Source organism: Salvia splendens, chromosome 5, assembly GCF_004379255.2.
Source record: "Salvia splendens isolate huo1 chromosome 5, SspV2, whole genome shotgun sequence".
Lineage (NCBI taxonomy): Eukaryota > Viridiplantae > Streptophyta > Magnoliopsida > Lamiales > Lamiaceae > Salvia > Salvia splendens.
Window position 1 is genome coordinate 34,692,939 of NC_056036.1, and position 69,865 is coordinate 34,762,803.

General features: G+C 36.9%; 5 protein-coding genes across 8 annotated transcripts in view; all 5 read left to right on the top strand.

The window, feature by feature from the left end:
- Nucleotides 1-1,212, top strand: part of LOC121803080 (RNA polymerase II-associated protein 3-like) — a 5,218-nt gene extending 4,006 nt beyond the window's left edge. For both annotated transcript variants that reach the window (XM_042202788.1, XM_042202789.1), the window contains exons 9-12: nt 1-13; nt 92-186; nt 275-372; nt 818-1,212. The exon at nt 1-13 is cut by the window's left edge and continues 167 nt beyond it. In XM_042202788.1, coding sequence (XP_042058722.1) covers nt 1-13; nt 92-186; nt 275-372; nt 818-915 — 304 coding nt within the window. In that variant the 3' untranslated portion in view covers nt 916-1,212. The remainder of the gene's footprint in view (nt 14-91; nt 187-274; nt 373-817) is intronic.
- A 5,599-nt stretch (nt 1,213-6,811) lies between these two features.
- LOC121805867 (homeobox protein knotted-1-like 1) lies at nt 6,812-9,221 on the top strand. 2 transcript variants are annotated; one of them, XM_042205892.1, is made up of 4 exons: nt 6,812-7,318; nt 7,536-7,680; nt 8,516-8,742; nt 8,863-9,221. In XM_042205892.1, exons 1-4 carry the CDS (start codon nt 7,118-7,120, stop codon nt 9,028-9,030), a joined length of 741 nt encoding a protein of 246 aa, XP_042061826.1. In that variant the 5' UTR covers nt 6,812-7,117; the 3' UTR covers nt 9,031-9,221. The 2 variants fall into 2 exon arrangements, with proteins under 2 accessions (XP_042061826.1, XP_042061824.1); XM_042205890.1 differs by having other exon boundaries at nt 6,815-7,429.
- Nucleotides 9,222-33,514: 24,293 nt separating this feature from the next.
- Nucleotides 33,515-34,550, top strand: LOC121802337 (transcription factor bHLH149-like). The gene is made up of 2 exons (XM_042201985.1): nt 33,515-33,708; nt 33,788-34,550. Exon 2 carries the CDS (start codon nt 33,804-33,806, stop codon nt 34,353-34,355), a length of 552 nt encoding a protein of 183 aa, XP_042057919.1. The 5' UTR covers nt 33,515-33,708; nt 33,788-33,803; the 3' UTR covers nt 34,356-34,550.
- A 9,078-nt stretch (nt 34,551-43,628) lies between these two features.
- On the top strand, nt 43,629-56,115 carry LOC121802510 (intermediate cleaving peptidase 55, mitochondrial-like). 2 transcript variants are annotated; one of them, XR_006050790.1, is made up of 15 exons: nt 43,629-43,774; nt 44,247-44,318; nt 44,410-44,673; nt 45,873-45,965; nt 47,392-47,598; nt 49,450-49,553; nt 49,780-49,846; nt 49,914-50,021; nt 51,331-51,423; nt 53,225-53,315; nt 53,440-53,510; nt 54,491-54,614; nt 54,773-54,828; nt 55,525-55,585; nt 55,770-55,790. XR_006050790.1 is itself a non-coding variant. In XM_042202193.1 (14 exons), exons 1-14 carry the CDS (start codon nt 43,718-43,720, stop codon nt 55,866-55,868), a joined length of 1,443 nt encoding a protein of 480 aa, XP_042058127.1. In that variant the 5' UTR covers nt 43,630-43,717; the 3' UTR covers nt 55,869-56,115. The 2 variants fall into 2 exon arrangements, 1 of the variants encoding a protein (XP_042058127.1); XM_042202193.1 differs by lacking the exon at nt 54,491-54,614 and having other exon boundaries at nt 43,630-43,774; nt 55,770-56,115.
- Nucleotides 56,116-64,340: 8,225 nt separating this feature from the next.
- On the top strand, nt 64,341-65,100 carry LOC121802357. Its single transcript, XM_042202020.1, has one exon. The coding sequence runs from the start codon at nt 64,346-64,348 to the stop codon at nt 64,946-64,948; it is 603 nt and encodes a 200-aa protein (XP_042057954.1). The 5' UTR covers nt 64,341-64,345; the 3' UTR covers nt 64,949-65,100.
- Nucleotides 65,101-69,865: the final 4,765 nt, after the last annotated feature.

Genomic DNA, 69,865 nt, shown 5'->3' on the forward strand with positions numbered 1-69,865 from the left:
TCGCTTATTGAAGGTGTGAAATTTCATTTCATTATTTCCGAAAGCTTTTTTTTAGTCCTGAGCTTAAGCTTGTGACCCCGTTGTTAATCAGGCTACTTCACCAACTGCATTACCTGGGTTGTTTAAGCATGCATTGTCAGCTCCAATACTAATTGATGTCATTAGGTGCATTGCCACCTTTTATATGTAAGATGCTAACCTCTCAGTAATACAAGGTGGAAGCTCTCCTTTTATTCAATGACGACATGGATATTGTTTTACTTTTTGGCTATAGGGAAGAGATGGCATTAGGTATTGAATACTTGCAAAGTTTTTCCAAAGTCCCAAGATTTGATATGATCATCATGTGCCTTTCACCAGCGGATAAGGCTGGTACGTCTTGTCTTTTATCTTCTATGGTATCTCTTACTGTCATTTAAATACAAGATTTGTTTCATCATGATGCTGTATGGAACTAATACATGTGATATCTAGAGTGAAAATTCACTTTTTTTTCTTCTTCTTTTGATTCTATTCATGTAAATGCACTGGTTTCTTTCTGTTGTATGAGTAGTATTTTATGTCCTTCCAGTAAATAAAAGCTTCCAGAGCTTTTCTGTTGTCTGTTTATCCCTGTTACTAGAAGTATCAGCATTTTATTTTAATCTTGCCACATATAATATCCATAACTAGCCGGCGTTTATAGCTAAGATATCAATAAGGCCCTTGATCAGTAAGTTGATTCCACTAGATACAGCTAGCAACGAAAACTAGTAAAGTAGCGCTTGATGCGGTCTTACTACAATACATTTGACAGACATATGTTTATTTGAAACAGATCTTTCTAAGATATGGAAAGAAGTCTTCAGTAAGGGAACTGCAGAATACGTGGAGATCCTCGGTAATTTGCGCCCAAAATATGGCATAAGCCATTGATGAGCATCTGCTTTTTACACCAACTCATGGCTGAACTCCATCCTGTCGTATAGAAGGCTTGGTTCACATTTTGTCGTTGATCGCGTTCGTGTAGAATGACGAATGTGACAGAAGTTGAATGATGTGATCCCAATGCATACAAGCCTGTGTAAACGCATTATATTAAAATTCGAATACACTGATTTGTGTTAGATTTTGTTGATGTGTACAGTCGACTCGGTGATGGGCGCATGGGAGAATGTATTAATCAAATGGTAAACTTCATGGTACAAATATCATGACTCTTCGTTGTTAAAATATTCTCTATCTCAAACACTACGGTGTATGGTGGTGTTCGGTTTCCTAGATAAGATTGTACAAAGTTATAATTTAAAATTGAGTTGTGAGATTATTTTAGTTGGAGGGGGTTAGCTATAATTAGTTATTACTCCTTCCATCCTATAAGAGTGTCTATAATAAGGCAGAACAGCCACGCCATAGGCAAAAAAATCTTGTTCGCCTAGTCAGCACAATTGCAAAAACTTGTCCTGTCACACCACAGTCACAAATCACATTATTTATAGGTTGTATTTATAGAAAAAAATGAATTGGGAATAGGTTGAATTTATAGAAATATATTAAGAAAATAAAATAAAATAAAAGTTGGAAATATGCTGCCGCGGCGGTCTCGCGGCGTACAATAGGGCCGCCGCGTATCCGCCGCTCCACCTTGTCCATCGCCATGTATCCGACAGTTCCTCCACCGCCGCAGCTCTTCCGTGCCCGCCCCCACAGTGGGCACTCTAAGAATATGCACTTTGGGTTGAACACGAGTTTTAATGCACAATTGATGAAGTAAGAGAGAGATAGAAAGAAAAAATAATTAATGTCTTATTAGTGGATAATGGGGTCCATCTCAATAGAGAGAAGAGTTTTCAAAATTGAAAAATGCATATTACTGTGGGACAGACTAAAAAGAAAAAACAAATGTATATATTCTTATGAGAGGGAGGAAATACATGATCATCAATATAGGATTTAGTTATGGGATTCAATTTTATGAATCAAACACACTATATATTTAATCTTAATATATATTCTTACAAATTGCACCCTACTTTGGTTGCGAACATCTATTGTTGTCTTCAAATTTAAAAATTGTGCAATTAACCCCTTCTCTAGGTGGGCATCCACGAACCGACTCTTTGGAATTTTCTTTTAATTTTTGGGTTAGAACAAAAATGTGAGACACGTTTTGTCGTTATCAGCGGGTATAGACACTCTTGTAAGTCACAATCCATGTCATTTTGATGTTACATTAAATTCTATCGACAATGGAGTTGGACAACGAAAAATATGGTTGGACTATTTCCAATTTTCGGGTAAGTACTAACTTTGATCTTTCAACCTTAATCCGACAATTAATCCCTAAATTACTTAGGCCATCCGCAATGGGCGGACGATGGCACGCCCGATGGCGCGCATCGTCCGAGCCATTCATCGTCCGCCCCCACTGTGGGTGTGTGGCATAGGCCGCAGACGATAGGCGCGGCCTATGCTTCGGGCGCGACTTAAACCGCGGACGATGGCCATCGTCCGCGCCATCGTCCGCTCCATTGCGGACGTCGCGGACGATGGCCATCGTCCGCGACATCGTCCGCCCCATTGTGAAGGCCGCGGACGATGGCATGCGGTTTCGTTTTTTTATATAAATCTCGTTTCTCATTCAGTTGTGCATACGAACATATCGACTATCTCTCAACATATTCTCTCTCAACATCTCAACATATCGACTATCTCTCAACATATTCTCTCAACATTCAGTTGCGTTTTTTATTATTTCGCATTGTAATGTATTAATTTTTATTAAATGAATGAAGTTTTTAAAATTCGTATTTTAAATGTATTTTAGTTTTTTTTTTTAATTCGTATGTATTTTGTAAATATTACAAAATTAATGATGTGGCGCGCCATAGGGCGCGCCTTAGGGCGCCCCACTGCAGGTGGAGAAGGAGGAGGATAAAAATGCTGACGTGGCGCGCCTTAGGGCGCCCCACTGCTGATGGTCTTAAGGATTTTTGAAGCAATGAATATATGGGAAAAGGATTATAATAAAAATTGAACCACATTTTATTGTAGAAGGCAGAACTACCATTTGTAGGTAACACAAATGTCTTTTTTTAGTTCATTTTAGAAAATATAAATATCATTTTAGATCGTTTTAATCATCCTTTCTAAAATGACTAAAAATAAATTCCATATTATCTAAAATGATTAGGTGTTTTGCTTATGTAATCTCCATGTTATCCTGCTCAAGGGTCTTTTATTTGCATCCGTATATTTTCAAATAAACTCCTACTATTCTCATGTTTCGTTGGCATCTCAAACCATATACTAATATTTTACCAATACTTTTATTTTAAATTTAACATTTTTGTTAATCTTTAATATTATATACTCACTCCCTTCCACAAAAAATAGTTTTGTTTATCCATTTTCCCTCGTCCACTAAAATTAGTCTCGTACTAAAAATAGAAAACTACTTCCAATTATTACTTACTTTTAAACTTTTTTTTCTTCTACATTATTCACATTTTTCTTTCTCTCTCATACTTTACACACTTTATCTCTTTCTCTTTCATATTTTATAAAGTTTTCATTAAATATGACTATTTTTGGGGCGTTCAACTTGAACTTTCATTTGAAGGAGAGTTTAGGCACACATGTCGCGTCTGATGTTTTGCCTTATGAGCCAGAAAGCCAAGAAGCGTAAGAGTAAGACCACCGCTACACCTTCCCCTTCCCAAAATCAAGCTGAGTTGGACTTGAGCACGAAATTTGTTGGGGAAGCAATGTTGTGGCAGACGCACTAGTTGGCTGTTGCTACGGACACTGCTTATTTGTCCGAGGTTGAGCGCGCTCACCGGAACAAAATGATTGAGGAGCTCTAGAAAAAATGAGACTTTAGTTTTAAAATTATGGACTTTTTAATTTTATCATTGTAGTTTTTAGATTTAATATAATTTTCTATTTTTAAGTAATATTAAACAGTTTATCTTTTTTTAAAAATTATGGTTGTGAAATTGAAACGTGGAACTAGCTATATTGCATATTTTGGGATTGAAATAACAAAAAATTAATATAGCAGTTGAAAAATAGGATAGGATTAAGAGTGCATTGAGAATGCTTTCACAAATAGAATACATCCATTTTTCTCTTCTCATGTCAACATTTTGTCCTATAAATCCATCCACCCCCAATTTTAACGTTAGCACTATTTTTAATCTTTGTGTTATCAAATAAAGTGAAATATCAATCATGCTTGGGCAATAGACTTGGTCGTCATAGTGCGGGTCAATCCCCTTATGTTGACAAAATTGGTAGAAGGCATTTGTGACCCTGGGAGTCATGGGTGTTCCTTTGAAAAACTAGGTGAGAGACAGAAATTAGAGTGAAAAGGGTGAAGATATAGGTAAAAATAAGGTATTTATGAGTGGTGCTAAATGGCCATAATGTGGCTGGCCATAAACTGGTTTATTTATAAAAAAAATCGAACCGATTCAGTATTAATTGTGTCACCTAAAAGTCATCAAATGTTTTGGACGATCACACCCTTTAGTTTTACTGCAATTTTTATTATCTATGAAACACCAATACTTCATTTTTGTATTTTATTGTGCATTTACTTCTAGTGAACGTGTCTTAACAGAAATAATACATCTATGTTCAACCAAGAGTTCCGGTTTGCTTCTCCCGACTTCGCCGGAAAATTGATCAGATCTGGCTCCAACCTCCTCTTCGCTCTCCTCCTTATTTCCGGTGACTCTCAACTCCCATCCCTTTCTCCTAAAAAGCAAAAAGTGGCCAACTTAAAATTGAAGACAAGAAAATAAAAAATCTACTTTCAAGAAAAAAAGAGATTTGATTAATAATGGTGGTGATAGCCGCCAATTAAGAGTAATGGCTGGAGGGATGGAGACGGTAAGTTGCATAGTGGCAGGGAATGAAGTGTCGGGAGGTGGGGATATCAGTAATATATAAATAGTTAATTTTAAGTTATTTTTTTATTTTAAATGTTTGTATGAAAGTATCTAAAATAAATAAATTATGATAAAATTAAAACTTTAATTAAAACTAACTTTATATCTCCATTTTGCAAAACTACATTGAAGAATTCTATTATTGGTAAAGGCTTATTTAGTAAAAGTACATAAACATTAAATATGTTTCTTGCCTATAATGACTATAATGCCCTATTATGGCCAGCCATAATGTGGCCACATAGCTTTTCCATTTATAGAATGTAAAAATGGAACAAAAAAAAAATAAAAAAAATAGACCATCGATTTTTGCAGTGAGATCGGCAATAGCACCGATAGGAAGATTGGTTGGGGCGTGGGAGATATTGAGTTCCGCGTGAGTGGATCAAGCTATATGGAAGATAACTGAATCGGATGGATCAGTTAGCAAATGTCGTTGCCACTTGATAAAGGGCGATCTCGCTCTCGCCAGCCAACCAATGTAATTTATATAACTCCCGATTTGCACTACTTTAACAGTAAAGTGGCAAGTTCGAGGTCGATCCCACAAAGAAGCGAGTGTATCGAGTGTGTGCGTAGTGAATAGGGTTCGGCTGCTGCCACGCTTTAAATTTGGGAGTTTTAACTACTGAGTTTACACTAGGCACAGAGTAAACTATCTACTGGATCAAATCACTGATTACTACTGGATCAAGTAAACGTCAAGCTGAGAATAAGAACTCAACTAACTAAGCAGAAAACATGAAACACATTGCCACTCAACATGATTAAACACTTGGTCAAAGATTAAAAGTTAAAATGAACTTGAAAACAGTAAACACGAGAACGGAAATGAAACAACTCGATTTTATACTAAGAACTCAGAACAGTACAGCGAACATGCGGAATGTAAAAAGATCGAAACTTTAGCTACAATGCGAGATTTAAACTAAGCTAACTCTTCGGAGAATAAAGCAAGTAAAAACCGAGAGGTCCTCGGTGGGAAACTTGAGATAACGCCGACAGATATCGAGAATTCTGTAGCGCTTCATTCGGTCGCCCTTTCTAACTAAACATTCCTCTATCTAAACTATCTCTCGAACTGGAAAACTAAACTAAAACGTAAACTAAACTAAAACGTAAACTAAAATGTTAAGGAGCGATCCCCCTTTATTATGGTGACACATCCTCTATTTATAGACACTTCGCACAATCTCTAGCTGGATAACGATTTTGGCAGAGGATATTCGCTCACGCTGTGAGCGAGCGACTCATCGATTGCTACGTGTCTTCCTTCAAGACGTCGCTTTTCAATAACAGATTCATGACTCAGCTCCGTCCTTATATCTCATGTATCAGCACTTGTCCTCTTCTAGAACGTTGTCCTTGCTAACAGAATGATGCGCATCATCCAGCTTATTAGCCTCACGTGTCATTCTTCTGGAAGCCAGTGGTCCCCTCCTTAACTGCTTGATTACTCCTCTTGATCAACTCCCTGATTTTTGGCCTTTTTTCGCCTCTTGCTTGATCAGTTTGGTCTTGTTGCCTTGGTCAAGCGGCATTTCTGCACAATTAACACTTGATTTTGCGGGATAAACCGATCAAGTGACGTACTTTTTACCCCTAAATCGATTCATGAAATAGGTCTGATTAAAGATCGGCCGAATTGCAAGTGCAACTAGCCACTTTCTTAGTTTTGAATTTTGATTTGGCCAAAAGTAACGTGTAGAGTCAGGAGTGATTGAGTAGGTTTTTTTGTGCATCGGCACCAAAAATGGGTTTATACTTTATAGGTAGGCGTAGATTATGGTATGTGACCAGACAATAGCGAGTAGTACATAGAGGTCATATTTTTGGACCAATCGCGTATCGAAAAGTAGCCTAAAGTCATGTCATCTCTCTCTCTCTCTCTGTCATCACATATCCATGTCTGAACTCTCTGCTCAACAGGTGTTTTTAATCATCTACTCTACCTCTTTGTTTTTGGCACTGAATAAAATAAATACCTCCTTCAATTTCCATTTACATTTCCATTTCCAAAAACCTGCCCTCTCTCTTTCACCTCTTTCCCCAAACCTTTGCCTACTCCCTTTGGTGGTGAACATGGATTACCTAAGAATCACTGTTTGTTCGCCTGACCACATGTGGCTTTAAATTCAACACATACAAGCAGACGCAGCGCAGGCATTGTGTTGTTGATAGGGATGGATGATGAGCAGCAGCAGCAGCAGCAGCAGCTATACACCTCCTTCCATTATTCAACATACCACACCCACAGTGATTTCGATGGAGGAGATGGAATGACGACTCAACATCATCATCAGGAGCAACACCTAATCAAGGCTCGGATTGCTAATCACCCACTGTATCCCACCTTGCTCTCTTCCTACATCGACTGCACCAAGGTAGGTGCATCTCCAGAAACGGCTTCTCTTCTTGACGAAATCCGCAGAGATAGCAATCCCATATTTGTTCCCACTCACTTTGGGACTGACCCTGAACTCGATTCCTTTATGGTAGTAATTAATTAGAAACACCTTTCTTTCTTTCTTTCTTTCTTTCATTAATTTATGCATCTATTTATATTTGTATGTGATGATGCATTGCATGGTGTGAATGAAGAGATCATACTGCGAGTCTCTGCGCAAATATAAGGAGGAGTTATCGAAGCCATTCGATGAGGCGAGGAGTTTCTTAAGCAACATTGGATCTCAGCTCTCTCATCTCTGCAACCAAAACCTACCTTCAACTACTATTCATTCTAATGGTACGTGACGTCTCTCTATCTTTAATCTTCACTTCTACTACATCATTTTAATTTGAAGTACATGTGTGGAATTAATAAACCATTAATTAATGCTTCTACTACAACTTCATTATACTTACAGTACTATTTGACAGTACTCGTGTTAAGTTTGTAAATTTTTGGATATTAATTTGAATAATTAATTCATTCTGAGGATAACTCACCTGCTGCTGTCAGGACTTGTCATGTGTGGTTGTATTTATTGTGTTTATGAAATAATCAAATTTATAACGTACGAGTAGAGAATGAGTGGAGGGGGTTGTGACTTAGATCTTTTGTCTTTTTTCTGAAGAACATTTGGAATTGTGTCTCTGAGCTCTACGTACAGTGTTTTGATATCTCATTAATTTAACGTTTACTCCATAAGAGAACAATTTATTTTTAAAATGCATCTAATTTAGCTTGAAATGGGTGAAAAAAAAAGTTCAAAGTTTCTTTAGCTACTAGTAATAAATATATACTGTAATACTGGATTTTACTAACTAGATGCTAAACTTCTACACTTTAATGTTTAGTTAAGTTACATACGTAGTACATTATTAAAATTTTAAGTTAATTTGCTTAGATTGACTGGATATATTATTGCATAATGTCAATCTTTGATTAATGTGAACTTTGTTTGTGACAACAATCGAAATATAGACCTTTCACACGTTAGCTCAGACGCACTAGTCTTATAATCTATATACAACATTGAATGGTTTGTTTGCTAGTATACCAAAGGGTATATAGCGAATGTTATGTTCAATCCAATTCTAAATATATATATATATGTGTGTGTGTGATGCATGAGCAGATGAGAGGGCGTGTGGATCAGAGGAGGATATAAGCTGCGGAGAAGTATTAGTAGAATGTGGAGGCGATGGGGAGTTGAAAGAGATGCTGATGCGGAAATACAGCGGGTTCGTGAGCAATTTGAGGAAAGAGATGTTGAAGAAACGGAAAAAGGGTAAACTGCCAAAGGATGCTATTTGTGCTTTGTTGGAGTGGTGGAACACACACTATAGGTGGCCTTACCCTACCGTACGTATTCATTATTCATTATCATACTATATATTGAGAGAAGAGAAGGTCTGGTCTGGTCTGGTCTGGTCTGGTCTGGTCTGGTCTTGTCTTGTGACATTGTGTTTTTTTTATAAAAAGGATGAAGAGAAGAAGAGGCTGTCGGAGATGACGGGGCTGGAGCAGAAGCAGATCAACAATTGGTTCATCAACCAGAGGAAGCGCCATTGGCGCCCCTCCCACGACATGAGATCCGCCCTCATGGAAGACGTCGCCGCCACTGATGCTGCCGTCGATCCAACTTTCTAACCCATTCAATTCCTTCTGTTTTTGGTCGAATCATCTCTATCTAAACCTACCTTCTTCACATATTGCCATTATCACTATCTTTTCTTTTTCTTTGTCCAACTGAAACAAGATTTCACACTTTTCGTTACTACTCTTTTGATAATTATGGATAAATTCTAAACTAAATTGGTTCCCATGCATTTGCTCAAAAATACATTTTGGCCCTACAAGTGTAACTTTTACTTCTAAGTAATAAGTTTTGGTCTATATTTAATGGTTTCATCAATAAAATTAATGGTGAACTGCATTTTATACGAGACCAATTTTAAACTTTATTCCAAATTTTAATACCTCATTTTGCAATCCTACTTCATCAAGTCTAATATCAGATGCCAAGGTTTCCAAGCATTCCCTTTCCTTTTTGGGTTATATTTCAAACGTGCAAATAAACCCTTCCGTGGTACGGAGTCAAATTCTAGAAAATGCATTTCTAATCAATAATTCTATTAAGAAGCTCGATACCCTTGTTCCAATTATTCCTCTGATTTCGGAATTGGCTAAAGCGAAATTTTGTAACGTATTTGGGCATCCCATTAGTAAGCCGACTATTAGATAATCGAAAACAGAGGATTTTGAATACTATTCGGAATTCAGAAGAACTGCGTGGGGGAGCCATTGAACAGCTGGAAAAAGCCCGGGCCCGCTTACGGAAAGTAGAAATGGAAGCAGATCAGTTTCGGGTGAATGGATACTTTGAGATAGAACGAGAAAAATTGAATTTAATTAATTCAACTTATAAGTTGATTGGTAATTGAGAAATAGATACAGATAATCACAAATCTAATAAAATGTTTAAATCTGATGCCAAACTAGAGATTTCATTATATAATATTCATGATGTTTTTATAATTAGAGAAAATCTCCATTAAAAATAAAATAGAAAATTCTAATTCTAGACACCAGAAAACATATTTTAAAAAAATATATTATAAGAAATTAAATCAAAGATATAATATTATAAAATAGAATGTAACAAACTCATGAAGATGAGCTTCATGAAGATAGAGGACATGGAGAGGATGAAGAGAATTGATTTTGAGAAAATGATGAAAACTTTATTCAATGCAAAACAAAGAGTACATCACACCTTATATATTCGGTGCATTTAACAAACTTAACTAACTAACTAAACTTCCAGCTGTCACTAACTAACTAACTTCTCTTCATAATGCATAGCCGAGAGCTTGAGTGTAGGTGAGGTGAGGTGCAAGGACGTTTGCATGGAGTTGCAGCTGTAGGATGAAGATGATGTATCATTAATAGAATGAGTTACAAAAAAACCAATAGAGAAAATGGAAATAAAACTAAGGTTGTGAAATGAAGGGCGTCATCCCCAGATCGTTCCGATTCTTGTCTTAAGTGGGCTGGGTTGAATGATGGGCTTTAATTCTTTTTGGGCTACATATTAATTTGCATTGGGCACAGATTTGTTAATTCTAGTGGGCTAGACGGATTTAATAATTGGGGTTGGAATTAAATTGATTGTTGGACTAAAATCCCTTAAATTAATGCAAAAAGTTGGGCTTGAATAAATAAGTCTCTTCATAATAATTAATCTATCAATTAGTTATATTTAATTTAAAATTTGTAAAATTACATTTCTTTGACTTCATTTAAGTAAATTTTCAAATATTTCATGATTAATTAGTCTATTGCTATAAATTTTAATTAATAAAATCTTCCTGTTTAAATAATTTAAAGAAATGAACTTTCTCCATTTAGAGGCTTAAAATAATTTGTTAAATAAAAAACTACTATTAAAATCACAAATTTAGAATATAATTTTGAATTAAAAAAAATATCTTAGAGGTCATGCTCAAAGGCCCACAATGCATACAACTCCCAATGCCGGACCCCTCCGCATCAGAGGCGTATGCAAGTGAGAATAAGGGGTACAACTGTACCCCAAAATTCTTGGTATTAATACCACATTTAGTGAGATTTTATATAAAACCTTGGTGCTCTAGTGGTAAGCTGCTGAAAATGCCTTCTCAACTGCTGGAGCGAACCTTTCAAATTTTATTCTCCTTTTCCTTTTCTTTTTCTTTCTTTTCTCTTTTTCATTACTATGTTTGAATACATTTTTTTTCTATACTCACATTTTCATTTTTGTTATGCATTTTCCTTTTCATTTTTTTAATTATATTTATGTCTGAATGGCTTTTTTTTGAATGGCTTTTTTTATTTCTGTACTTACATTTTCATTTTTATTACAATATGTAGTGATTAGTTTATTTTAGCTAGTTAATTATTTGCACTCCTACTAACATTTTCATTTTTGTAGTGTTGTACTTCAGTAATTAATTTATTTAGTTAGGTCAAAATTTGCACTAATATTTTATTTTATAGACATTAGGATTGTACTTTAATCATTTTGATTTTCCCTATTATGTTTGTTATTTTATTTATTTCAATTGCTTTATTTATACTCTATTTTTTTTTTTCATTTTATTGCTTTAATTTTTTAATATGAAATTCTTATTTTTATCATTTTAGGTATAATCCATCCGTCCAATTTTAGGAGTCTCACTTCAGTTTGATACGCATTTTAAAAAATGTAAAGAAAAATTGATAGAAAAGAATGTGAGTCTCATTCTTATATATTATTAATTTTATAATAAAATGTGAGTGAAATAAGGTTAGTGGAATGTGAGATCTATTATCATTTATGGAATATTCTAATCGGAACCCCTAATGTGGGACGAACTAAAATGGTAAATTGGGACTCCTAAAGTGAGACATAGGAAATATTGTTAGTACAACTCGTACTGCATATAGAAAAGTTCTTACAATTTAAATTATTTTTATAATCAATATTATTTTATTTATATCATAATTATTTGTCTTACAATTCGTACCCGCAAAGCAAAATCTCTGGGTACACCACTGCTCCCCATGCCGTGTGTCACACCTCAGAGACACCAGACCCGACCCCATAACAGGTGTTGCTGCCAACTGCATCCCTCAACACACTAGTTACCAAGATCTATTTATGCTTCTAGCATGTCCAAAAGTAAATTATTGGTTCGCAAATATCTACTATATATATACTACTCCACAAAACATTGTATAAATAGAATCATCCAAAACAATAATAATTTTCCACTAGCTAGTATTGTAATTTGATCTATCAATAATTGTAGAAAACAAACAGAATTTAGTTTACGAAGTATTTTCTTAGTTAAATGAACTAATCGTTATGATGGAGAACATGTTCCAACCATAAAATTCCAAAATATTGGCTACTCCCTCCGTTTCTTCATAGTTGAGGCAAAACTTTTCGGCACGGAGTTTAAGAAAGCGACGTTGAATGTGTTAAATAAATAGATAAAAAAGTAAGAGAGAGAAAAAAGTAGAGAGAGAAAAAAGTAGAGAGAATAAAGTAGAGAGTGAATAAAGTAGAGATAATAAAGTAAGAGAGAGTAAAGTAAGAAAGAGAAAAAAGTTACTAAATAAGGAAATGACTCAACTATGAGGGAACTTTCTAAAATGGAAAAATGACTCAACTATGGAGAAACGGAAGGAGTATATTTGATGATCCAAACTACGAGTATGAGGTCAATGGTTCAACAACTATGAGACGGAGAGAGATGAGACAAACGGACAGTTTGCCTGTCAAATTCCGGCAATTAGGTTTGGAAAAGGAAGTTAGTTTGGATAATTAAGCATGTTCGATTCCAATCAAATTTCTTATTTAACAAATAATTATGTCCTAATCATTTGACGCTTTTCAAAATCTAGATTAATTATACATCTATGGATATAGATTGAAATATTTCTTATGGTTAGAATGTTGAAACCATTTTTAATTATTGGATCACGGTGATCTAAGGTGGAGACATCTCCTTAGTAAGTATGGGTTTGAATCCAAAGGCAGTGAAGTTTTTATAGAACTACTATACATTGAATATAGTTAAATTAAAAGTGTATGAAATAATTTTATATGTTCAATGCAGTAGTATAAAGTATTTTAGTTTAGTCCTGTGTTTTTATTTGATGAACCATTATAACATAATTATTACACACCCAGGGAGGGATGCAGAAACATTTAATCTTTGATAGGGACAAAATTGTGCAGCACCATTAAATTCTTCATTTTCCACGATACATTATTGGTAGCCACATATGACTAATGACTTTGTTTGCAAACAAAAAAAAACAATAAAAAATTAGGTTCTTCAACTTTGGATCAGTCCAATTACATAAAGAATTAATAAACTGTGCTGGTTGAAAGAGCCATGAAAACAACCACATGCTTGGTATTTCTATTTAAGTATTTACACGACTCACTAATCATTGCACTCACTACATAAAGAAATTCCATTGGCCCCACCTAATAACTGAACCACGAAACTACATTACTTTTATTTTTTATTGTTATAAATTTTCTTACATCAATTTATTACAGTACTATTTAGAAATTTCAATAATTATATTACTAGTATTTATTGGGATGTTTGGCGACACGACAAGTTTATTTACATAACGCTGGGTTTCGATTTCCCAATTTTTGTAATGATCAACTGAACATTATTTAAGAAATGCTAATAGTTTAATTACATAAACGACATTAATTTTCGTTTATATAAGTCGGTTAATAATAAAATTTGTAAGTCCCGAATTTATTATCACAAACTTTTATTATTTTCATAATTGCCCAAATTCATCAAGTTGCACAATTCAAAATTGACTTTGACACCGAAATTTTAATAAATGATGTCACTTAAACATTTTATTAACATGTGGAACTCGATAAAATTAAAGGATAGTTTGAACTTTGAAGTTTCATATACGATGATGCTAAAAAATGAGTTGTGGATGCCCAAAAGTCACATAATGATATTCCAAAGTCAGATGTAGATCCATATGGAGTTGAGCATTATGTATTCGACTTCTATACGTACATTTGACTATACATAATTTTAAGTTAGCAACCATATATGTTCAAAGCTACTCCTATTAGATAATAAAAAAAAAGGTCTAGTGTCATATATCCATTTTGAATTCGGTGGAACGTGAATTCAAATTAATTTTAGAAATTTTATGAAAGTTAGTGTATATTTCCAATTATAGTATATGGGGAAAATACATAATTTTCCTTTTGTGTATATTCGGTTTGATAGATAAAATAATACTAAGATACAATATAGGATAAATTGGGATGGACTTTGTATAGGATTAGATTAGTATTGGATTCCATTTTGACGTTTGGTTAGTAAGATTATCTAATATCATCTTAGTAAGATGTTCGGTATGTAAGACTAAAAATAAGATTAATTATATATAAATTTGGTTTAATTCATTTATTTTTTAAATATAAAATTATTAACTAATTAAAAGTTACATAAAATAAAAATAATTTACAATGCAACAAATTTTTTTTTTTTGCTAGTACACTCGATTAAGATACGTGGATTGCATAAAAAATGAGAAGTGCTATATGTGACAGTAGATTTACGAAGTATATATAAATAAATAAATAAATAAATAAATAAATAAATGGGTGTCTTTCTTCTCCAACCCATATCTTCTCTCTCCTTCGAACAAGAGCATTGGTTGAGAGAGAAACAAGAGGCAGATAATTTAGTCGTAGGGGTGGGCTCTGATGGATACTCACGGCATTAGGGAGAAAAGGAGCCCAGATCAATAGTTACAGGCTAAGATTAGGTGGAAAGTGGTAACCGAAAATCAGATTATTGAAGAAGATAGGATTAAATTATGTTCGTCCCTGAAACCGACGAGGCCTTTATGTATGAATTTACAGCATACTCCGTATTATTATTTTATACTCCCTCTAACTTTGATTATGTTTTACTGTTTTCCATTTTAGTCCGTCCTTTATTAATTATTTCACTTCATTTTTACTACTTCTTTCGTCCCATTAAAATAGAGTATTTGAAACAACACGATAATTAATGTATAATTAATAAAGTAAGAGAGATGGAGAGAAGGGTAGTTAAAATAGTATTAGTGGATAATTGAATCACATTATTATTATTAGTATTTAATGGTGGTATAAGTTCTAAATAAATTAATATATATGGATAATGAGTTGGAAAGAACTTTCCATGAATGGAAATAGGCTGTTTTTATGGGACGGATGGAAAAGGAAAGTATTTCGATTTTTGTTCAACGGAGGGAGTTTTTTTATTGTAAATCTTATACTCCCTTCATCCTGCTTTAGCAGTCCCGGTTACTTTTGTGCACTCATTTTATAAAATTGATAATAAATAGTTAAAGTGTAGAAATGGTAAAGTAGTGAGAGTATATGTAGATAAGAGTTTTCTCTACAAGTAAAAATTCCATAGTCTTTCCATACCAAGTTCGACATAGTGAGTTGGTATACTCACCATTAACTCCTAACTCCTTGACAAATGGAAAAAAGCCCACGTGCGACATCAATTAAACACTAATTCAATGAATCTAATGGTACAAAATAGACATGTATTAGTCATGGAAAGTGACATTATATTACTACTATTAAATATGGAAATTGTCCTCACAAGATATTAGAATAGGCGTGCAATATATGTGCATATTGACTTTTTAATGTAATACTTAATAATTTACATATAAAAATTTAATCATACTGTATTACATTACTTTTCATGCTAAGAAAAAAAATTATATTAAAACTCCTTGATAGTACTATTTTGAGATTTTATGAATAAGACCTTCTTTTTTCTTGTTTTGTATTTATATATACAAAAACTTTACACAAATAAAAATTATGACTATAACTTATAATTTGTTAGCATATTAAGTAATCAATTATAATTTTCAATATTTTCTTATTATCATGTAAAAAATTCAAGAAATTTTTAAAATAAGAAAATAAAAAATCAAACTGAAAAATATTACTCCCTCCGTCCCTGAAAATTTGTCCCAATTTACCATTTCGGTCCGTCCATGAAAATTTGTCCCACTTCAAACTTACTCAAAATGGACATATCTATTTACTCCTCCACATTATTGTTATTTGCATTTTGACCCTCTCTCACATACAATCGGGTGATGCATTTTGCATTCCACCCTTTCGCCTCCCTCATTACTCCACCGCCTCCTTCACTCTACACAACCACCCACAGCCTCCTTCATCAATGCACAACCACCCCACTGCCTCCTTGAATGCCATTAAACCACCCCTCCACTCCCCTTCTTCTCCTCCTTCATCGCGTGCTCCACCTCCGCCGCTATCCAGTACGTCTCATTCTCCTATCCCGGCATCACCGTCGCCCTCACCTGCAGCGGATACCTCCTCTCACGCCCCATCTCCGCTACTGAGTGCCCTGCCTCAGATCTCACGCGCACCTCGTCCACCGCCCTCACCGACTGCCTCACCCTCACCTTCCTCCCACCGTGCTTCAGCACTAGCTTGCTCTCGAATTCCACTTTACCGTACACGCGAGTCGTCAGATTTCCGGCGCTGGACTTCACCCACCCTGACGCCTCCCTCTTTGTCTCCCCTTCCACCTTTAATTTTCCGTCCAGATCGTGGAATTTCGACTCGCGTTCTAGCCGGATCCGTGGATCTCTGTACTCGATCGGGCCGGCGGTGACGCTATCTCCGTTGCTGTCGATCCAGAGGTGCAGATTTGCATCGATTAGCCAGTAGGGAAGCGCATCGGCGACTCGAGCCCTAGGGAATGCAGATTGTTCCCCTTTTCGAGCATGATGCCTAATTAATTGTAATCACACAATTAATTAATCACATTAATTATTTAACCAAATTAATTTCGCATTAATCCTTTAATCACATTAATTAGTTAATCACATTAATTATTTAATCACACCTCATTTAAACAACAATAAAAGGAAAGCATCACGTGGGACCCAAACTCCACTACACTCCTTCATTTAATACAAAGTCAAACAACACCTTAAAACCCGTGCCCAGTCAAACTGGGACGAATTTTGGGGGACGGAGGTAGTATTATTTAAAATAGAATAGCTTGATAATCACCTAAAAGTTTAGTTATATCAAAATAGTACTGCTATCAAAGAGTCGTAATATAATTTTTTTTTCTTGGCGTGAAAAGTAATGTAATATGATTACTTTTTATGTGTAAAATATTAAGTATTTATATTAATAGGTCAATATACATATATATTGTAATTATATTGCACGTTTATTCTATGATGATATTTTCCAATTTAATAGTAGTAATATAATGCCACTATCCATGGTTAATATACATGTCTATTTTGTACAATTAGATTTAGTGAATTGATGTTCATTAGAGGTGGCACGTGGGCCCTTTTTATTTTCATTTGTCAAAGAATTATTGGCGAGATACACCAACTCACTATGTCAGCTTCGTATGAATGGACCATGGAATTTTTACTCCTTTTCTACATTATTTTCTTTCTTATTTTACTATTTTACTCCGTCCTAGCCTTAGCGTGACGTTTTATTTTTTGACCTGTTTTGAAAAAATGGTACTCTCTTCGTCCCAGAGAATATATGCACTTTGGGTTCGACATGGATTTTAATACAAAATTGGTATAGTAAGAGAGAGGTAGAGAGAAAAAATAATTAAAGTATTGTTAGTGGTGAATGGGTCCCACCTCATTAGAGAGAAACGAGTTTACAAAATTGGAAAATGCATATTCTTGTGAGAAGTACTAAAAAGGAAAGAGTGCATATTCTTGAGGGATGGAGGGAGTAGTAAATAGGGTTAGAGTGCAGATAAAATTAAGCATAATGTAGAATAGAGTCTGTGTCTCTTACTTAATTTTATCTCCACTTTACCTATTTATAATCATTTTTTAAAAACAGGTGCTAAAAAGAAACATCTTGCTTAGGCTGGGACGAAGGGAGTCACATTTTTATAAAATGAGTGCACAAAAGTAACCGAGACTGCTAAAGCGGGACGGAAGGAGTATTTCATTAACTCATATTACTGACATTTTATTATACTAACTAGTACTCCCTCTGTCCCAACTAAGTTGAGATATACTCTTTTGGCCACGTAGATTAATAAATTGTGTTGAAAAGTAGGAGAGATGAATAAAGCAGGAAATATAGAGATAGAGTAAAGTAAATAGTGGAATAAAATAAGAGTAATTGGATGTTTTTGTTAAAAAAGGAAATGGCTCAACTTAGTTGGGACATCGTAAAGAAGAATACGACTCAATATAGTTGGGACGGATGGAGTATCAATCTCGGACGTTGCATGACCCAATGTAGCTTATAATCAAGACATAACTAGAATTATATACTCCCCCCGTCCCATAAAAATATGGGCAATAGGTATGGCACGAGAATTAAGACAAAATTGGTAAAGTAAGAGCATCCACATCCATGCTCTTGCCAAGAGCACGGATTTGGCCCGAATCCACCTTTATTCATTTTTAATTCTCTGCTCTTCCGCAAGAGCACAACACTCACTTTCATGCTCTTCTGCAAGAGCATGCTCTTACACCATTGAAGGGTCCCACCATTCTGTTATTCAATTTAAATACTTTAATTACTAAAAACATTTCCACATATTAAAATGCATTCAAAATACTCGAAATACTATCACAAATTACTAAAAAATTAAAAATTACATAATTAAAATCCTAAAAATTGAGATTCAGAGAGCTATTTGGTGTAGTGTGATTTTTTGTGTTGAATTGGGGATGGTTATAGATGAAAGTGTGAATTTTGGGATAAAAATAATGAAAAAATAAATTCAAAGTGTGGAACAAACGGATATATTTTATTGGGAAGTGGGAAAATATTTGTTTTATTATTAAATCTGAATTTGATACGATCCCGTATTTTAGGATCTACAAATTATTTAGTTATCTTTTGATTCACCGTATCTTTCCCATATTTGTTTAAATATTTGTTTCTTGTTCAATAATTTAGGGTAGTAGTATTAGAGTATTATAAATAAGAGAGATTGTTATCATTTTAATCAATCAATTTTAGAAATATTTCCCCAAACTTATCTTGTGTTACAAGCTAGTTACAAACTCTAGCCGCCGTTGGAAAACTTCCCACGACTGCTAGAATCTTGCTCACCGCCGAGCCTCAACGGCCACCGGTTCCTTTCAATCTCTATCGGAAGATCGCCCACTGGAGGCTTACGGAGTACGTCCTTAACCACTGGTCCTTTCATCGTGTTCTCAGCCCTCCCGAGTTACCTTCAAGTCCTGTGCACTTACGAAGTTGATCATTCTCAACCTTTTCCACCACTTTGAAGGTTTCCATTTCTTAATCAAAAGGAATTTAATCCCCACCACTTTTATCCCTTCGGCAAAGCCGTCAGAATTTTCACAAACCACGGCTACCACCAACTCTACTTCTCAAACTAAAATCCACAAATATTCAATCCATTCTTCGGCCCTATCACCATAGCCAACCCCCATCATGTCACGCAACTACATCAAAATATGGCGTTATGAACAACTGTTCGATCAATTGGACGCCGCTACCTCAAGGCCCGAATCACGTTAGGAAAAAATCGAACGTGTGTGACAAACTTGCAGGCGTCAAAAGAAACGTATGCACAACAACCCTATGTGTGCTACGATTCACGCGGAGAGATTCGCACTCGTTCGCTGCCAGAGCCACCACCACAGCCGGCTCAAGACCTGCGGTACTATTCGTTGTCTTGCTAGGACCCTCTGGGCCATCGGCAACAGTTCGATCTAGCCGCATATGAGCCGCTACCTGCTCCTCGGACGTCGCACCATCCTGGTAGCCGAAATCCAACGAGATTCTCCCCTATGAATAGTCGGAACCCCTACCGACGACAACACAACACATGTGCGTACAATCAGCCTACCTGTCGGGGGACGCATTGACAACGCACTTTCCATGGGTACTCGGCGTATGAACAGCCGCCGCCTAGTTGCTGGGATCCGCTGGGAAGGTGGCAGCCGCAGTGGGAATCAACCACACCCTACGGGGCGCCGACTTACGGACCCCCTACCTGCTGGGACTATCGCGTGTAGCAAGGATACCAAGCATATGATCAACAACACCCTACATCAGGTCCATTAGAATTGAATGATCTGATTTCTGATTTTGCAACTATTGATGACGGAGAGAGTGATTCCGTATTTTATCCTGATGATTTTTAGGACTCTGATGAATATGAAGGTGAAAACGACCTTGCCATTATAGGAGACATAATAATGAGCGATATGAGAAGTTGTTCGATCTTAATGGGTTATTGAGACAGAAAGATGGTGACTTTGCTCTTGAACATAAGAGAACAGAGCTGCTTACTTTCAACCTAAAGAACAGAGAAGAAGAGATCAACAAAAAATTTTCGGGGCTGCTCGAGAAAGAGGAAAAAGCTGAACCTCACCGATCTAGTTTAGAGGCGAAAGAAAAGGATTGGTGTGTTGACTGTTGGCAAAAGAGAGCATGGAGATTCAGAGCCTTGTTGATGAGCACAAGGTTGGGTTTGAGATAAAACAGCAGGACAATCAAGTAGAAGTGGAAGAGAAACGAAGGTTGTTTGAGGATGAGCTTACATTGAAAACGGAAGAATTGGTTAAGAAAGGAGGGGCACACACAAGTTTGCAAACACTTGCTTGTGTCTATGTGGATCTGAATGTCAGTGATATTATAAGCATGAATCCTTGATTACCATCGCTCGACGCCGATGCCCGCGAAATAACACGCCGTGTTTGAGCATTCATGGATGTGTGGCAGAGCTTTCCATTTTAGCGTTGAATTTGGACGACCACATTAGATATTTGTTTAGATATTTGTTTCTTGTTCAATAAGTTAGGGTAATAGTATTAGAGTATTGTAAATAGGAGAGATTGTTATCATTTTAATCAATCAATGAATGAAATATTTTCCCTCAATTTGACTTGAGCAACAAGTATAATTTTCGTTCCTTATTTGCTGCCCATCAGAGAACGTCTGTGAAACAGCAAATCGTGAACTTTCCTTCGAGCACGTCGATCACAGCAACTTGCGACAAGATTGCAATCCGGTCACGTTACGGAAGACGTCCGTAACAGAATTTTTCAGATTTTTTTGATTTTTTTTTAAAAATGATAAACAACGGCCAACCAGAGCATGCCACGTCGGCTGCTCGTGCTCTTGTCGTCAGCACGACGGTGATCTTCGGTAAGAGCACATTTGTGCTGATGGCAAGAGTGCAGCGGCAAGAGCACCAGTGCGGATGCTCTTAGTAAGAGATATGAGAAGAATGGTATGGTAAAGTAAGAGAGAGGAAGAGAATAGTATATAAAGTAGTGTTAGTGGGCAGTGAGACCTACATTATTAAATTGATACGACTTTCAAAAAATGGAAGCACATATTTTTGTGGGATGGACGAAAATGGAAAGTGCACATATTTTTATGGACGTAGGGAATATTGACAAGTTAAAGTATCTTATAATCAAAATATATTTTTAAATCATTTATATTGATGCCAAACACGGATTTTGCATGTTTTTAAGGGCTAGATTTTACTCGTTTAAATGTCAATCATGCAAATTATGTTCCTAAATTGCATATGTTATACATTTGGTATTTTTGATGTGTTTGTTGATAAATGATAGAAAAAGATAGAAAAAGGTGCAAAAGGGCAAATGTGCAACAACCTCAGTTCAAGCTGAGTTTCCCCATCAGTTTTTAAGTCCAATAAGTGATTAATGCATACCATTCTCTTCATCTTCGAAAGATCTTCGCGTGGATATCTTGCACGTCTCAATCGGAGTTTTATGAAGAAAATTATGACTATTCTACGAATATTGCGCAGTGCAGTCAATGCTGGCGGAAATTAGGCGGAAATTCAGGAAAGAAAATAAATTATTGCCCAAATCTCTCTCATTTATTGTAGAGCACGAAAGCTATCAAAAATAAACCTTTTTTCCCACCTATAAATACCTCTTAGCCTAATTCATCATCTTCATCTCAGAGCCTTCAATCATTCCCCCTCTACACATTCTTCCATTCCATATTCCACACATAATTCATCCATCTTCCGTTGGAGCGAAGAGAAGACTGAAGATTGAAGATTCAACCTTGGGTTTTATCAATTTCTTTCATGTCCCGTACTTTTATTGTTTTTACTACTTGTCTATGAGTAGTTAAACATTCTTTGTATTTTTTTTGTGAAGACTATTATGAACATGTTTTGATTTATTGAATTGAACATTTTCCTAGCTCTTGTGATTGTTTTGCTTGTTCTTGTGCTTTTATTATTCTTTTGTCTAGCCAACTTTAGAACTATGTCCGTCTAACTAGATTAATCGTGAGATAGCTAGTTTTATGTGGTAAAAGGAACGAGTACAACATATATGTATATCTACACTCGAGAGAGGGGACCCTTTGTGAGGGCTTGAGTCTTAGGAAATTAAGGAGTTAGAATCTAATCTATTGGAATGAGACTTTGATAGTTAGAGTCTAATCTACTGGATAGGTGCACTCGAGAGAAGGCTTATCATAGAATCGCGACTGTCCTAATAATCCCAGAGACACATAAAGGTAAAGGTTCTTTGAGATTAATCATCACTAGGCCGTAGTAGTTGGATCCTAAAACTCTATATTCTTTAGCCTACTTTGTATTATTTTGTTTTTATACTTGTTTATTTATTTATGTGGAAGGACTTGGAAAGAGGTCGAAAACACGAATAGAATGCGGATCAAGTTATATGGAATGATAACCGAACCGATTGGATCAGTTAGTAAATGTCGTTGCCACTTAATCAATGCAATCTAGCTCTCGCCCTTTCCGCCTTGCCAAAGTAATTTATAACTCCCAATTTTGCACAACTTTAACAGTAAAGCGACAAGTTCGGGGTCGATCCCACAGAGAAGTTGGTGTGTCGAGTGTATGAGTAGTGAATAGGGGGGTTGGATGCTGCCACGCTTTAACTTGGTAGTTTTTAACTACTGGTTTTAATCTAGACAGAATTAAACTAGCTAGCTTGATCAATGGAAATTTAACTACTGGATCAAGTGAATTGCAGGTAATAACAGAAAAGTAAATGCGCGGAATAAAAGCGAAAATAACTTTGATTAAACTAAAAGCTGAGTACAACGTGAAATTTAAACTAAGCTAACACTTTGGAATCTAAGAAAGCGGTAAAAACTGAGAAAAATCTCAGCGGGAAACTTAAGATAACGCTAACAGAAATGAGTATTCTGCAGCGCTCCCTTTCGGTCGCCCTTTAAACTAAGCTATCTAACTAAGCTAGAGAGCTGAACTAAACTAAGCTAGAGAGCTGAACTAAACTAAGCTAGAGAGCTGAACTACACTAAATAACTAAGCTAAGCTAAACTAGACGGAAAGTAAAGTCTCAGATGCCTTCTTGTGGTGGCACACCCTCTATTTATAAGCTCGATTCGGCCGCCAGCTGGATAACGATGTTTACAGGGAATATTCGCTCATTTTGAGAGTGAGCGACTCATTGATTGCTACGTGCTGTTCTTCTAGAATGACGACGCTTTTTGGTAACAGATTCGTGACTCAGCTCCGTCCTTGCGTCTCATATTCCAGCACGTGTCATCTTCTAGAACGTCGTCCTTGATAATAGAATGGTGAGCTATATCCAGCTTATTTCCTCACGTGTTCTTCTTCTAGAAGCCAGTGGTCCCCACCTAACTGCTTGATCGCTCCCCCTTGATCAACTCCCCCGATTCTTGGCCTTTTATCGCCTTTTGTACTTGCTTGATCAGTTCGGCCTTGCTGCCTTGGTTAAGTGGTATTTCTGCACATTTAACACTTGTTTTGCGCGATAAATCGATCAAGTAGCATGTATTTCACCCTTAAACCGATGCATGAAATGAGCCTTATCAAACCGCTCACACTTAAAACATACTTGTCCTCAAGTATAAAGAAATATAAAAGAAAAAGATAAGGCAGATTTCAGGCATGGTTTACTTATTTCACTAGTAAAGGAAAACGAAAAGAAAAACAAAACTTTAAGATAAAAACACGTATTCACATGTATGCATTAGACCGAATAATTTTCCAACAATCATACCCGAGGTCAAGGTCAATCCATTTGTCAGTAGCTTGTGTTCCTTCTCTTTCGCCTTTGCTTGATCAAGGTGTCAGCTTGTCTAGATTGCTCAATTTAAAAACCACTGTTGGATTCACTCAGTCACTCATTTCTCACCAGAGATGTTAGGACTGTTCACTCGGTATTGCCACAAATTTAATACTTTGAATCGGACTACACAAGATAGTTCCTTAAGGTCTTTGTTTTGGGTTGTAACGGGGCTCAAGGGTAGTAACGTGTTAGGTTAGGGTCCTAGGGGTTCTAAGTTTAAATATAAAAATTTTTAAAGAAAAATCACATGAGTCGAAAGGCCAAAGATTTGACTAAACTCGCTAGATTAGAATTGGGATATTTATTTCTTGGTGCTCCCTCTTGGTCAGATTTCGACCTTTAGCCTTATAACCTTGGGCTTATTATTATTTTTACTTTTGATTTCCTAGGTCAGGTTACAACTATTTCCTGCTCTTTCTCTTTTTTTTAATTCTTTTCATATGATCAACCTGATTGTCTAACTTGATCAACCCGGCTACCCTTTATTCCGACCATTCTTATTGCTATCCCCCTTTTGTTTCCCTTGACAAACTTCATTTCTTTGACCATCTTTCCTCATGTGATATGAAACTTTGAATTTAGTTTTAAGGCTTCAAAGAAAGGGAAAGAGTGTATGGGCTCGAATTGGCTACTAGGGGGTGCCTTGACTAATGAGGCGGGTTTGTGGAACGAAAGAAGAACACGACTCAAATGGTTAAGTCCTAATGCCTTTAGTCATTACTACTTGTGCAATTTTCATCTCAATATTAAAAGTCAGCCTCTCGTAATTTTTTTTCTTTTGTAAAAATAGTAGAAAGTGTTCCACTTTTGGCTTATAACTCACATATAGAGAGGCTTCACAGTTGGTTTAGAAATTGAGCGTTCCCATCATACTTGCGTCATTCAAATTGATCAAGTTTTTGCAATCAAGTTTTACATGTGAGCATACTGAATCCTTTTTCTAACTCTCCCAATAAGTAATCAAGTCTTCCATTTATCCAATTTCATGCATATTGCCTATTTATTACTACATGGAATTTGTTATTTTTGAGAAAATTTTTTAACATGTATGATTTTATTGTAACTAACCCGTCCCCCCTCCCCACTGCATATGAACTCGTCCTCGAGGGACTGGATGCAGTGGAAAGAAGGGTTAGGCACAGGCGATGGCATAACAACAATCAAGGGAAATTCTCACACTTAGACCAGACACTGGGCTAAGTGTGAGGCAGTGCCAGCAATTGAAACATGCTAATCAAAATAGAAAAACAGAACTTAAATACGTAAACGCAGGCAAACAGAGATAGCAAAAATATCATGCATACTTCTCACACTTAGACCAGACATTGGGCTAAGTGTAAGAGAACAAAAGAGCATGAGTATATACAGACCAACAAAAAAAAATTATTTGTAAACTTAAAACGAGCGGAGATATGGGGGGGGTGTACTTCAAAGTTCCCTGGGGGGTTGACTCGGAGACGCTGAAGGTGGCTTGGAGGACATCTGGGGCCGAGGTGGAGAGAGCTTGTAGAGGGAGGTGGTTGCATAGTGAGGGTCCATTCACTATGAAAGAAGGTGAATCAAGATCGCCTCCTTGGAGTTCGATTGCTCCATTCGCTCGGATGGCGATAATGGTATAAGGACCTATCCACCTAGATCTGAGCTTTCCTGGCATCAATTTCAGTCTGGATTGAAACAACAAAACTTTCTGGCCTATCTTTAGTTCCTTCTTGCGAAGGTTCTTATCATGCCACATTTTCGTCTTTTCTTTGTACCACATGGCAGAGTCATAGGAGTCCAGGCGAAGCTCTTCCAGCTCCTGTAACTGTATTCTCCTTTCTGCAGCTCCAACCTCGGTATTCATATTCATTTCCTTGATCGCCCAGTATGCTTGATGCTCAACCCCGACCGGCAGATGGCACATCTTCCCAAATACCATTCGGTATGGGGACATTCCAATAGGCGTTTTGAACGCTGTCCTGTAGGCCCAGAGTGCGTCCTCTAGTCGACGGCTCCAGTCTTTCCTCGTGGGATTGACCGTCTTCTCTAGAATCGCCTTGATTTCTCTATTAGAGATTTCAGCCTGGCCATTGGATTGTGGGTGATCAGGTGTGGATAGGCGGTGGTGGACTCCATATTTTCGCATCAGAGCTTCGATAGTTCTGTTGACGAAATGAGTCCCTTGGTCAGAGATAATAGCCTGTGGCACTCCATATCGGGTAAATATGTTAGATTTCAAAAACTTCGCCACTTCTCTGGACTCACACGTCCTAGTTGCCTTCGCCTCGATCCATTTGGACACATAGTCCACTGCCACCAGTATGTAGAGATTACCTTCAGATGCGGGAAAGGGTCCCATGAAGTCCATTCCCCATACATCGAATATTTCACAGACAATAATGGGGATCTGAGGCATCTCGTCTCTAGTAGATATTCCTCCAGTAAGTTGACATCGAGGGCACTTCTTGCAAAATTCATAAGCATCTCTATGGATAGATGGCCAATAAAACCCACTATCAAATATTTTTCTTGTTGTTTTCTTTGGCCCAAAATGACCCCCACAAGCTAGTGTGTGACAGTGGATCATTACGTCTTCCTGCTCCCATTATAGTATACAGCGTCGGATTACTTGATCTGCCCCCATTTTCCTTAGGTAAGGATGATCCTAATAGAATTATCGGGAATCGCTTTTAAGCTTTAACTTTTGTGCTCTTGAAATTTCATCACTTCTGGGTAACTCCCTCGTTACCAAGTAATTAGCCATGTCCGCGAACCATGGCTCATTCCTTGTGTTCTGTCCTTTGCTTCCTTGGTTGGCTTGAGCAATTTCTTCCGCTTGGTTGATCCACTGGCGCTCAGGTATTGACTTGATCAGGCAGAGATGCTCTTCAGGGAAAGCCTCTGGAATGGCTTCACCATTATCTTCTTGCAGAATTCGACTTAGGTGATCTGCCACCTTGTTCTCACATCCTTTCTTATCCACTACTTCCCAATCAAACTCCTGTAGAAGGAGTACCCATCTGATCAACATCGGCTTTGACTCTTTCTTTGCCAAGAGGTATTTGATGGCCGCATGATCTGTATAGACAATCACCTTAGACCCAAGCAGGTAAGGCCTGAACTTCTCAAATGCGAAGACTACTGATAGCATCTCCTTTTCGGTCACATCATAGTTCTTTTGTGCCTGATTTAGAGTTTTGGAGGCGTAAAAAATGACGTAACTTTTCCCTTCGATTTTTTGACCTAATACCGCCCCCACAGCATAGTCACTAGCATCGCACATCACCTCAAATGGGTGATTCTAGTCGGGAGCGCGTATTATTGGAGAGCTTATTAATCGGTCCTTCAAAAACTGGAATGCGGCCTTGCAGGCATCTGAGAATTCAAATTCTACATTGTTCTAGAGAAGTCTTGTTAGAGGCTGGGCTATCTTTGCGAAATCTTTGATGAATCTCCTGTAGAACCCAGCGTGCCCTAAAAAGGCTCGGATCTCCTTCTGGTTGGTAGGATATGAGAGTTTTGTAATGACTGCTACCTTTGCTGGGTCGACCTCTATTCCCCTGCTTGATACTACGTGGCCCAGAACTATTCCTTCAGTAACCATAAAATGACATTTCTCGAAGTTCAGAACTAAATCCTTCTGGCGGCATCTTTCCAATACCATGTTCAGACTATGCAGCTCTTGATCAAAATCATCCCCATAGACAGTGAAATCGTCCATGAAGATCTCAATACAATCTTCCAACAGATCCGAGAAAATGCTCATCATACATCTTTGGAAAGTGCCCGGAGCATTGCAGAGGCCAAAGGGCATCCTCCTGTAAGCGTAAGTGCCAAGGGGCAGGTGAACGTCGTCTTTTCTTGGTCATCTGGGTTTACAGCGATCTGAAAACAGCCACTATAACCATCCAGGAAACTGAAGTACTGTTTCCCTGCCAACTTCTTCAGCATTTGATCAATGAACGGCATAGGGAAGTGATCTTTCTTTGTGGTTTGGTTCAGCTTCCTATAGTCTATGCACATTCTCCACCCAGTAACTGGCCTTGTCGGGATTAATTCGTTTTTCTCGTTTTTCACCACTTGAATCCCTCCTTTCTTAGGCACCATGTGTACTGGGCTGACCCAATTACTGTCGGGTATGGAATAGATAATTCTGATTGAAACCAGCTTGGCAATTTCTTTCAGCACCTCTTCCCTCATGTCGGGGTTGAGTTTCTGTTGTTGGTCGCGGTATGGCTTGGCTCCTTCCTCTAGCCGGCTGTGATGCATACACAAATCCGAGCTAATTCCCACCAAGTCTGTCAGCTTTCATCCGATAGCCTTCTGATTCCTTCGTAATACTTCCAGTAACTTGTCTTCCTGCCCTTGGGTCAATCGACTGTTTATAATGACGGGCATAGTTTTGTCTTCTCCCAGGAAGGCGTACTTTAGATGCGCTGGAAGGGGTTTCAACTCCTTCACGGGTTTTGGCTCTTCGGTGGGCAGAGGGTTTTCTGCAGCTTCATCACCCAGTGGCTTTCCTTGATCAAGCTGCTTTGCGAGGCTGGATACTTGAGCTGTCTTACCCGACCCAGTTGGCCTTGGATGTTCGCGAATTCTGTTATTGCTTCTGCGACGGCTTGGTCGTTCATTTCTCCAACCTTATTTGTCTCAAACCACTCTTCTACTTCCTTTTCGACCTCTTCATCTACAGCGGAGTCCGTGAACTGCCTATTTAAAAATTCTTCTTCCAAAAACTCCTGTACCAAGGGCTCAGTTACATCCAAGGAATACACGTTCTCTCCGTCAGCTGGCCGTTTTATGGCCTCATCGATATTGAATGTATACTGCTCTCCCTTGAAGTCCAGACTGATCGTCCCATTGCGGACGTCTATGATAGTGCTGGCCGTGGACATGAATGGTCGTCCCAGTAGGACTCCACACGACTCTTTTGTCGTGGGTTAGTTACATCCACGGAATACACGTTCTCTCCGTCGACTGGCCTTTTTATGGCCTCATCGATATTGAACGTATACTGCTCTCCCTTGAAGTCCAGAATGATCGTCCCATTGCGGACGTCTATGATAGTGCTGGCCGTGGACAAGAATGGTCGTCCCAGTAGGACTCCACACGACTCTTTTGTCGTGGGTTCTGTCATCTTGATTACGAAAAAATCAGCTGCGTATAGAAAGTTATTCACCTTTACAATAACATCTTCCAGAATTCTTTCGGGGTGGATACATGATCTGTCGGCCAACTGTATCATTATATCCGTGTCGACTAGCTTGGCCTCTCCCAGCTTCCGATAGATGGAGTATAGCAGAACGTTGATAGATGCCCCCAAGTCGCACATGGCGTGCTCTAGCTGAATGTCTCCGATTGAAATTGGGAGTGTGAGCATTCCTGGATCAGTTTTCTTGGAGGGGAGGTCACTTCTCTGGATGACGGTAAAGACGTTCTCAACTGTAATCGGTCTCCCTTCCTCATTGACCTTTCCTGCCATGTAGTCTTTAATGAACTTACTGATCGGGGGCATTTTTAACGCCGTTAAGAGCGGTACCTTTACATCCACGTCCTTGAACATGCTTGCCACATCGATTGTGGCATCTTTTTTTCTTGTCACCATTCCACGGAACGGATAAGGCTTAACCCTTTCAGTTTCTTCCTTCCGACCTCCTTCCGAGGCCTCTCCTCCCACCTTTTCCTTGCCTCTTTCTTCCACTTGACCACCTCTACTGGATTCTCCATCTTCCTCAAGGCTTGGTCCAGAATCAGTTGGTGGAGATATCACAGGATGGCTGGGGCCTTGGTAGACCTTCCCTGACCACAGGGATACTTCACTAATATTCTCATGACCAGGTGGTTGCATAGTGGCTTCATTTCCCTTTAACTTGCCCAACGATACTGCAACTTGAGAGAGTTGTTTCGTCAGCATTTCCAACGCCGCCCGTTGCTCTTTTTGAGCCTCCTGGATTTCCCTCATTGCATCATTTGGATGGTGTGGTACCAATATTTCTACGTGGCTTTCGTTGGGGTGTCTGTTGTATCTTTGATTCGGCGTTCCTCCACTATAGTTGGGCTGTGGGTAGTCAGATTGCCCGTAGTGTTCTTGCTGATATCGCGGCTGGTTGTACTGTCGATTTCCCGAGTATTGATTTCCCCGTAGGTGTGGTGGGATGTACATGACCATCTGGTTGTTCGGCTGCCTTCCCTGGTTGATAAACTGAGTGCATTGCTGTTTGTACCCCCAATTTCCTTCCTGTTGTCGGCTTGACCAGTTAGGCTGTCCTCCACTTGCCCAGTTTCCTTGAGGTACGTTATGTATCCTGTTTTCTCCAGAGTTTGGTCTATTCTGGATCTGTGCGGGCCAGTTGAGTTGCCCTTCAGAGGGTTGTACTTGCTGGGTTAATAACTGGAGTGGTTGGTTTTGATCAGTCCATCGGAAATTGGGGTGGTCCCTCCATGGAGCATCTCTCTGCTTCCCCTGGATCCAGTTTCCATTTGCGTTCCACTGGCCAATAGCTTTTACTTGAGCCTGCGGTTCTTCCTCTGGGGGAAACTCGCAATAGTAGTAGTGATGTTCTTCTGGTAGGGACGGTTGTGGCACATACTGTGGCTCTTTTGGTATAGGCGGTGGAGGTGGCCTGGTTTTTTGTACTGCCTCTAGCAGTTTCTTTTCCATTTGCTCAAATCGAGCTTCCAACTTTTCATCGTTCCGCACCTCTGCCACGTGCACTGCACATCTCCTATACTGCCCTCGAGGCGTCTCATACGACCGCTTAGCCTCGATTAACCTTTCCAGTATATTCTTGGCTTGGCTAAATGCGGTTTTTGAGAAGTCCCCTTGAGCAGCGAGGTTGAGATCGTTCTTGCTGTCCACAGTGAGTCCACCGTAGAAAACAGAGTATATTTCCTTCTCCTCCATTTTGTGATTTGGGCATGCTTGAAGCAAACTTTGGAATCTGTCCCAATACTGGCCAAGGGTTTCATCGTACTCTTGCCTCGCCTCTGTAATTTCCCTTTTCAGGGCACTTGTTTTAGACGTTGGAAAGAAGCGATCCAGGAATCTCATGCGGAATTCAGCCCACGTCCTGATGGATCCTTCCGGCAGCCTTGACAGCCAGACACCCGCATCGCCCTTCAAAACGAAGGGAATAGCCTTAAGCCTGTAATCTTCGGACGTGGATCCAGCTGGCACAGGCTGAATATCACAGTATTTGCAGAATTCTTCCAGGAAAGCAAACGGACATTCCTTCAGAGGCCATAGAAATGGGACAAAACGGCCAGTACTCCTGATTTGATTGCGATGGTCCGCATTCCAGGAGTAGCGGCAATGGCATGTGTGGGCTCTCTCTCATCATGAGCGTGTAGAGAGCCGATTCCCGAGTCAGAGACAACGACCATCTCTGCTTCCGTTCGTTCTGGTGGTGGTGGTTGTGTTTTCTGCTCGGTGGCTGCTGCTGCTTCTAATGTGGCTCAGCGACGAGTGATGACAACGCCGGCTTCCTGGACTCTCCACTGAGTGTTAGTTCTTCTGTATATTAAGGGATGATTCCAGTAATCGCCTTGGTGGTACCTTCTCATCAACAACAGGAAAAACAAAAAAAAATGAGAAACAAAATTATATACACCTACGCACTACGCACAAACATAAAGTAACACCATGCTTCCCCGGCAACGGCGCCATTTTGGAAGGACTTGGAAAGAGGTCGAAAACACGAATAGAATGCGGATCAAGTTATATGGAATGATAACCGAACCGATTGGATCAGTTAGCAAATGTCGTTTCCACTTAATCAATGCAATCTAGCTCTCACCCTTTCCGCCTTGCCAAAGTAATTTATAACTCCCAATTTTGCACAACTTTAACAGTAAAGCGGCAAGTTCGGGGTCGATCCCACAGAGAAGTTGGTGTGTCGAGTGTGTGAGTAGTGAACAGGGGGGTTGGCAGCTACCACGCTTTAACTTGGGAGTTTTTAACTACTGGTTTTAATCTAGACAGAATTAAACTAGCTAGCTTGATCAATGGAAATTTAACTACTGGATCAAGTGAATTGCAGGTAATAACAGAAAAGTAAATGCGCGGATTAAAAGCGAAAATAACTTTGATTAAACTAAAAGCTGAGTACAACGTGAAATTTAAACTAAGCTAACACTTTGGAATCTAAGAAAGGGTAAAAACTGAGAAATATCTCAGCAGGAAACTTAAGATAACGCTAACAGAAATGAGCATTCTGCAGCGCTCCCTTTCGGTCGCCCTTTAAACTAAGCTATATAACTAAGCTAGAGAACTGAACTAAACTAAGCTAGAGAGCTGAACTAAACTAAGCTAGAGAGCTGAACTACGCTAAATAACTAAGCTAAGCTAAACTAGACGGAAAGTAAAGTCTTGGATGCCTTCTTGTGGTGGCACACCCTCTATTTATAAGCTCGATTCGGCCGCCAGCTGGATAACGATCTTGACAGGGAATATTCGCTCATTCTGAGAGTGAGCGAATCATTGAATGCTACGTGCTGTTCTTCTAGAATGACGACGCTTTTTGGTAACAGATTCGTGACTCAGCTCCGTCCTTGCGTCTCAAATTCCTGCACGTGTCCCCTTCTAGAACGTCGTCCTTGATAATAGAATGGTGTGTTATATCCAGCTCATTTCCTCACGTGTTCTTCTTCTAGAAGCCAGCGGTGCCCACCTAACTGCTTGATCGCTCCCCCTTGATCAACTCCCCCGATTCTTGGCCTTTTATCGCCTTTTGTACTTGCTTGATCAGTTCGGCCTTGCTGCTTTGGTTAAGTGGTATTTCTGCACATTTAACACTTGTTTTGCGCGATAAACCGATCAGGTAGCATGTATTTCACCCTTAAACCGATGCATGAAATGAGCCTTATCATTATGTCTAGTTTATAAATTCAAAACCAAAAACTATGTGTCTCTAAATAGTATATGATGCTTAGTATACGATAGTCATTTGCAATCTTATTCATTGTGTTCGATATCCCGGTACTGACATTTAGTTATACTAGATTTACCCTATAAACTTGCAGGTATTTTTAGTGCTAATAAATAGTGTATCAATTAATTTTAAAATAAATGATTATTGAGATTTCATACTTAATTTAATCAAATATTTAAGTCGGATTCAATTTTATACTCCCTCCGTTCTATAACATTTCTTTTTGGCACGAATATTAAGAAAACTTGTGTTGAGTGAGTTAAATAAATAAAGAATAAAGTAAGAAATGAAAAATATAGAAAGATAAAGAGAGAATAAAGTAAGAGAGAGTAAAATAGTTGAGAATAAATTTGTTGAAATGACCGCCCTATTATGAAATGTACAAAAATGACAAAATGATTCCACTACTATAGAACGGAAGGAGTATATATTAAAACGTTATTTTCAAGACAAATATAAAATAGAAATATCAAAACATTACACTATTAAGTGTTATCGTTTATTAATACTACTACCAACCTGGGTCGAGCACATGAAAAGTAGAGTGGCAGCGCAATAAATCAATGAATAGACAAAAGACGAGAGTATTGTCGTTTCTTCGTCTCTCTTCTCTCAAGTAGTGCTCCACGACTCCCCTTTTCTCCAATTCAATTTCTCCTCTCCTTTCCTACCCATAATCTTCTCTCTCTTTGGCCTTTCCTCCTTTGATCAGGTACTAATTGATCTGATTTGGGGTGGACTGATTTGATTTTGATATAAATATATAATCCATATTCCATTGGTTTTTGCAGTTGACTTTTCCTTAAAATGGCGGAATCGTCTTCCCTCCCCAATCCCGACGTGTCTCGGAAGCGGCGTAAAATCGACCCGGATTCCCGAACCCGAATCCCCTCGGAAACAGGTCCCACCCGGTGGCGGACCCAGGCGGAGCAACTCACCTATTCGTCCAAGCTCGTCGACGCCCTCCGCAGCCCCAATTCCGTCACCGGCCGCGCCGTCCGCGACGCCGCTGACCGAGTCCTCGCCGTCTCCGCCCGGGGCAAGACGCGGTGGAGCAGAGCCATCCTCACCAACCGCCTCGCTCACATCAATAGGAACCACAAAAAGGCGCCTAAGCCCGCCGCCGGAAAATCCCGCTCCACAAAAAGAGCGCCGGAGAAGAAACTGCCGCCGGTGCAGAAGAAAGTGAAGGTGTTGAGCCGGTTAGTCCCCGGCTGCCGGAAGGTCTCGCTGCCGAACCTTCTAGAAGAAACCACGGATTATATTGCGGCTTTGGAAATGCAAGTCAGAGCTATGACTTTCCTCACAGCCCTACTTAATGGCGGTGCCTCCTCCGACCACAACGTTAGTCCGTCTTAGTTGTTTCTTTATTTATTTTTGGGGTTAAATTTTGTTAATAATTAAGGTTTGATATATTCATGTATTTTTTTTAAAATCTGTGTAAGTTGCCTGCCATATGCCAATACCCAATCTGTTTATTTTTCTTTCTTGATAGTATTTGTATTTGTATTTGCTTTTGTATTTGTTTGACTTCAAATTAGAATTATTTATTCATAGGCTTTATGCGTTGTGACATGCCAACTCATATTTTTGTCACTGTATTACTTGCTCCATTGCATTTGATTCCCCACTAGTTAATCAATTTTTAGAATTCGTTCTACTTTTTATTTTATGTATTTCCTTCTAATTATCTACTCTTTATCTTATTTTTTGGTGGACTTAATCTTATTCAATTGACAAATATAAATAAATAATGTGTAATCGACTTTATTTTTAAATAATACTCCTATTTATTGTGGTCATAACCATTTTGGATAGTACTCGAGTAATGAAATGGACCTTAAAATTGTGATTGCTACCAACTGTGATACATACAAGCAAGTTAGACGGCCGAATTGATATAGCGTGTTAATAAAATGGAAAATGACAAATATTTTTTAATAGTAATATAAACTCCTAGATAATCATGCTCATATTTTTCTCCTCTTCAACAATAAATAAAATGGAGTATAAATTGTTGTTATTGAGAACAGAGATAACCCCACATATTTGAAAGCAAGGCAAATTCCGCCAAAAGAACAGCCTAATTTTGCAACAAAAAAAGGGCTGTCACCTTGTGCCCACTTATACCACATGTGACATTCCTATAATCCTATTAACATTCAAACCCCTCTCCATTTTATTCTCTCTCCCTCTCCTCTATTTTCATGAAATACTCCATCTTTTAGTGCTTATTGGATAAACATACATTATTGTAAAATACTAGATTATAATTTGAACCAAATTTTACACTCCTCTTTTTACGTACTCATCTACATAAACCCCCACCTCACTTTCTTATTGAGTAACTAATGTTTTTCTCTTTAATTTTGCTTCAAACAACTTATTAGTCTTGCCTAGCATATTGGTTAGAGAAGGGACAAGGAATAAAGTTAGTCTGGTAAAAATAGTGTTTAATCTTGGAGGCAAAACGTACGTGTGATTAAGTGAGAGTCCCAAATATTGTCATTTGTTGGGATTGAGATGTGAATAAGAGAGTGTGGTCTCCATCAAGGATAAGAGTTTGGAGCTAGCTAAGACAAATTTAATGAAGTTTTGAGCAAAGTTGGATGCATCGAGGACCACACATTGTCTTCACTATACATTTTGAGGGTCATCTAGGAACATCACACACACACATATATACATAGAGAGAGGAATATGTAGATTTTCATCTGGATAATTTTTTTTTCATAATCTAGAATCAACAATAAAACTGCACTAATTGTGTAATCTATAGATCCCAAAGATATATTACTAGTATTATATTTTACTCCACATATCATATAGATCAAAATATGTAATATTATCATTATAGATGGAGAAAAATATTCTGCTAGTACTTTTTTGTGAGTATCATCTGTGGGCATCATGGTCGGAGCTAGAGTGTTAGCAGGAGAGGCAAATGCCCTCCCTCAAAATTTTCATGTCATTAGTTAAATTAATACGCTCAACAATAATTTTTAAGATAATAAATTAAATGTATAAAATAAAATAAATTATAACAATTCTTATGAATAAAACTCAATGAAATATACCGGGTAAAAGTTATGATATGACTTATTTTTGTTAAAAAAAGACCTCTCTCATTGGTTTTCTGAGCACTAGTACTATTAGGCTTTCCATCACATTTTTGGTGGACCGAACAAGTATATATCTTGGCTCCTTATCTAATGCAATTTTTGCCCACATGCATGCATGTGAGTGTGATGAATGATGAGTCAGCCTTAGTCGACAATCTCATTGGGCCATCATCATTAATGTTAGCAGCAATGCCAAATCCTTTTTAACTTTTCTTCTTTTTTATCAGATGAAAACTCCAAACCATTTTTGGAACATTACTCCTTGCGATTTGATTATTCTAGACCTCAACATTATGCAGTTGGATTGACCTCTCTTACTAATTAGATCCCTGGTGTAACATGAGTGTTAACAAATTCAAATCTAATTATTTTTTCAATTGATTATAAAGTTATTAGACAGATAATAATTTGATTATAATTTGTGGGGTTTTCACAATATGTGTTGGAAAGAAATCACACAATTAAGGTGATTGATTCCAAATTGATTACATACCTTAACTAGAATAGAATCACACAATTAAGGTGATTGATATCGTTTACCATATGTAGCATTAGTCTTGTCTATAAAGGTTGTAACTCTAACACATATTCAAGTAAGCAATAAAATTACCCTCTTCCGATCCTTAATTGTTTCTTCATGGCATCAAGAGCAGGGAGATCCAAGGCTCAGAGAAATCTCATCATAGCCGTGTAATACCTTTCTCGGCCTTTACCTAAAACCAAAACAGAACCCACCCTCGTCGAAAAATGTCAGACACAGACGAAGAAAAACCAACAACCGAATCCTCAAAATTGAGGACGAGCAAGAACGTTACCGTGGCGTTCAAATTAAACGGGAAGAATTACCCGTTATGGTCGCGCTTAATGAAAGTCGCGATAGGAAGCAGGAGGGGATATACACATATCCAAGATAAACCACCGGAACCCGGCAGTAAAGGATATCGGGAGTGGGAAGAGACCGATCTGGTGGCCTTTTCGTGGATCATCGACAATATCGAACATGATATTATCTCCGACTTCGCTCACCATCAAACCTCCAAGGCGTTGTGGGATAATCTCGCGATTACGTTCGAAGGAAAAGCAGATCCGTATCAAATATATGACCTGGAAGACAAAATAATGTACATGAGACAGGGAAATCTCGATCTCGAAACATATTACCGTCGTCTCCACGGATTGTGGATTAACATTGATCGAACTCAGAAGCAACCAGTCACGTGCTGTGACAAGGGGATCGGGCAATATCGACAACACGCAAGTGAGAAACGACTCATCAAATTTCTCACAGGCCTAAATCAGGAGTATGACCACACCCAACGGGAGATCCTCAAGGAGCAGCCTTACCCCTCAGTCGAAGAAGCCTACGGATGGGTGAAGAAGGAGGCGGCTCGACAGAAGATCATGCCACCGGCATCCACTCCACCCACCGGAGACTCCTCTGGCGTGGGAAGTGTCAATGCATCATCGGGGGAGATAGGCTACGGTTTTGGAGCACAGAGGGACCGACAAAACACTCGGGGAAGCCAGATACGATCGCCACCACCCGGAAACACATACCAAACAGCCGGAATTGGAAGGAGACAGGACAAAAGCAAGCTATGGTGCTCCCACTGCGGGAAGAACAAGCATACAAGAGAGACGTGCTTTCTCCGGGTAGGATACCCGGAATGGTGGGACGAAAAACAGAAGGCACGAGCCCAAGGGAAGCTCGTTGCGGTCGGAATCGCGGAGAGCAACCCGCGACAGAACCCATCTAACTAGAACAGAGAAGGAGCAATTGGAGGAGGGAATCAGGCTAATAATCCTCCCCAACCAGAAATCGGCGGTGGAGTGGTAGCGGCGGAGGAGGGGGCATCCGGATCGGGAATTTTGTGGAACGGACCGGAGCGGCGACGGAAGGTCAGCCGTGGAACAACGGCGCAATATCACTTGATTTTGCAATTTCATCCCTCACAATTCCTAAAATATCAAAATGTACCCCATGCCATTAAAAAGGGAACCCCAGACTCCTCATATTATAATAAGCCGCCCATACATGTTAGAAATTGCAATTTGACCCCAAAAGTTGACCCAATTGATACACAAACCCGTTTTGCACCTCTGATAAATATTTCCGCTGCATTAAACGTGCAAAATAGTGATAGAATTGATAAAAGGGGGTGGATTTTTTATTGTGGAGCCACAAATACCATGACTCCCGAAAGGACAGACTTTATTGATTTTAGTGAAGTCACTAAGACTTATATTAGAACTGCAAATGGAGAATTAATTAAAGTAGCAGGGGCGGGAACCATAGAAATTTCTCCAAGTCTTCAATTATCGAACTGCCTATTTGTGCCAAGCTTGTCTCAAAGATTGATGTCAGTAAGCAATGTCACACGAGAACTAAATTGCACTCTCCTGATGTACCCAAATTGCTGTGTTTTGCCGGATATTCGGACGAGGAAGATCGTTGGGCGTGGCACTGAGAACCAGGGACTCTACTACGTGGATGGGGTAGCTCAACATGGCAGTGCAATGCTAGCTCATGGATCTACGAGAGAAGAGGCTTGGCTATGGCACGGAAGACTAGGGCATCCTTCCTATGGTTACTTTCAGCTTTTGTTACCAAACTTTAAAATTCCTAAAGATTTTTCTTGTGAGACATGTGTTTTGGCCAAGAGCCACAGACAATCTTTTAAACCTTCCAATACCCGTGTGAAATTTATGTTTGAACTTGTGCATGCTGATGTGTGGGGTCCTGCGCCAGTTATTGGGGGAAAGGGATTTCGATATTTCGTTACTTTCATTGATGACTGCACTAGGATGACTTGGGTTTATTTTTTGAAACACAAATCTGAAGTGGCCGACAAATTTGTTCTTTTCTTCCATATGATTCAAACCCAGTTCCAAACCACCATAAAAGTCCTTCGGTCGGATAATGGGAGGGAATTTGTCAATAGTGATATGTCTGAGTTTTTTAGGAAGAAGGGTCTATTTCACCAAACCTCGTGTGCCTACACACTCGAACAAATGGGGTCGCTGAGAGAAAGAATAGAACAATTCTAGAAGTAACCCGAGCTATTATGATTGACTCTAAGGTCCCAACCTTTCTTTGGCCAGAAGCCGTGGCAACCTCCATCTATCTCATAAACCGATTGCCCACAAAAATCCTCAACAAAAAAACACCACTTGATATCCTCTCCCAACAAGCCAAAATACCCGAATCTCATAGCATGTTACCTAAAGTGTTCGGATGTACAGTCTATGTCCATATTCCCAAACATGAAAGAACAAAGTTTTCTCCGTGTGCTACTAAATGCGTTTTTGTGGGGTACGGAATAAACCAGAAGGGCTATAGGTGCTTTGACCCGAGCACTAAGAAGATCATCACCACTATAAACTGTACCTTCTTGGAAACCGAGTTCTTCTACCCTCACCACCTTAGCAGTCAGAGGGAGCAAAATCCTGAAACTAATCATGGGGACTGTCTAAGTTGGTTTGTGTCACCTCCAAGTCCTTCAATTGCGGAACCACCAGAGACTATAGCGGTCGTTGCCGCCGAGCACGCCCTCCCACTAGAGTCTCCTCAACCACCTCAAGATCAACCTCAACTGATATCCCAGGTATCTCCTATACCAATGTCTGAAGAAAATACTGTAGTTGATACACTGCAGAGGAAGAAGAAGAGAATAATACCGTTGATAGTGACACTGGGAGATATGTTCTTCCCAATCGGAGTACTCGTGGCATACCTCCAAAACGATACTCCCCCGAGAAGATCGGTACAAAGAGCAGATATGGAGTTACAAATTTTGTGCAAGGAAATTTGAGCAAGATGGCACGTGCGTTTGAAGCGGCACTATATGAGTAAGATGAAATTTCGCAGACTGCCGAGGAAGCAATGAGACACAAACACTGGAGAGAGGCCATGTTTACAGAGATGAAAGCATTGATGAAAAATAACACATGGGTGAAAGGAAAACTGCCAGAAGGAGTCAAAGTTGTGGGGTGTAGATGGGTGTTTACTATCAAGCGAAGACCAGATGGCTCAGTCGAGAGATATAAGGCACGACTTGTAGCGAAGGGATACACTCAAACATACGGAGTTGATTACGCTGAGACGTTTTCACCAGTAGCAAAGATCAACACAGTCAGGGTACTATTCTCGATCGCAGCCAACAGAGACTGACAACTTCACCAGTTCGACGTGACGAATGCCTTTCTGCATGGTGCCTAAACCAATCTTCATGGTTCCTCCCCCAGGATTCGGAAATGAGTTTCAGTCTGGAGAAGTGTGCAAACTCCAGAAGACATTGTATGGACTTAAGCAGTCCCCAAGGGCCTGGTTTAGTCGATTCACTGAAGTGATGAAGAAATACGACTACAAGCAGAGCAACTCAGATCACACACTGTTCATAAAAAATAAGAATGGGAAAATCACGTGTCTTATCGTCTATGTTGACGACATGATCATTACAGGGGACGATGAAGAAGAGATCGGCGAATTAAGGAAGAACTTGTTCAAAGAATTTGAGATGAAGGATCTGGGTCCTCTTAAGTATTTTTTTGGGGATTGAAGTTCTGAGATCAAAAAGGGGAATCTTCATAAATCAGAGAAAGTATATCCTCGATCTTTTAGCAGAAGTAGGAATGGTAGACTGCAGACCGGCAGACACCCCAATGATACAGAATCACAGATTACAGATAGTGGAAGGAGCAAAGCTCACAGACAGGGGGAGATATCAGCGGCTGGTAGGGAAGTTCATTTACCTCTCGCATACTAGGCCTGACATAACATATGGTGTGGGAGTAGTAAGTCAGTTCATTCACTCACCACAAGAGGATCATTGGGAAGCAACTCTCCGTATTGTGCGATACTTGAAGGGTACCGCGGAGCATAGAGTGTTGTTCGAGAAACATGGGCACTTGGAAATCAATGGCTTCACGGATGCAGATTGGGCAGGAAACCCAAATGACAGAAAATCCACGGCAGGATACTTTACGTTGGTATGAGGAAATCTTGTCACTTGGAGGAGCAAGAAGCAAAAGGTAGTTGCACTCTCAAGTGCAGAAGCTGAATTCCGTGGAATCAAAAGTGGCCTTACTGAGATACTGTGGCTAAGGAAGCTCATGACAGAACTTGATCTATATGTACCAAAACCATGTAGACTGTTCTGCGACAACAAAGCTGCAATTAGCATCTCTGAAAATCCAGTTCAACACGATAGGACTAAGCATGTGGAAGTCGATAGACACTTCATCAAGGAGAAGATTGAAGCCCAGATTGTTGAATTTCCATATGTAAAGTCGGAAGATCAGTTGGCCGACATTCTAACCAAGGCAGTAAGCTACAGATCGTTCAAGGAAGTATTAAGCAAGTTGAGTATCGGAAACCCCGTTACTTAACTTGAGGGGGAGTGTTGGAAAGAAATCACACAATTAAGGTGATTGATTCCAAATTGATTACATACCTTAACTAGAATAGAATCACACAATTAAGGTGATTGATATCGTTTACCATATGTAGCATTAGTCTTGTCTATAAAGGTTGTAACCCTAATACATATTCAAGTACGCAATAAAATTACCCTCTTCTGATCCTTAATTGTTTCTTCAATATGTGCTAAAACTATCAATAATCATTACAATAACACGTGCTGCATACAGAAAAGTTACATGGTGGTTATAAGCAAAATTACGTGGTGCTGCATTTTTACCGAAGCGAATGTCGGACATTAGCAAGTAATTGATTTCTTGCTATTTGTCCGAGTAGTCATGATCGACTGAAATGGCTGACACATTATCGAGTAGTACTCCATTCGTCAGCTATTACTTGTCACTGGTATCCTTTTCGATTCATCCACCAATATATATCTGTCATAGTTACTTTTTACTATTTTTAGTAATGAATCCCCACGTTCTATTAGCTTATTTCTCTCACGTTTATTATACTATGGTGGACGGTGGTCGACCTCCTCTTTCAATTGTCAAATATTCAAATAATTTTGAAGGGTGGACCATTTTGTAACTAAGCTCATCAACAAAGACATTTATGCAACTCAACTTAAAAATATTTGATGATAAAGTTAAATTGACCATTCTAACATATTGATTATTGAATATCCACGCAAGACTGAACCATCCAACCATGTGCTTATCGCTTGCTATATGCTTTGGGTCATACTCTAAAATTATTTTGCATGAGCCACATTGTGAGGTTTATTAGGAGTTAGAATGAGAGATGTTGTCTCCTGGATGTGGATTGTGGGTGAAAGAAAATGAAGGTCAAGCCTTGGGCGTTTTTTTTTTTTCTCTTTTTGGTGGCAAATCATGATTTCGAGATGGAGATGGTTAGCTCGTGCATGGGTTATGATTTCTTCGCTTGTTATGTTTTATACACTATTTGTTTCATTTATTTTGCTATTTAAATTAGTTTAGTGTGGCTCCTACTTAATTGTTGGACCAAAGTTTGAGCTTATAAACAATACCCAAGAAGTAGCCTCTTTAAATTGTCCAAACGGGCTTGCCTAGTTCGGCCAACAATCTTGGTCCTCGAAATGTTGGCCCATGCTTAGCTGAATGCATACTGGTAGTCAGGGGTAGGCAAAAATACTGAAAAAAAAACAGAATATCGCTCGTTTTGTATCGAAAAATATTAAAAATTATTAAATTTTTGGTATATCGTAATTTTCGGTACGTTACATACCGTAAGTTTTCGATACGGTAACGGTACCACTATACCGAAAGTCTGAAATATATATCGAAATCAATACGTATCGAATCAACTATATAAACCGATTAAAATAATAATATAATTTAATTTTTTGGTTCCATGAATTTATAAACAAATTATAAATTTACTTATACATTATTCAGTATAAAATTATACGAAACGGTACGATATAACAGTATAGTGTACCGAATTATACTATATCATCATGCACGGTATATCGAAGTTTGGTACGATATACCGAAATATCGATACGATAACGGTAGTGATATTACCCATAATGAATGTTCGGTATATCGAAACTTTCGATACGATAGTAGTATAAATTTTTTTCATACCGATATTTTCAGTACGGTGTACAATATAGCATTTTCGATATGGTCTAACGTGCCGACCAACTCTTCTACTCGTGGTCGTACCTAAATTTCTGATTCACACTTGCAACAATCACTCACACATGAGCTCGTTGTCATAATTCAAAAGCTAATTAGATCATATAGGCGACTTTGAGAAATTTCGAATAATTAAAATACTAATGCAATGCATGAATCTTGATTGAAATTTAAATTCAAAACCCAATTTATTACCAGGTTGTGATCACTTATTTTATCCTCAATTTTTTGAAACCAATGGAAAAACATTTAATTTTAATAAAATTATTTTATTAATGAATATCAAATATTTCGTGAAATTACGAAGATAGCCCAAGCTTACACATCTAATTTTTGTTAGTTCGACTGGAAAAAAAATACAAATGGTGAGTACTACAATTTTTATAATTGGAGCTATTTATGTCAGTTATTTGAAAGTTTGGATCATAAATCATAAGTAGCCCTTCCGATAAACGCATATGACCGTAGACGGTCGAACTCTGAATGTGAGTCAGTATGCAGATTCTGAATAGAAATCTAGCGAGCAAATTCTCCCCCAAATTATACAACCAGGTTCGTTCTAAGCTTTCTCCTGCGATTTCTTCTCCTATACGTCACTCTGTTGGCAAACTTTAGTTGTTCAAGGGTTGTTTCTACTCTTGCTTTGCATTGGTTGATATCACTTGCTTAATTCGCTAGAAATGATTGGAAAATCTACACTATTTTCTGCTATTATTATGGACAAATTGTTGTTTTTGATGAAAATTGAACTCGTTTTCGCAGTCTTCAATTTCCAATTTGAATGTTATACTGCGACTATGTGTGCGTAATTAATGAGTTTTGATCGCCTTCGGTATAGTGCACACTGCAATTTGATGAACTTACTTGCCATTTTTTACCTGCTGATGATCCTTTTTCGACACATTATTATTATATTTATAAGCGTTTGAGCCTTTGTATTACGCATATTTGATTCACGGATCCTCTCTAGTTTTTTTTTCAAGTACTTTCTTTAACATATGTTGAAGTGCCTTTGATTGAATAGGTGATAGCGAGGGGATTTTCTGGTAGGATAGCACACGATGTGGGACAGCCAACAGCGAACACTCATCCGCAGGTCCTATGCGTGTCTTGTGTTCTCTTTGTCATCCATCATTAACTGTTTGGATTAAGAAACTTGACCTTTCCCATTATCATCTATTTTCTAGATATTGACGGAAGGGGAGATTACTCCCGGAATAAGCAGTGATGAATACATATGGAGGAGGAAGAAGTTGTTGAAACTACTTCCAGAGAATGCTTTGGCAATTTTTGCATCAGCCCCGGTTAAGATGATGACCGATGTCGTTCCATATACTTTTAGACAAGATGCTGATTATCTCTATGTCACTGGCTGCCAACAGCCAGGTGGCATTGCAGTTTTGGGTCATAACTGTGGTTTGTGCATGTTTATGCCGGAAACAACACCACAAGTAAGCCAAATCTGCACATAACCGTTCCCTATATTATAGTTATCCCTCCGTCCCAGTTAAGATGACCCCTTTGGTTTGTCGCACGTGTTTTGTAAAAATTATAATAAATAGTTAAAGTGGAAGGAAAGTAAATTAAGAGAGAGAATAATATGGAAGAGACTCTCTTCTACATTATTCTTTCTCTTACTTTACTTTTCCTTAATTTTAACTATTTATAATGATTTTTTCAAAACACGTGTGAAAAACGAAAGGTCCCATCTTAAATGGGACAGAGGGAGTATCATTTTTACCTTCCTGCAGACTAAAAAAGTTAATGTAGTTTCATATTATGTAGAATACTGGATTTCAAGAATCGAATAGATTGTGTGAAGCCCAAAAGTGCATGTTTCAGAAAAAATTTAATTGAGAGGATATTTTTTTTTCTGAATCTCTGATACATGGAAATGACTTCATGTGGAAAGTCACGCTAAACAGCACCCTTTCAAACTATAGGTTGGAGTAATATAAAATATTCTTTGCAACTATGAACATCAAATATTAATTAACCAATCATCTATTCGTTCAAGACAAGCCTTTTATTTGTGAACCTTTTTTTGCAGGACAACTAATAACAACTAAATCAGAATATTCATATATCCATGTCAAAAACTTCTTAAAATTGGTATCTTTCTAAACTAAATGCTTGGAGAAACTCCCATTCCAAATGGATTTTTTATGTTGTCATTAAGAACCGATATATTCTTAGGAATCTAAAGAAGACTTCAGTAAGTTGTTAGTTCTTCAGTGCTGTCAACAAAGCATAAAAATATTAGCCACTTATTGTTGGTCCCTTAAGTCCTTTACATTTCTAAACAGATTTTCAGTCAGTACTCATTGCTAAATTTTTAAAAAAAAATTTTTTGACTAACTCATTATATTTTATCTTAAACTTAGTATATCGAATATTTCTCTCTTCTCCTAGCCCTTTCCGTTACATCAAAACCCACATACTCTTAGGGATGTGCAAATTTTTAGAAACAATTACTCTGTTCTTCTGTCTTGAGAATTGTCTTCTCTTGTTGTAAATTGTAATTACTAGTTATTTTGATTATTGGGAATATCCTCCAATTCTGACTCTAGACTTCCTAGATTATCATGTAGTCATATTCTTTGTGTAACAACAGCAAATCTTAACTAGTAGTTCATGAAATCTGTTTCAGGATGTCACATGGCAAGGTGAGACAGCTGGAGTTGATGCAGCTCTAAGCACATTCAAGGCTGATGAAGCATACCCTATAAGTGCATTGAATAAGGTAAATTAAACTTGTTCTGATGTTTGTTAAGGTGTATTGAGTTCCGCATGTTATCTTTATAGTTTCATATTCTGGTAATGTGCTCTTGAATAGACCTTTGAATGAGGCTATAATTATCTGTTACCTTTTTTTATATATATTTTAGATGCTACTGTTTCGTTTCATATGTGTGGTTGCTGCTTCATCTCGTTAAACCTTTCAGCACTGGCTTCTTAGTATTCATAGAAAAAGGAATATCATTTAATGTTAAAAATGATATACTTCATTGTTTGCTACTCCCTCCGTCCCGCTTTAGCAGTCCCGGTTACTTTTGTGCACTCGTTTTGTAAATATGATAATAAATAGTTAAAGTGGAGAAATAGTAAAGTAAGTGAGAGAATAGATAAGAGTCTTCTCTACATTATTCACTCACTCACTTTACCATTTCTACACTTTAACTATTTATTATCATTTTTATAAAAAGAGTGCATAAAAGTAACCGGGACTGCTAAAGCGGGACGGAGGGAGTATTAAACATCTCAAGTCTCAAGATTGCCAAGGTCACTATATTATGTCCGAACTTGTAGTAGATAACTCTTAGCCTCTTAATACTCTTGAATATAAACCAATACTTAATGTGTTCACCACCATCAAGTTACCAACCTCCGTAACTTAATGTGAGAACTGAGAATTATATATCTTATGAAAATGTACTTTTATATTTAATTCTGGAATGAAGTCTAGTTTATATATATCTAGTGTTTGTTTGCTAGGCTTGATGGGATAATGCCTGATATGTTTAATAGGATCAGAGCATGTTTTTCAAGCTTAGGTGGTAATATTGTATTTGCTATAAATGTCTCCAATTGTGTAGATGTGTAATCCACTCTTTGGTTGGGTGTTTTGATATTATCGAGAACTTGCAATTTTCTAAATTGTCAATTTAAATTAGAGCACATGTTATATTAATAGTTTATCATATATGCGAGGCCATCTTTTTTAAGAGCTTTGGTTTTTCAAGTAAACCAAAATTTATGTTATCATAGGTATTTTTTTTTCAAATTTGATAAATGTTGGTTGATCCTATATTTCATTATAGTTCTATGATTCAGAGTATCCTTTCCTATTTGATCCCTTTGAATTCCATATTCGAAGTTGCAATCGGATCGATTCATTAAGAACTTACGACTTTGCACAAAATTTTTAATTGGTGATTGGTACTTCTGCATTGTTGTAATAGTAGGGAGTGCCTGTGAAACATAAGAATTTAAGAAGGCCTGTCTAACATATAAAAAAGGACGGTTCTCTTTTTGCTGTTTTCCTGTGTGTTGTTATAAAGGTTAGATATACTTGATAGGGTTCCTCAGACTGTCTTAAATTATTTGCCAAAGAAAACTTGGTTTTGGCTTAAGTATTCATGGTTAGTTTTTTTTTAATTATGTTGCAGATCCTATCAAGTTGGATAGAGTGCTCATTCCAATTGTTCCATAACGTGAATACGGCTAATTCTACTTATGTGAACTTGGAAAGCTTCCAAAAAGCCATTTCCAATGGGAAAGTGAAAGATTTCGCAGTTCATACTCATGAAGCAAGATGGATAAAATCAGAAGCTGAGCTTAAATTGATGCGAAATTCTGCATCTATAGCTTCTCAGGTATGTAATTAAATTTTCGTTTAGGAGTGTGTGGTGAAGTAGCCTATTTTTACGGAATGCAATTATGCAATTTTTGTTTAGTAGTCTAGGTTGTAGAGCCTTAAGGCTTAAGTATGATATGGCCTATGGGGCCAACCAACAAACATACTACATAATATATTCCAATTTTCTGGATACCATCATCAATCTCCCTCATAAAATATGGTTCTACCTTCAAGTGATTTTTAATTTGCCTAGTTCTGCTTTTGTGCACTAACAAGACAATGGAGAAATCTGCATGCAGAAGATTAAGGTGCATTGGAATGGGATATGTAAGCTATGGGATAGTGGAGTGTCTTTAACTAGGTGAAGCAGGCTGTGTTACCCTCCCTGTGATATATTCAAACCAACACAATCAACCATTATGTTTTGAGAGGGTGGAAAAAGAAAAGTCAAACTTGAAGAGATGAATATCGATGCTTAAATCATATATGAAAACTCTGTAAATAAAATTAGCAGTGTTCAGGAAAATATTTCTTGTTGGAAATTACCAAAAAAGTTGTTACTACTGCAAATAAAATTATTGCTCCCTCCGTCCTGCAATAGGAGTCTTATTTGGTTATGACACGGTTTTTAAGAAGTGTAAAGGAAAGTGGGTTGAATAAGTTAGTGGATTAAGGGTCACACTTATATATATTAGTTTTATAAAAAAATGTGAGTGGAATAAGTTGGTGGAATGTGGGGCCTACTTACCATTATGGTAAAAATGAAATAGGACTCTTATAGTGGGATGTACCGAAATGGCAAAACAGGACTCGTATTGGGGACGGAGGGAGTAATATTTCATATGCAATTTGAGAAAGATGATGATTTATTCAATTGCATGTGATGCGATACTGAAATTATATTCCACAATTAGAGCTTGCTTGGTATTTTAAGTATGCATTATGCTTTTCCAGTAATTGTTTGTTTCCTTTGTTGGTCTCATATTTCGAATAGATCCAAGAGCACAAGAAGAGTAAAGAGGCCGTAATTAATTAACAAAACAGAATCATCCATGACAAGGCACTTAATCCAAACCCTAGAATAAACTAGTCACTCATGTTCATGAATACAAAATACAGAAAAATATACAAACCCATAACTAAAAGACAATAAACCAAAGTAAAAATCTTTGAATCTTGAGCTCTAATATTGAATTATGATGGCTTCTCTTCAAAATCATTCCAAAATCCTCCAAGTCTGCCAAAGTGTAACGAGGGAAAAAAATGTGGAGGCGTATTTGACTCCCCAAAATGAAGCATTGGAAGGGTATTTATACTTTTGGTGGGTTATGGGCTTGGAATGAAATAAAACAAGTCAATATGCGAGGGAAAAAACTTAAATAGGAAAATCCTGCTAGTTTCAGGATGTCCGCGATCACATTTTCATAGATCTGCAGTCTTGTCCCCAACCTCAGAACTGCGGGCTTGAGCGTGGCTTCTTCATGTGGTCTGCGGTAGCAGGCCTGCTGCTCTGGCTGGGCGGCTCTATCTTTTGGGCTAATTCACTGCTGTTTTAGCTCCAATTCTCGATCTGTTTCTCCCGTGATATTTGCGTTGAGCTAACTTTGATGTCATCGTATTCGTTCCTTGCAGTTTGGCTTGATTCTCCTAAAATTTCACGAAAACTACCATGCAAGTGTGATTCATCAAAAAACAATAACATTAATAGACAAACTTGCTTATAACACGAAATAAGCTAGGAAATGATATGCAAATCATCCTAAAAGTGGGTGCAAAACCATGTTTGTCACACCCCAACCCCTGAACTCTTTTTTAAGGTGTTTTTTTCCCTAATATTTCAGTATTTTTCGTGTTATGTATTGGATAGGCACTCCTGCAGACAATGCTGCATTCCAAAATATTTCCTAATGAGGAAATGCTCTCAGCTAAGTTTGAATACGAGTGCAGAATGAGAGGTGCCCAAAGAATGGCGTAAGTGTTCTATTTTCTTGAACTACCTGTTGAAGATGCCTATTGGCAGACCATTACTAGAGACACAATTTTTTTTTATCTCAAATCCTATTTTGGTTGACAGAAGATATTGCATCTGGAAAATGATGTTTGCACATATTCTTTCGAATTTTCTGGAATATCTTTAAGTTCTTTTTTTATGTACTAATTGTGTTCTGGTATAACTTTATAATTTTATCTTTTACAGCTTTAATCCTGTGGTTGGTGGGGGTTCAAATGGCAGCATCATACATTATGCTCGGAATGACCAGAGAGTGAGTTTTCTTCCTGGCATGTTTATGCATAAGTAAAGTCTATATCAATATTGTAACCTTTTAACAGATCCAAGATGGGGACCTGGTTCTGATGGATGTAGGATGTGAGCTCCATGGTTACACTAGTGATATTACTCGTACATGGCCACCATGCGGAAGATTTTCCCCAGCACAGGTACATATTCAAAGCGGTTATCTTCTCATACCTTGGTTGTAATAAAATAGATAGTTAATTTAAATATTTCCTAACATGTAGGTATATGCCTTAAGCTAAAGTGTTTGGAACCTTTGGGGCATCATACTGTAAAGTCAGCAACTTGAGGAATGTTGATAATGATGAGACATTCCGCATGAATAAGGGTGCATATTGTTCCTCATGGACTTGCAACTTCCTTTTCAGATTACATTAGCCTTTTTCTCTTATAGTATTAAACAGGCTAGCTAATAAAAAATGAACAAAAAAGTACAGCAACTCTGAAATGACAACTGATTAACAAGAACTCAGAGGAACAATATGAATAACCAATAGCCAAATCAACAACTACCATAAGAGGAACCTGAGTGCAGGATCGCCCTCTGATAATGAAAAAAGTCCTAGAAAGGAAGCCTTATATGTCTTAGGACGAACCAAGCCCACGAAAGGAGCCCTTGCTGCTTTGCTAACAATTAAATCTTGAACTAACTGAATAAAAGAAGAATAACTAAACAGCAGCAGACATGGTGCCTGCTATGCTCGCACCTTCTTCCTCCTTGCCTTATATTTGCAAGATCAGATGACATTCAAGGTATTAAGAAAGACCAAAAACATATTTATGAATTATTGGCGCATAATTAACAGCTACTGCAGATGAAAATACAAATGGTATTCAAGAGCTAAAAGTTAGCAGAATGGAAGTAACCACAGGCACAGCTGAAATGGTCTTCTTGATTTTGATAGTGGTTTATAATCAGTGCATGAAATTGGATTCCGTATCCGTGTCAAATCCTAAATGACAAGAATTCTTGTTTTGACCCCAAGCTCATGTATTTAGGAGCCTTCTTTCAGTGTCTACTGAGAAAGAACCTTGAACATTTCCTTAAAAAATTATCTACATGTATTATAGAACTTTCACTGAACTAATTTGGGGATCTTGTCTGGTCAAATGTCAACTGGAAAAGAAAAGATCCTTTTGAAGGAATTTTATTGACAATAGTTCCATTATGCAATATGCATCAAACTTTCTGTAGCCTGTGTTAAGCTCGTCTATTATTTTGTTAAAATTTGTTTCAGTGTACTAATCTTTATGTTTTCCTGGACTTTTCTGTATAATTTGCATTATCAAAGAGAAATTTTACTTTCTTACCCTCCTAATTGCTGAAGTCTTCCGTATACATTGCTTAACTGAACTCACGGAGTGTAGTGTTTGCTTACTTAAATTTCCAGTTTAATGTTTGGAAATTAAAGGTCAAATTGAGATGCCTAATTTTATTTTAAAATGTTGCAGGCAGAACTTTATGACCTTATATTAGATACAAATGAAGAATGTTTGAGACTTTGCAGACCAGGCACAACTATTCGAGAAATTCACAACTATTCGGTAAAACTTGAGCAACTGATATATATCTGTGGTTTTCTTCTGCTGCTCTTCTTATTGTAGAATGAATATTTCCAATTTTATCATTGCTTATCATATAATGCAAATAACATTAAGCACGGAAATTTTGATCTAGTTGAATATTATGATGCATAAATGTTCCTTAGATGTGACTGCACATGAATGAGGGCCCAAGGGACTATGTGACATGACATTTGGTAAATTACAAGATAGAATTTTTCCTAGCATTCATGTAGTCATGTATGGCTATGGCATGTTTGTGCAGCTATAATGAGGTGGAAGTTTATTTAGAACTGCTAGAATATATGCATTTTATTTTTTGTATTGAATTGGAAAAATTTGTTGAAAGATATATATCAAATGGGACATGATCAATTGTAGTACCTAATTAACAATAAAAAAATAAGACCTATTCTTAGCTATTAGATTAAGAGATCCAATGGTTAAAATAATGACAAGTATATTATATTTTAAATTTAAATAATTAGTAAATAAATTAAAGGGTATTAATGTAAATTTTCTCTTATCAAAATCATCTCAAAATTTTAAAATTACGTAACTCTCTCGATTTAAATTATTTTTTCGCAAAAAATATATCATATTAAAGATAATTTTATAAGGATTCCAATGAGATCTCAATTGCATATGTTCCGATGATGATCGGGTGATGAAATTTAATAATTTATATTTCAATTTTCTTACATGTTGATAAACAGATTTTATCAACAAATGCAAAAAGAAATCTCAATATAGTGTACATATCAATATAGTGTATGTAAAATATCAATAAAACCGTGTTGATATTTTCTTGTATTTGTGTTGATATCCTCATGCCATATTGTTGATATTTGTAATACACTATGTTAGATATAAAAAAACCCACAAAAATTATCATATGATAACATAATGATGATATTACCCTTTCATTGATATTTTGTCTACTATTTATTGAAATTTGTGAGCTTCAATCTCATCCACTCATTTTAAAATCTAAGGGTGTAGATATAGTCTTAGTTTTGGATTATGGTGTTATAAGCATTAGAAGAGGACCCTATATCAAATAGTATAAAGTTATCGTGGGATGGTAATTTTATAAAGGAGTTAAGAACTCCTTTATGAACTACTTTCCAGTGAATTTAAGTTATTTTGCTCTGTTTGCATAAAATATGAGAGAAGGACAAAATTCTACTTCTCTTACCTTCAAACAATTTTCTCTGAAATTGTTACTTGTGTATGAAATGCTTATGTTTTTGGGTTTGTATGGCCAAGCAATTCAACAAAAAGTAACAAGGAAAAATAGTTTATGGGTAGGCATGTCATATGAATGGATTTTCTTCATAATTTTGAATGGAAGGAAAAAAATGATTCAAAGTTGTGCAGTAATTTATGTCATTATATAATAAGTGGTAATTGAGAGGGAGAAGTAGCTAGGAAACTTGAGGAAATGAATAAGTATGAAAAGCCTCTGGTAATGACAACAATAGAACCTCTTGAAGTAGTACAGTACTAAAATATTTCTTATGTACACTTCCAAGTACTACGATATTGAGCTTTTATCTGATAAATACTACTGTTGCTCTCGACTGGTTTGGTAAGTATTTCATGTACACAAAACCCAATATTGTTAGTTTAACACATGTCAAGGTTATGAAATATATCACAATACTAAGATACAGTATATGTATGTCACTCAAGCTGTCGATTCACAGACATTCTGTATTCTCTGATACCATACCATACATTAATTGATCACAAACTTATTAGAGAATTGTCCTTTCAATAGGTTGATAAGCTGCGAAAAGGATTCCAAGAACTTGGAATATTGAAAAGTGACCAACCTCATGCTTACCATATGCTGAACCCAACCAGTATAGGTTATTATTCATTCTCTTTCATCAACCAATCTGTATTAATGCACGCTTGCTCTGCTTGATAGGTATAGTTAATGGGTGGGAAGTTATCATAATTGAGTTGGTTTGGTTCGTCATCATTGTACAGGTCATTATCTAGGAATGGATGTCCATGATTGCCGCACAATCACATATGACCGCCCTCTGAAGCCTGGTGTTGTAAGTTTCTTCTTCTTTTCGTTTCCTTTTCCCTCTCTGCTTGGTTTGAGTGGGAACTTGAATATTCCCCCAAATGAGCTTCAAATGATTATAAGAATACCTGCCAGAGAAAACACTTAGATGTGTAATCAAATCTTTTATATGATTTATTTTGAAAAAGAAAACGAATGATACTCTAATTTATAAATCCGATGAAACCTAAAAAGCAGAAAAGGCACTCCTGGAGGACTGCTGTATTATTGTATCTGACACCAATAATATGATGGCCACCTTTTCTCAGATGGGATATTGGCCCCTATTATCATGAAACTTTCAAAATGTAGGGTTTTTCCCACTAACTTTAAACTTGGCAAATAATATCACAAACTTTACTCGAGTTTGTTATTTCCCACCGGCCAAAAAATTACGACAAATAATATTTTGATAAGGATTTTTATTCGAAATTTCTCAACAACAACTTCGAGAGCTTCAAGTTCTTCAATCTTTGAGGATAGTTTTTCTTGAAGTACACCCTCCAAAATTGTTGTTCAATCAGTTAATATAGCCGGAATTTTTTGCAGTTGGAAAATAACAATCTCGCGTAAAGTTGGTGATATTATTTGCCAAATTTAAAGTTCGTGTAAAAAACCCAACTTTTCGAAAGTTCCATGATATTAGAGGCCTATATCCCTTCTCAGATATATAAGAATAACTGTTGGTCCATCTTGTTCCACTGCTGTTGTATTATCTACTAGTACTATCTAACTACCGGAAGTCTACTTGAAAAATATTTATCTAACTGTAAGCAGGACAAATTTGTACAAGAAAACCTTCTTGCAAACTTGATGAAATAAGATATATCATGCATTTGGGCTCCTATTAAGACAATTGGATGAGTACCTATTTGTTTATTAGGGGTTGGTGAGTGGGGAGATATTGGGTATTGACATATTTTACTCTTCCATTTCTAAATGTTGAAGTTGCACAATTTTCATTGGTAGGTTTTGGTGTGTAAGCTCAGCTACTCAAATTCCCTTTGTATAGGCAGCTGGGCCTGGGATGGGGAGTAGGGTGATGAAAATTAAATTTGGCAATAACCTGGCTTGAGTTTTGGTCGATCATATGGTACGAGAAGTACAAAATGGCAGTAGTTTTGATTATAGTCTGTTGTCTTGTGTTGCTGCTGAATGGACTGCTGGCACATTCCCAGTCCTGCTCCTAGTTTCTTTTCTGTTGTTTATGTTGGATACTGACTAATTCTTGAACAACTTCCACATGGGCAGGTGATCACAATTGAACCCGGAGTTTACATCCCTTCCAATTCTAATGTTCCCGAGAGGTAATTTCCTAGTTAATTGATTTATTTTTCTGCATTCAGTACCTTCTTTTAATTCAAACCTTTTTTGTGGGGGTTGGGCCGTTAGCCCGTTACAGACCACCCTCATTCCTAAGAAACTATACAATGATAGGACTTCAACTTTGTAATACGTTCAGAAAAAATTATCATTCCGAAGGACAGCTAATTCGTGTCAACTGATTAAGCCTGCTTCTAAAAAAGGTTTGCAGTGTCTTGCATCTTGAAGTAAGGTTCTGACATTGACCATTCCTTGCAACAAACTTCTTGTTAGGATTCCCAGAAGAGAGCCATACCAGACTATGACTAGACTACTTTTTACTGAATTACATAATTATAACAATAATTATATTTTATTTTGATATAAAGGTGAAACATCAAAATCTTCATTCATTAGTTCGTATAGTCTTGTGGCCTCTTTTAGGTTAAAATCCTTCCCTAACATTTACAGGATTTATTGGTTTCTCCTATCAATTTAGTTTAACTTTAGGATAGTTTATCCTCCAGGAAACTGAAAACACAAAGGTTTACTAAATTGGTAGGCCAGTATGACTAGCTCTCTTTATACTAATTGCTAGTTTATGTTTACTAAATTGGTAGGCCAGTATGACTAGCTCTCTTTATACTAATTGCTAGTTTATGTTTACAATAACTTTTAATAAGATGATGAATGGAATGCAGATATCAAGGCATTGGGATAAGAATAGAAGACGACGTTCTCATCACAGAATCAGGATACGAGGTGAAGTTTGAGTGGCTATTGAAGCTATATGCACTCCACCATATTGTATCATGAATTTTGTCCTATGTTAATTAACCTTTACTAATAGTTAAGCCATTAGTTGTTAGTTCATAAAGTTTATGTTGACATAGTATTTAGCCTGCTTGGTTGTGGTAACAAGGTTCTCATTTTCTGTGGTGGGCAGGTACTTACTGCTTCAGTGCCAAAAGATATTAAGCACCTGGAGTCGTTACTCAATAATTTGTCTTATGGGATGGGGATGGAAAAACATAATGCCGTCTAGGGACTTTAGTCGAGCACTCTGATAACTCAGCACAGTCTTGCTGTTGGTATACGAAATCAACTCTAATACTGCAACGAAGCTGGATTGCTTCCACTCTTGTAGCATTATTGGTTTGAAAGTTCTAGCTAGCCCTCTTGCTTTGGTTATATTTTACCTTCAATGGCTCTAATGTATTTCTGCTTCGACATGCTTTTATTGTTTTCTTGATTCTTTTCGAATAATTATTTCCCCTCATTTTTTAGATCAATTTTGTCAATCTGTGAGGCACTGAATTTTGCTTTCAACATTTCTGACATTAGATTCAATATTATTAGCTGACAGCATTAATTTTGGACAGGTAACTTGCAGTTTATGTGGTACAGATTGGTTGAGTCATGAATTTACTTATTTACTTCCTCCGTTGGCTCAACATTTTTGAATAGGCATGTAGGGAATCCGAGAATGTAATTTTTATGGCTATAAATTAAAGGGATATTAGTTGTCAAGATACTTATTTTTTGTGAGAGAGAGAATAGACGAGAAACGAGAGAAAAAAGACAATAAAGTGTTTTATCTCCTTTTATGGTTCAAAGGGAAAAATTGGAAATTAAGGACCTTTAGTGATAGTACTTCATATTTAGTTGAGTTATATTCCTTTTAGGGTTGTCCTATTATAGCTGACGTTATTTCCTTTTTTTTGGTGAAAGGCAACATATTTCACTTTTCTTATTTTATTCTATCTTCATACATCTATTTTATGTCTTTTTTCACTCTTCTTAACCCACTTAACATAATTTTTCCTAATTCAGCAACCTAAAATGTGCAAAGTGCATTTATTTGGGACTGAATTTAAGTACTCTGTCTGTGAATAGGAGTTCTGTTTTTTCATTTTGATTCGAAGTCTCGATTCAGAATTACTATAAATGATAAAGAGACTTACATATTTTACTAACTCAATCAACTCACATATCATTTAAAACTAATACAAGTTGGACCCTTATTCCAGTAACTCTCTTTCACTCATTTTTATTAGCATTTCTTAAAACCTATGCCGAAAAGAAATGAGACTCCTACTCGTGGACGGAGGGAGTAAAATATAAAACTTATACGGAGTATTTTTTCATATAATATAAGATTGTATAACTCTTCTGTACATTATTCTTTCTTTACTATTTCTCCACTTTAACTATTTATTATCATTTTTATAAAACGAGTGCATAAAAGTTGGTATAATTTTAATGTACTCGTATCCAATTAATTGTAGGTAGTTACAATCTTTATTTATTGTCACTTATATAATTAATAGGTAGTAACAGAGAAGAGTTGTGCCACCAAGGACCAATATTTTATTTCATTAAAACTAGTTGAACGAATCAACTGTGATGAAGTTAATAGCTCTGCTAGATGCTGCATCAATAAACATTCTTGGTATTGTGTTAATCTTGAATCTTCATCATGATTATTGATGTACTTCTTAGAGTTGTTCATAGCATGCATTGTGAATTACGATAAATAAATAGTACTCCCTCTGTCTTATCTCAAGTGATTGACTGTTTTTCGGCACGTGTTTGAGGAAAATAATAATAAATAGTTAAAGTGAAGAGAAAGTAAAGTAAGTAAGAGAATAATGTAGATACGATTCTCTTCTATATTATTATCTCTCTTACTTTACTTTCTTTATACTTTAACTATTTATTATCATCTTCCCAAAATAATTGCCAAAAAGAAATCAATCACTTAAGATGGGACGGAGGGAGTAGGTAATAATTTACACAAGTCGTGTACTGACACTTCATCGTAAAATTAGGCCATTTGACATATATGTAAGCTTCTTAACTATTTAGTTTCTTTCTTCTGATATTTTGAAGGCATTTAAAACATGATACTTTATGTGATTACAAACTTTTACTATCATCTTAAGAATTTATTTTTAATAAATTATACTCCAATTCATATTGTATTAAGTGAGCATGGCGAACCAAGTATGATAGGTATTTAGATAAATTAATTGAATGTAGTGAGAAATTGGGAGGCCCACAGCGTTATTGTTAATTATGACGTGAAATAAAATTTGAGCCAACCAAGAATTATAGGATGACGAATAGTGATGCTACTGTTCTAACTGTATTGGTTGCCAACACTCATAGCCTTGTCGAAATAGTTGTTGCCAATTACTTTAACTCTCTTAATTTGTCGTAATAACAACAATGATAAAATTAAGGAGCAATTAGTTATATTAGTTATTCATTTTTACACTCAATAGTTTTGCACGGTTGCACTTACTGACAATCTAGGAATACTACATATCACTTTACAGATACTATTAATTTTTCTGATTTTTTGAATTCTTTTTATTTAATACTAGTGTGCAATTAAATATTCTAATTAAATTTATGAGCAATTTTATTAAAATGAATATTATAGAATTTAAAATAAAAAATTATACATAATTCAAATCCCAAACTTAAATATTTAAAAATTCGATAATTACATAATCCAAATGTAAATTTAAAAAAAAATTAAAATACGTCGGGCAAAACTCATTAACAGCGTCAGCGTGTGAAGCACACATGGCGCCGATTGGCCCAGATAGCAAGTTGCGCCAATGCAAGGCGAGAGACGCGTGTTGTGTGCGTCTGTATTTTTATATAGCAGTGTGTGTAAGCGCTATCACTACAACAACAAAAATGGCTAAAGACAATTTTAATGCTACTAAGGAGGCTAGCTAATTTATGTTTCTAATTATACCACCAACGCTTTATAAAAATGTCTTTATTGTTCGTGTCTCAGCTAAAATTTGAAGACACAAATATAAGCCTCCTAAAAAACAAAAATTAAGATAATTTGTCCTCAATTTAGGGACGCTTTCTTTTGCGTCCTAAATTGTGATTTTTTCAAAAAATTTCAAACCCTAGTAATTGCGTCTCAATTTTTGTGTCCTTAAAGTTTTTTGTAGTGTATGTGAAAACATAGCTGCACAATGTGTGTGTTTAACAGTACTTGTGCATGTCTTAATGTACATGAAAATACAAATTAATAAATATATAATTATTATTGGAATAAAATTTATCATATTAAGGCTTCCATTAACCATGGTACCTATGTTATCATGTGTTATGATACAATTATGAAAAAGATCAGTACATGTATAAAATGATATTTTGCCTAACTTTAAATTGTTCTTTTTGTTCTTACTTTCTTTTTTTCGATACCTCGAGTAGGATTGGAATAAACTGTAACTAAATGAAATGTCAAATAGTTGTTACATGTCATTAATGTCTACAAGACTAGATGATTCTCATTTAAATTATACAGTACAAAGTACTTATTGTTTAAGTAGTTGTTTGCAAATGAATATCTGCTCGTGAATATACACCTAAATATGGTATAACCGGGTCAATATTAGTTACTATTATTCACTACCAAATTGAATGAATAATCGATTTTTGTAGTGTAAAATGTGTTAAGAATATGGATAAGAGATAATGGATGGGCAGTGAGAGTTGAGAAAAAAAAATAGAGCAATGAATGTGATTTGGTATGTTGCAATATTGCCCTCATTTAAGACTTTTGTTTGGTGATCAGTCTCTTTGCTATTGAAGTATTGAGTAATGCCACCACATTTCTCAACTGTATTCATTTATAGGGTTGCAATTACAAGTATGTGATTCAACCAAAATATTATGATAAGTCAACTTTTTTCTGAAACCTTGTCATGTCCCCAATCATGGAGGCATCAATCAAGTTTTGAATGTAAAACATATTACATGCTATCAACGAGATTGGGAATATTGATACTTCGTAGATAAAAGTGATAATTATTATGAAAAAAAATTAATATTTGGTCGAATAAATTTGAGAATGTTGAATAAAAGTGAATAAGGGAGCGCTTCGTGGTACTTTTACTTGATACCTTGACAATTTTCGCCAGATATATATGGATTATTGCATCATTTTAACTAATGCGGGTTTAAACAAGGAATATATCTAAACTACATGACTATTAAAAAGTGATCATATTCCGCAAGATGAATATTTGAATCTGATGATTTTTCTATTACTATGATTTATGCAATTGATATACAACATTCTATTCAAATTTAAGATTCACAGTCTTAAATTTTACAATTAAAATGTGATTATGTTGATGAAGAACATCTCTTCATCAACTATAAAATCAAGAAAACAAAACTTTATCAGGCATAAATATTAGTCTTTAAATATAGTTACTTAATAAAAAAGAACAATTATAATATAAAAAGTCAAAACCGAAATAGTTAAATAGACGTAAATATGTAATCAATAATCAATATACTATAAATATGTAGTCCATAACATATTTACTTGAGCAAGAAGACCAAATTTTGGCATACACACAAATTACACGGGCATAAATACATAAATTTTCATAAATAAAAAATGAACGAATAAGCATGTGAGATCAAATCCCATTAATTAAAGGCGAATCATCTATTAGTATCTTATTCATGAAATTATGTGTTTGTGTAATTTGTGTTTATGAATGATTACTCCCTCCCTTCCCTCCGTCCCTTAAAATTTGGCACCATTTGACCCGGCACGGATTTTAGGAAATGTAATAGAAAGTGAGTTGAAAAGGTTAGTGGCATGTGGGTCCTACTTTTATATATTAGTTTTAAAATAAAATGTGAGTGAGAATGAGTTAGTGGAATGTGGTGTCTACTACCAAAAATGGTAAAAATGAAAGGTGACAAATTTTTAGGGACAGACAAAAAGAAAATAATTGATAAATTTTCAGGGATGAATGAAGTATCATTTATCAAAAGATCTCAACTTTAATATAGAATCGAGTTTGATCAAATGGAAACTTGATTTGGTGCATTGAGTTATTGAGTAAGAATCATCCTAGCCATTATTATAAAAAAAATTGGCTAATGTGCATAGGTTGAATAAACAGTCGTATATTGTAATTTTTTAAAATATTTATAAATTTTTTAAAATTTTACCCATAATTATATTTTTGCTAATACAAAAATGAGGATATCTACCTTATTCTGACTCAAAACATAATCACTTTATCTCTCTGTGGCTGCAACTTCCTCCTCCCAACTACGCAAGAATAGTCACTTGTTTTTATTTCACTCCATCCAACTACCTCTTCCCTTCCTTTAATGTGCTGATAAACAAATTCAATTTTATTTAATTTTCATGCCTGCCTATCTTTTCCTTATTTATTACTACTATTCAAAATTGATTCATTTAACATGTAAGGGTTTTTAAAAAATGATCAATAATAATTTCTCCATTCCATTTATCTTTGAGATGACTCAAATTCCCAACCTACAAGATCTAGAAGATGTGTATTACAAATTGAATCAAGTGCGGAGCTAGAAATTTATACCGAGCGTATATATATTAGCAAAATTGAAGAATATTTGGAGGGGCATATTATAAAAAATTTAAATAAATAAATTTTTTATAAATAATTATATGTATGTGAAGAAATTTGAGGAAGGCATTTGCCCCTTCTAGTTATATCTGTATTCACTCATCATGAGTTGAGTTGTGTTTCATTTTAAAAAAACAACGAACATTTCAATAATTTCTGATTACGAAAAAAAGCAAAATTGATTATGTTTTTACTTGATTAAATAAGGCATTATCAATAACTCGAAATATGGCAATATTTATAATTAATTATCATTGTGTTGAAATGATATTTCATCGGAAAGAGTAGAAACACGAGCATATATATCGCCACCTACCACTGCCCTACGATTTAAAGTCGTAATACAACCGACATTCATTTTTTTCAATTTAATAATAACATTGGAAACATAGGGAGATTATGATCAATGCAATACACGTACGGCCGACTTAATTGACAGTTAGTTTACCAATAATTAGGCAGATCAATATGCCTAAATAGATTAACTATTACATTCAAATTTGATTTCAATGGTAGTAAACCTAACCTTGTTAATTGAGATATAGGCGCGCATACACATATTAGATAGTAAATTAAGAAATACCACTCCCCCGTCCTCCCATAATAGATGTGACATCTTTTATGGGACAAACTAAAAAGGAAAGTGTAGCATCTATTATGAGACGGAGACGGAGGAAGTACTAATTTTGTATCTTGTGTAATAAATTGTGATATATTCATTCAACAAGTATCCCATTTTAATTGTGATAAAAGAGATCAAGTATCTCATTTTATTTTTTTTTCGTTATTTTATTTTTTATGCACTTTAGTCGAATTCTAGTATCTAGAATTTACTGCATCAAAATTAGGATTCACAATCATTTGTTGGAATCTACTATTACTTTTACTTTTAATAGAATTTATTTTTATAATAAAAATTACTCCCTCCGTCCCTTAAAATTTGGCACCATTTGACCCGGCACGAGTTTTAAGAAATGTTTAGAAAATGGGTTGAAAAAGTTGGTGGCATGTGGGTCCTACTTTTATATATTAATTTTAAAATAAGTGAGAATGAGAGTGGAATGTAGGGTCCACTACCAAAAATGGTAAAAGTGAAATGCGACAAATTTTTAGGGATGGACGAAAACAATAAATAAATGACAAATTTTCAGGGACGGGGGAGTATTAGAGCATCTCCAGTAAGACTGGACGTCAAATAGCCCTCACATAGCCTTCACACTGCCACATCATCAGCACTACAATTCTCTTGCCACATCAGCTTGCCACATCAACTGGACATCAAATAGCCCTCACATAGCCTTCACACTACATATCCACATCACTAATAACAATTATATAATTTAATTTATAATCGTATCAACATACGGAATTTAATTTACGAGACAAATACATTTAAATTGAATAATACTATTAAAATTTCAAAAAGTACAATAATTTAAAAAAAATACATTTAAAAAAATTACATTTAAAAAAATTACATAAATTTACATAAAAACTAACGCCTTGAATAGGGGTGTGGCCGGGTCTGCCAGCCGCATCGTGCCTGAAGCGGAAATACAGATATCGCTGCTCCAAAGCGTTAACAATACGCATAAAAAAGTCCCGCCTCATCCAAAAACGACGCCTGAAATGGTTGGCGTTAAAACGCGGCTCCTCTGCGAAGTAATCTGTGAACAGGCGCTGATGTGCAGCTTCATGATCACGATCAACCACTTGTCGACGGTGGACAACTGGTCGTGGGCGAGGTGCCGCCGGCTGCATATAACTCTGCATCCATCGATCAACCTCACGGCTCGTATAGGCATCTAGCTCTTCGTTCAGCATACCCTCGTACTCATCCGCATCCCCACCACTACCACCGGCATTACTCATTTCTTAAATTGATCTTGTACAGAAAGTAAGGTAGAGAGAGTACTCGTTAAAACAAGTGGTGCGAATGAAAATGACGTTCAAAGCGCGTATATATAGTGTTTTCAAAAGAAAAAAAAAATAAAAATAAAATCCGACGCCGGTTTGACGCCGATCCGGGACCCACAATGGCGCCGTGAGGATCGGCGTCGGAACCGGCGTCATCGCGCGAATCGGCATGGCCACGCCGATTTTGACGCCGATTTCGCCGACGCCGGTTCCAATGGTTCGGCGTCAGAACCGGCGTCGCGATTTTGACGCCGGCATTGGAGATGCTCTTAGAATGGTTAATACTGAAGGAGGAACATGTTGACGACAAACCAACAAATAGCAATAATGCAACAGGCACACCCTCAAATGAAACACCCATCAAATTTACGAATAAGCAAGACTCGGGGGGACAAAAGCACAAACCAACGAGCCGAAGACAAGAGTAGATAACCGTTTTGATATTCATTACTTATTATCCAATCATCTTTCAAATCTTGATACACTCTTCTTCATACATTTGTTTTGGTTGAAAAAGAAATTCTAGACATTACCCATTGATTCATATACATACCCAGTTTCCAACATAATAACTTTTGCCCTACCTCCCAATTTTAATGATAGAGTGACGCATATATATCGTAAAATAGGTTAAATTGTTGTGGATTATATAATCTACTAATTTCACTTTTGTGTAAATTTTTGAATAGCAATGTGTAAACTCAAATCATACTAATAAACCCAACATAGTGAGGGATAACTGGTTCAAATCTGACCGATTGTTTAAATCAAAATTGCTAGGTGGGATGCAGGTTTTGATTTTATCATAACCATCTCTTATCATCTTATGAACTGAATCATAATCAAAATCAGCACATGAATTTTATTGGTCCAATTGTTGTTTTTGCCCCAAAATTGAGAAACATCTGGTAAAAAAAATTAACGATTTTTATTCAGGATCAAAACATTATTTCCTTTAACATGGCCAATTATAGTCCTAATTATATTTATAACATCGCAACCATAGATTGCAAACTATAACCGACAATTAACAAAAAAGTAATTGATTCAAAGACATAGTATTAGTGAATAGTGACATTACAATTAATAACCTCCCTTGAAATAAAATAGTAGTACTACTCGATAGGGTATAATAATGGGGATAGAAAGCAAAATGAATTCGGGCTGTCATCTCTCTATATATAGATTAACACAGAGACCATATATGAATATCCCCATCTCATTAGATAAGCAATCAAACACTCCAATTGAGAGAGAGAAAAAAAAAATGTCTCTGATCACCGAGGAAATCAGAGCGGCGGCATCAGAGATGTACCGCGGCGACGAGATCTGTCAGGAGAAATCGAAATTTCTCCTGACAGAAATGGGGCTCCCGAACGGGCTCCTCCCGCTGCGGGACATCGAAGAAGTCGGGTACATCGAGGACACGGGGTTCGTGTGGCTGATCCAGAAGAAGAAGTTCGACCACAAGTTCGAGAAGATCGGGAGGCACGTGCAGTACGGGGCGGAGGTGACCGCCTACGTGGAGCAGAAGAAGATCAAGAAGCTGACCGGCGTCAAGGCCAAGGAGATGATGATCTGGCTCTCCATCTGCGACATCTACATCGACCATCCCCCCACTGGTAAGATCACCTTCAAGAGCCCCACCGGCTTCTCCCGTTCCTTCCCTATCGATGCCTTCGTTGTCGAAGACAACAAGCCTCCGATCAAGGACGCCGTCAACCTCGCCCATGTGGTTCAAGTCAAGGAGGTTTAATTAGGCTCATCTTCTCATTAATGTGTGTGTTACTATCATTTACTATTTCATCAAAAAGCAGCGTATGTTCTTTTTTTTTTAATTTGATCTATCAGTGCTAATTTCATGTGTTTTAAGGGTTTAAATGAGTTTTAATAGTAATAATTTCTTTATTTATTGGCTAATAAATAGAAATTTAAAGGTCAGTATGGTTCAAATAGGTTTCATACATTACCATCATACTCCATTTACTTGTATTATAGCACTTGTCCACAATTTTTAATTGATTATTGCACTTTATTAATTCAAAATGATTATTTAGTAATCCGTGATCAAAATGTAATTATATAAAGTTAAGATTCTTAAATTGATCTAATTATTGTTTTGGCAATTGAATCCTAATAATTTCTGATTGATGCGGCCGTTTGTAAATTATATACGTCTACATGTGCAATTAATACTGATTGCTACATGGATGTGACAATAAGTACGGATATGATATCATAAGAGCATCCACAACGCGTAGCGTAATCGGGCCGCGTTCCGTGACAGAGGAACGAAACCGCGGAGAAACGCGTTGCAGGCTTGCAGCCGGCCGTTTCGTCCCCAGTCCGTCCCGAGACTCGCCACCATGAGACGCGGCACGCGACGTCTCGCCACGTGCCGAGGCGACGTGGCGAGCCCCCAGGCCATACGTGATGCCCACTCGCTGGCCAGCGAGTGGGTTTCGTCACGATGACGGAATAATTCATTTTTTTTAAAAAAAATCGAATTTAAATAAAATTTTGTTTTTTTACAACGGTAATGTTACCGTTTTTTTATAACCGTTTTTCAATTTTTTTCTTTACTCTATAAAATACTCCTATTTCATACTAATTTCACTCACAAACACACATCTATTCCTCTCAAATCCTCTCTATTTCCACCCCAATTTTCATCTCAAATCAACTCTGTTTTTCTTCTCCCAAATTTAATCAAACTAATGGATCCTTTTGAACAAATGCGTCAAATAATGGAACAATCACTTGAAGAAGATCGACGACGGGAGGAGGAGGAAGCCGCGCCTCCCCATTGACTCTCCCGTACGTACATCTATCGTAACCGGGAGGAAGCCGCCACAAGGTTAGTACGCGACTACTTCTGCGATAACTCGGTTTGGGGAGATACGTACTTCCGTCGCCGTTTCCGCATGGGAAACTGCTATTTCTCCACATCGCGAATACTTTGGCAGCCCGGGAAGAGTTCTTTCAGGAAGGGTTCGACGCGGTCGGCCGTCCCAACCACACGATGCTGCATAAATGTACTGCAGCAATCCGTCAGCTTGCGACTGGACAAACGGCCGACATGTTCGACGAATACCTCCACATCGAAGACACAACTGGGCGAATGTGCTTGCTCAAATTCAGCAAAGGCGTCCGGGCAGCCTTCACCGACGAATTTCTCCGGAGGCCAAGCACGACCGATTGTCAGTTCATGCTCGACCTTCATGAAACAGTGCACGGATTCCCCGGGATACTCGGCAGCATCGATTGCATGCACTGGCAATGGAAGAATTGCCCGGTGGCGTGGAGGGGGTCCTACACGAGCGGCCACAAAGGCACCCACCCAACCGTTATACTCGAGGTCGTTGCCGACTACCGGCTTTGGATCTGGCATGCGTACTTCGGGGTTCCCGGGTCGAACAACGACGTAAACGTGCTCCACCAATCCAACCTCTTTACCGAAGTTTTGGATGGTAAAACGCTGGCCATCAACTTCGTCGCCAAGAACCAGCTTTATAAAAATGGGGTACTATCTCACCGACGACATCTACTCGAAGTGGCCTACCTTCGTGAAGACGTGCAGCAGGCCTGCGAACCCAAAGCAGGCTCTTTTTGTGCAGAAGCAGGAGGCTGCTCGCAAGAATGTGGAGAGGGCATTCGGGGTTCTCTAAGCGCGCTTCAACATCATCAAAGCCCCGGCTCGTACGTGGTTCATGGAGAGCATGGTCGACATCATGTATACGTGCATAATCTTGCACAACATGATTGTCCAAGACGAAGGACCCGAGACGGGAAATTGGTTCGACCACGAATCCCCCAGAAGCTCAACCGCAAGTAGTCCGCCTCGAAGTGGAGCGCATCCGTCTATACAAGAACGGTTATCTATTCGTGCAAGGACACGCGACTCTAGCGCCCACACCCAACTCCAAGAGGATCTAATTGAGCACATTTGGGCAAACTTTGGCGGATAAAATTATTAAATTGTGTACTTTTATTTTTTAGGAAATTATTAAATTATGTTTTTTTACGAATTTTATGTTGTAAGTTTATTTTATTTAATGAAGTGTGTTTTTTTTAATTGAATTTGGTTGGAAATAAAATTAAAAAATGAAATTGAATGAATAGTAATTTAAGGAACGATTAAGGGACGGAGGGTTGCAGGTTTCGTTCCTTAGTTAAGAAATGGAATTAAAAAGTACAGTGGGACCTACAAATAGTAGTTTAAGGAACAGTTAAAGAACGATATAGCAACAACGTTGTGGATGACCTAATGTAACAAAAATTAATATACTGCAAAGTTGGTATTTTTTGGATTTTTTTTATATAATAAGTTTGCTTTGTAGTGAAAATGAATCCAAGGATTCACTTATTAGAGCATCCGCAACGGTGGTGGGGAAGAAGGCCGTCGTCCGTGCCAGCGGCGAGGACGAGGCTCGCCGCAGCTGCGCTCGCGCCGTGCCAGCGAGCAGTCGACGTGGCGGCACACGATTGGGCAACGGCATAGCCGTTGCCTTTGAATAATTTTTTTAAAAAATTCGTTAATTAATTTTAAATAATGATAAAAATAAAAAAAATTATTTTCCAAATCCCAAAAATATGGCCATTTTTTGCCCGTTTTTCTGAATTTTTTTTATTTTTTTCCCCCAAAATCATCTATAAATACACACATTCATCATCCATTTATCACATCTAATCATCTCTCATTCATCTCTCATTCATAATTCTCATACAAACTATCAACACATTCATCTCTCACTCAAAACCTCAAATGGATTTCACCCATATTATGGCGGAAGCGGAGCGCGAAGAACAAGAATACTACGAACAAGGCACACAATGCGCGATACCCGAACCCACATTCAGTTACAAGAAGACCTAATCAACCACATGTGGATGAAATTCGGCAACGAGTAGTGGTTTTTTTAATTTTTAGGCTTTTAATTATGTCGTTTTTATTTTATTTGTCATTTGTAATTTTATTTAGGTTTTTTAATGAATTTTATTATTATGAAAATGTTATTGTTTAATTGAATTTTAAATTAATTGTGCTCGTCCTTGCGGAAGAGCACAGCTGTGGGTGTTGTGCTCTTGCCAGAGAACAGACAGAAAAAGTGGGGCCGGGCCCACAACCGTACTGCTGGCAAGAGCACGGTTGTGGATGCTCTTAGGTTCCTGGTCGATGCCCCATTCATTGTGTGGTCTCGTCGGTCTTATAGACCTAACCACTACATCACAACATTATTGAGAGTTTTATTTCTTTCAATTATTGTATTGATAATAATCAATTTGTACACATGACATGAATAAGATATTATTGTTTAAAATGTTGACATAAATGTATATCTGCATTTCTTGTTGATTGTTGATCGTTGCAACGAGATACCAAATGAATGAATTAAATTTCACTTATCATGCACTTATGAATAAGATGCAGGTGGTAAATTGTGGAATAATTCTTCGATTCCAATACTCCAAATTTGGTGGAAAAAGAATGTACTCCTATGAATGTATGATTATGGTGGATTATAATTTATCTCTAGAGGACTCGAACCTTAAAAATATTAAATGGAGGACATAAATTGTTCGACTAACTAAAACTAAGCTACACTTCATTATCTTTTTTAGGGAATTTTACATGTATAATATTTAACCTATATAGTATCTTATAATTATGTTTTCTAAAAAGTCTAAATCTCTAAAATTGTTTTAATTTCTATATGATTTATAAACCTCAATAATTATGACATCACTTTCTAATTTATGGAGCAAAATCAATGCATCACAATGTGAGACTGTTTAATAGTGCGACAGGCTAGATGTACCATTAAACATTATCAATTTTTTTCGTAAATGATATTTAACCCAACTTAACATTATTTTCTATGGTAAACGTCACGGCGTCACTTGTAACAATAAACATCGTTAACTTATTAAAGATTCGTAAAATTCACGGATCGAACTTGCTAATAATTTATATACCCATTTACCCCTATCTATGTATAATGTATGTATATTCGATCATAGAAAAAAGCTGTACATACTCTCGGAAATTGGAGTAATAATCAAACATTCAAACTCACAAATCTAAAGAAATTTGTTCTTTTTTTATAATTAAATGAATTTTCAAATTTAAAAGCAGCACTAAAAGAATTATTTAAAGAAATTTTCTCATTTTCGTTAATGGTGTTAAGAAAAGAATAATGCTTATGGACAACCATAAACAGGTTTAATAGAGAGAAAAACGGTTTACTTTTAAATTTCCGGTTTAATAAAAACTATATTTACTTTTCTATCCCTAATTAAAACTGCCGCCTAATTTTTTTTCTCCACCCACAATGACGCTTTTTTTTCCTCGCATTTTGCTACTCCATTTCCTTGATTACCTCACAAACTTTCCAGATCTACCTATATTTTAGGATTCAATAAGCAACAACTAAAAATATTGCGTGTCTTTTTATTTATTTTTTATATGATATGTTTAGTTATCAAATCTTTAAATGGTTTTGTTATCTGACGTATTTTAGTATTTATAATATACGGAGTATCCACATGCAATTAAATTTTTTAATTTTATTGTTTAACAAGTTTATATAAACATGAAATCTAATGTGATCAAATATTAAATTAAAAATATTAAATATAAATATCTATAAAACATATATAATAAAAAAGAAAC

What these genes read in the sequence shown, in the direction of transcription:
- LOC121802510 (XM_042202193.1), top strand. Translation starts at nt 43,718, where the DNA reads ATGCAGATTCTGAATAGAAATCTAGCGAGCAAATTCTCCCCCAAATTA. An exon ending in GAAGATTTTCCCCAGCACAG is followed by an intron (nt 50,022 to 51,330) that starts GTACATATTCAA and finishes AAAATGTTGCAG; the next exon opens with GCAGAACTTTATGACCTTAT. An exon ending in GCCCTCTGAAGCCTGGTGTT is followed by an intron (nt 53,511 to 54,772) that starts GTAAGTTTCTTC and finishes CCACATGGGCAG; the next exon opens with GTGATCACAATTGAACCCGG.
- LOC121805867 (XM_042205890.1), top strand. Translation starts at nt 7,118, where the DNA reads ATGGATGATGAGCAGCAGCAGCAGCAGCAGCAGCTATACACCTCCTTC. An exon ending in CTGAACTCGATTCCTTTATG is followed by an intron (nt 7,430 to 7,535) that starts GTAGTAATTAAT and finishes GTGTGAATGAAG; the next exon opens with AGATCATACTGCGAGTCTCT. An exon ending in ATAGGTGGCCTTACCCTACC is followed by an intron (nt 8,743 to 8,862) that starts GTACGTATTCAT and finishes TTTTATAAAAAG; the next exon opens with GATGAAGAGAAGAAGAGGCT.
- LOC121802337 (XM_042201985.1), top strand. Translation starts at nt 33,804, where the DNA reads ATGGCGGAATCGTCTTCCCTCCCCAATCCCGACGTGTCTCGGAAGCGG.
- LOC121802357 (XM_042202020.1), top strand. Translation starts at nt 64,346, where the DNA reads ATGAATTCGGGCTGTCATCTCTCTATATATAGATTAACACAGAGACCA.